This window comes from Gallinula chloropus (genome assembly GCF_964237585.1).
Source record: "Gallinula chloropus genome assembly, chromosome: 11".
Lineage (NCBI taxonomy): Eukaryota > Metazoa > Chordata > Aves > Gruiformes > Rallidae > Gallinula > Gallinula chloropus.
This window is the reverse complement of record NC_140096.1, coordinates 15556882-15627759: the sequence shown is the minus strand read 5'-3', so window position 1 is coordinate 15627759 and position 70878 is coordinate 15556882. Positions and strand designations below refer to the sequence as shown.

General features: G+C 51.6%; 1 protein-coding gene across 1 annotated transcript; it reads left to right on the top strand.

Annotated features, from left to right (window-relative positions):
- Positions 1-10234: 10234 nt before the first annotated feature.
- On the top strand, positions 10235-42498 carry LOC311195848 (gamma-aminobutyric acid receptor subunit gamma-4; the record flags this gene model as incomplete). Its single annotated transcript, XM_084269288.1, has 9 exons — positions 10235-10293; positions 15560-15708; positions 15904-15971; positions 34565-34785; positions 35929-36011; positions 37441-37578; positions 39069-39221; positions 41568-41770; positions 42205-42498. 9 exons carry the CDS (start codon positions 10235-10237, stop codon positions 42496-42498), a joined length of 1368 nt encoding a protein of 455 aa, XP_084125414.1.
- Positions 42499-70878: the final 28380 nt, after the last annotated feature.

The following is a 70878-nucleotide window of genomic DNA, read 5'->3' as shown; positions in this document are numbered from 1 at the left end:
CACAGGGCCAATGGGAGACCCCCTGACTCTGGGCTCCTGATGTGCAGTTTTCACAGAATCACAGATTCACAAAGTTGGAAAAGACCTTTTAAGATCCTCAAGTCCAACCATTCCCATCCTAAGCTAAACCAGATCCTTAAGTACCTCATCTACCCTTTTTTAAACACATCCAGGGAAGGTGACTCGACCACCTCCCTTTTCTACAACTTGTGCTGGAAGCAGCTGCCTGACGGCTGTGCATCCCATAATTTCCCTATAGGCAATGTCCCACAGAGCACAGTTTTACTCCTGGATGTAAAGAGACCGCTGGAAAACCGTGCATTGCCCTCTGGGCTCGGCGCTGGTGCCATTCGCACAGGGAAAGAGCCCAGCAGCCTCCCTGGGCTCCCCAGCTCCCCCCAGGCAGGGCAGGGTGGTGGTGCGGGGGTGCCTTCTGCAGGACGCTGGGACCTATGGAGTATGTATGGTGCCTGCACCCAGCTGTCAACCACCGTCCTACCCCTGGGTGGCAGACTGAAGGAATTGAAACAAAAAGGAGCGAAGTTTCTATTTAGAGCCAGAGGATGCTCCTTCATCAGATTACGCCCGTTTTAAGTAGGTCAGGCGGGAGACCCAAGATATCCAAGTCCCCTTCAAAGGCATCCATCCATCACTTATTATTCGAGGCATTTCCCTTTTGCTGGCTTCTTTTCACAGCCCCAGCCCTTTGTCAGGGTTTCTGGGCTGTTCTGGCTCTTGCTGTGCTTCCCAACACTTGCTCCTTTCATTGCCTTTCCTGGCCTCATCCCTTCCTGGCTCTAAGTACAGAAGTGGCCTCAGCCACATCAGTAAGCTGGGGGGTGCTCAAGGCTACAGTTTTGGGGTGCAGTCCGACAGCTGGAAGCCAGAGGGGAGGCTGTATGTGTGGGATGCTCGTCACAGCATCTGTCCCCCTCCACGTATGGGTTTGAGCATAAAGAGGATTAGGTGAAAAGCTCCAAAACGCAAGGTTTCCCAATTTAACCCTTTAACCCTATTCCCAGGATAATCCAGACAAAATAATTGTCTGCCAGGTTCAGCCTGAGACACCTGCGTGCTCTCCCCAGCAGCAGCAGCAGCAGCCAGACATCCTCTCTCCCTGTAATCAATCCTGGTCATAAAAGCTCCGGACTCTGACAGGACCCTCCCCACACATTCCCAGGCTGCCCCACAAACAAACCCCCAGCGAGGAGGAGGAGAAGGGCTCATGGAGCCTCTTTGCATGGCTCTGAAATACAAGCCCGTTGCCTTCATTACCCAGAGAGACTCCAACACCCTCTCCTTCCGCACGGGCAGGTCTGGCACAGGCGAGGGGCGGGCACGGAGCAGCCCCCGAGGCTGATCTCGCAGCCCAGCGCTTCAGCGGGCGCTGAGCTGTTCTTTTCCCAGCCGTCTGGGGTTATCTGAGTGCTCGTCAGCACGGGCTTTGTGGGGCTGCGGAGGGGATCCTGCTCCTGGGAGGAGCGGAGCTTTGCCTCTGATGGGAAGGAGCCTGCAGACAGGTGCCTCACACCAGCCCCAAGGACACATTCGTGCCGGCTCCGGAGGGGGTCTGGCGTGGGCTGCTGCCCGCAGGGATGCTCCAGACCCTCCTGTCAGCCACGCTGACACATCACCATGCCAAAATCACCAGCAAGTTCTACCCACTTGTTTTTCTGGAGCCTTTTCCTTCACTCACTCTCAGCCTATTCCATTTTCCACCTCTCAGTAGGATTTCTGTGTCTTTACCTCCAGGCCTCCTTGGAGCGGATCAGAAGGGAACGCCGAGCACTTGGGGTTTAACATTCTGACAGGTGCTATTTTGCTATTTGCTTGTGATGATTCAGGACATTTGCATCTCTTGGTCCTTAATTAAAAAGCACTTCACCCTTGCTGCAGGGGTACAGCAGATTCCTCTTGATCTATTCATTTTGGGGGACTTCTAATCAACATCTCCACTCTTTCGGTGCGGGTGCATTCCTGATGGGGAGGGGGATGTGAAGTTTAGTGGAGTGTGGAGAGCTGTGTGGGTGTAATTATGGCTTGCTCTTTCTTCCTTCTTTTTTTTGGGGGGGGGGGGGGGGGGGGAGAGGGGGTGAATTTAGCTGCTGTTGAAAGGCGTTTTCTAACAGCCTCCTAGAAGGCAGGAGCCCCTTGTCCACCAAACACATGGGCAGTGACAGAATTTGCCACAAAGCCTGAGGCTGGTGGAGCTGCCTGAGGGGTTGGTGCTTCGCATCCCTGCTGCAGGGTCTAGCTACGAGCCTGCAGGCAGGCTGCCCCTGCTCCATGGGACCTCTGGGAGGTCCCACCCTGCCTGCACAGCCACGATGCCGTTCAAATTGCCTACATCCCTGCAACTCCTCCTGGGAACAGCCACTGGCTGGGCACAGGACAAGGGGGGGGGGGGGGGTGCTCGGTGTGCCACGTTGGGGTGCAGCTGGAGGGTGCCAGGGATGATCCATGCTCTCTTACACATGCTTTTTGCAGCGTGGAAGGGCAGCATCTTTCACAGCAGGGCTTTATTTGATGGCAACATGTCTTGCCTTGTCCCAGGGAAGGGATTCAGCAGTAGCTTGGCAGGCAGTGACAAGCACATGGTCTGGAAGCAGTGTCCACTGCAGGGACCCCCCAGGCTTCTGGGGAGGATACAAAGATAAGGGAAACCCCCTCCATGGGTGTCCTGGGTGAGAGGATGCTGGCAGGGGTCTGTCTACAGGGATGCTGCAAGGCAATGGGATGCAGGAGGAGTGAGGCAGCACCAGGCAGGGTGGTGGGAATAAACGCTGCACTGCCCTGGCTCCTTGCCCTGACAGACTGGGGTGATGGGCAGCAAATGCTCTGCCTGGGTGTAGGCAGGGGGCACCTGGGGGTTAGACCCAATGATCTCTCTGAGGTCCCTTCCAACCCCTATGATTCTGTGATTCTGTGATCTGCCCAAGGCAAATCCCTCCACCCCCCAGAACAGGTTGTTTCTTTGCAGGTCTTTCCCCCTGGCTGGATCCTGCTTGCAGGTGGGGCAGTGGGAAAGGACCACAGACCTGTCTGGGGCAGGGGTCTCACCCACCCCCTCATATGCCACCACTCTGGCTGGTCCCCAGCCTGGTGGGGAAATGGGAGCCAGGCCTGCCAGGCAGCTGTGACCCCAGGGATGTGGTCCCAGGAGAAGGTATCAAGCCCTGGGTGCTGAGATCCCATATCTGCTTCCTGATACTTCCTCTGTCTCTTTCCACAAAGCACCAGACTAAAAACATCCAGCAAGGCTTCCACTGCAGTTCTCAGTGTTTATCTGTTCCTCTTTCCCAGGCTGGGGCGTGCAGGCTCGTGGGGCCCTTTGAAGATTATTTCTCTCCAGTTTTCTGAGGAGACTTCAGCCTCCTCTCGAACCTTTTTCATTTCACCTCCTTTCAACGCATCAGCCCGATTTCCCTGAGACTTAGCAGCGACAAACAAGATTAAGACTGGAGCTTAGTGAGTATTAGGGGAAGATCTCTCCTTCCTGACGTGCTGGCAATTACCAGATCCTCGTGCCAGCATCTCTCTTTTAGAGAAGCGCTGCGTGTGCAGGCGTTTCTGCTCCGATGGCTTCGGGAGCGCAGGAGCTGGAGGGCACCCGGCGCCGCAGCCTCAGCTCCCAGTGTCGGCTCCCCTGCGCTTCAGCTGCTGCTGATTGCTTTCGGCAGCCCGAGGGGCTGGGCCGGGGCGGGGGGGGAATCCGGAGGTGAGGGAGATGGATGCTGAGCACCGTGGCGCTGCCTGCGTGGGTCAGGCAGGGCCTGGGGTTCCACCTCACGAGGTGGGAGGATTGTTTGGTTGGAAAGTAAAATCCCAAAGTGGGGGTGGGAGGAAGGGAGGGGTGCCTGAGTGGGGCTTGCCGTGCCCAGCTGCCACGGCGTTGTGGCCCGAGCTTGTGTGTGGTGAGGGTTGATCTAGGTCAGTGTTTCACAGGAGATCCTGGAGCGGAGGGAGAGAGCAGTGCTGGCTTTCCTCCATGTACTCTTGCAGGCACAGGCTGGGGAGCATCATGGATGCTCACAAGGGTGTGGAAGTGGAAAGAGTGCAAATGGCAGTGCCAGCAGCAGAGTGGCTGCAGCTGGATGGAGTCTGGATGAGGGGAGCAGCACTGCTCTGCCAGGGACTCAGGGGGCACCTGGTGTCATGGGGTGTCTCAGGGCTGCCTTGGGCAACAACCATCCTGCTGCATCCCACATGAGCTGAGAGGAAATGGAGAGGCAGTCCTGTTACTGCCCCTGCATCCGGGAGTGGGTAGTGGCAGCACAGAGGGTGTTCCCTTCCCCCGAATGAATGATGCTTTGGAGCTGTCCCGGGCCCAGCCAGTGCAGGGTTAACTCCCCGAGCAGCCCGCACAGGTGAGCTGAGTTGGCCCGGGCTGTTTTCCACACCCCGTGACGTCACACCCCGGTAAAAGGGGCTGGGGGGGACGTTTGGGTCCGTCCCCCCGGGAAGGGCTGAGCGTGGCTGGTGTCAGGTCGGTGCAGGCTCCGTGTCGTCACCTCATCAGGTAGGTGCAGCGCTCCGTGTTGTCCCGGGCGCGTCCTGTCCCGGGCTCTGCTGCCGCTCCCCTCGCTGTGCCGCGCCAGGAACCACCCCAACCCGCGGGGCTCTGCCGGGTTCTCCTCCTGGGGAGGGTGTGTGAGCGGTGTCCGGGGCTCAGCCGCTGCCTGCGGCTGAAGCACGACGAGGCCAGGGACGGAAGGGGGCTGCCGAGCTGCTCCAGGTGAGGAACAGGTGCTCAGGTGGCCCTGAGCAGGCAGGTACTGGGGGCCCGTTCCAGCTGGTCACCTCCCCGGAGAGCTCTTGCTAACGCAGCCCGGGTGGGGGTCTCGCCATGGACTGCAGTGTTTTTGGGAAAGCCCAGCCCCTCTGAAATGTGTGCCCTGAGTTTGGGCACTGAAGCAAAAGCAGCGTTTCCCTCTTGCTGAGGCAGGCACCAGAGCTTCACTGGGGAGGAAAAGAGAGACATCCTGAAGGTGCCTAGTAGCTCCCGAGGAGGAAAGAGGTGTAAGAATAGGGGATCACTGCAGGCATCTCTCCTGGGGCTCTGGCTCCCATAGCAGACAGCAAAGCAGCACAGCTCATGTGAACCTCGATGGCCTGGTACCTTCTGGGGACTGTGTTGTGCCTGGGAGCCTGGAGGAAAGGGATTTTTCCCCCCCATTTCTCCACTGGTGTTATCCTCAGGCTCACCAAATGTCAAACTGCCAGGCAAACCACAGAGCTGGGGGAGAGGGAACGGGGTGCAGGGCCCGGATCAGCTGCTGGAAACGACTGTAATTGCAACAGCTAATCTCAGTCACAGATGAGCAGTTAACATTATTTATTGGTGTATAAACATTCCTGTGCCAGTGTGGAGAGGAGTCACTGAAATCCCCACATCTCTGGACAGAAATGCCTCTGGGTATTAACAATAAAAGGCAACCGTGGCTCCTGCTCTCTTCAGCCCTGCCAGGGGGGCCAGTGGGTGAGGATGTGCCCTCAGCTGTGCTTTCAGACCGGGGTTGGGGAAAGGGTCAGGTAGGGATATCGCTGGCCAGGTCCATCCACAGGGTTCTGGTTGTAAGTACCATCTTTTGCATGCATAGGCTCTGTTTTGCATCCTGGTGCATCCCCTGGAGAGCCCCAAGCCTGGGTTTGTCCCAGCTATTGAGTGACCCTGGGAGGAATCGTGGTGTGAAATACAGTTTGCAGCCTGATGACAGGTTTTGTTGCCTCCATAACCTCCCTGTCTTCTTTTCCTGTACCCTGAACTACCGCAGCACAAGTTGACAAGGAGCTAGTGTGTCTTCATCCAGAGGCAGCCACATTCCTACAGTGAAGAGAAGCAGCTGCTCCTGTTCCTGCAGCTGCACATCCCCAAAGTTTGTGTCAGCAGTTGCACAGCATTTAAAATATGGATGCACTGCCTGGGAGTCATTCTGGGGGTGACACACTGAGCGACAAGCTCATGGTCCTGTACTGGATGTACAATGCCAGACGTATGGATGGCATAGCTGTGAATTCCATTTGGAAAAGGACTGGTGCTCAATTTGCTGAGATTTTTCTCTTTTGGGTTCTTTTTTGTCAATTCTCTTCCCCTCCCCCCTTTCCCATGCACATTTTCTCTTTTCACATAGTGATCCCCAGGAGGAAGGTAATATGTTGACCCCTGAGCTGGGGAGAGCACCAGAAGAGCAGAACCTTGTAAGTAGAGGCAACGGCATCTTTCCCATCCCCAGGATGGCAGTGTGAACTGTTCTGACCCCCAACATTGCATCACCTTTCAGTCTGCTGATGTCCTGCCACTAAGGAACTAATTTTGAAGAGGGGCTGTCCGCAGTGGAAGTGGAGACTCCTTCAGCCCTGGCCTGATGTAGCAGCAGAGGATGAAAGCAAAGATCTCGCTCCCCGTCAACGCTCTTGTCACCCTCCGGGACAGTTCACACCAGCTCTTGCCACGGCCTGGGCTGTCCTCCCACACCCTTCATTCTCCCTGGAAATCGTTAATGCCACATTTCTGCAGGCTCCAAACATGTTTCTTTTTGAATCCATCAGCGCTGCGAGCTCACTCCAGCACCTACAAACCAATCTGTGTCCTGTCTGCTTCATCTATCATCGCAGCCTGTGCTGGTGGGAAGGCAGAGCCCAGCTGGAGCAGGTACTGGTGTCAGGGGAGCCCAGACGCAGCATCTGCTGCTGGGCCTGGTGAGCCTGAAAGAGGCAAAACCTCGTGTGTGTTGAACAAATGCCTTGGCAGAGTAAACAAATGCTTCTACCACACAGGACATGCCCCAGCTCTGGGGCCATGGAGGAAAGTGCTGATGCTCAGGGTTTTTCATCCTTCAAGTTTTCCAAAGGGAGCCTGTAGCCAGCTTCTCCTCAAATGTCCTTCACTGCTCTTGTCCTGGCACACTCAGCCTCCTGGATGCTGCTGTAGGAGATTTGCAGCCTTCTGCCAGAGCCCAAAGCCCAGGAAAGAGATCCATGTGGAACCTCGGCGTGGGAACCCTCAGTGCTCCCAGAGGATGTGCTGGCTGGATAAGAGTGGAAGCACCAAGGACAGAGGCTCTGACTGTGCTCTGTTCTCAGGCAGATGACATGAAGCAGTGACATGAGGATAAGGTGAACTCACCTCCATGCAGCCCTTCAGAGCTCTGGGCTGCGTGGCTCTGGCACAGGCAGCCTGCAAACACCCTGGCAGGCCCTTGCCCTGGCAGCCCCAGCTCTGCCAGCCGTGCTCTCGAGCCCCACTTGTTCCCACAGAGCCCTGTGGGATCCATCTCTGCCTGGGGTCCTCCAGTGCTGCCGTGGGTCCTTGCTCCTCCACCCTCGGAATATACCTGTCTGAGGAGGATTTTGCAAGCACCAGGAGCCCGAGTTGTCTCAGAAACAAGCTCCTAAACTCCTTGAGTTAATACTTTTCACATCTATTTTCCCCCAGCGCAGCACTCCTGGCACAGCCCATAGAGCCATCTCCTTGGGGAGAGACAGCCCTTGTCTTTGGCATTGCCCGAGGCCAAGAGTGAGCAGCCCCTTGCACGAGGAAGAGGAGGGCAGAGCGTTGCCTCCTGCCTTCATCTGCTGCTTCAGGCTGCAGTTATAAACAGCACCCACCGACCTGGGAGCAGGCAGGACAGATTTCATGACTGACACTGCAAAGGAGCCTTTGAGAGAGCACGGCGGGATTCAGAGAGGGTTCCAGATGTGCCCAGACTCACACAGGATTCTCCAGCTCCCTCTGAAAGCACTGCCAGCTTTGAAAGGTTTGGGATCCTGGGCCAGGGCTGGAATTGTCTCCTCCTCTCCCCAGGCTAAATCCTGCAGTGAGGACTGCACCAGCAAACCCTCGTTTACTGTGGCAGCATCCCTCCCTCCCCCAGCTCTGTGCTCATGAGGACTCTGTAAGTGATGGTTTTAGTAGTTAAACTGAAATGCCAGAAGGGACAAAAAGCATCCCAAATAAAACATTCCATCTCCTGTTTAAGTTTGGGGAATCCCATGACGATAGACCTCAAAACAAATGTCCCTTCAGGTTGGAAAATGGGAACTGTTCCTTCCCTAAGCACTGGTGCAGGACATCCTGTCCTTCTCAGGACTTGGACTGAGCATGGGTTTTCCTGGTCAAAACCATTCACTGTGAATTTGAAATGAGTTTCTCCCAGGTTGAGCCTGTGCTGTGATAAGGCGTTTGCTTCAGAAGCAGCACTCTCCCCTGCTCTCTGACACCAGCAACATGCTTTGCTCTTACCCTTGGTCTGAGTAAAGACTCAGTGCCAGTTACAGGAAGAAGCCACTGTAGATTGAGAGCACCAGGGAGGACAGCTGCTTGGATGCTCCTAGTGTATACAACTGCCTGTAAGGTGTCTCCAAAACAGCATCATAAAGGGATGTTGTGATTTTTTCTAATACTGCTCAGCCCATCTCCAGCTCTCCAAGAGCACCAGCCCTGCCCAGGCCTCTCTGTTCTCAGGTAGCAAAAGGGGTGGTCAGAAGAAATCAGTCCTGTGAATTTCCCCACGTACCACTTCACATCCTGCGTCTTGAGGGGGAGCTGAGAGCACATATATGAACCCCTGGGCTTTTTGTGATCCGATGATGCCCAGAATCCCGGAAGACCACATCCTCCCTGCAGCTGCTCTTGCACCTTTCCCAACTTTGGCTTCATCTGGATGCCTGAGCAACTTCTGGGGCAACCCAGTGGCTGGCTTTGAAGCTTAAAGAGCTCTTTACCCCTTCCCTGCTGCTTTGATATTCATTATTTCCTCTTTTGACATATGCTTCCTGCAAACCCTGCCATCCCAGAGCGAGCTTCTTTGCATGCAGGAAATGATCCGCAGCCGCTTGGATAGCGGGGAATGCCACCTCGGAATGCCATCTCGGAGCTGCAGTGCCTCAGCTGTCCCCTCTGGCTTTGAGGCTGCTCAGATCTCACTGTGAGGTCTTCAGGTGACCATTGCAAGAATTGGGAAGGGAGAGCCTCTGTAGGGAGATCCTTGAAATGATCATCCAAGTGCCTGGACTCCCGGTCCCCACCGAGGCTGGGCCTGGCTGTTAGGCACGGAATGGGCACCCAGGGAACAGGTATCCCTCCATCCTGCCAAGCTGAGCAGGTGAGTCAGTGGCTACCAGAACACTGAGGATGGAGAGCAGAGGAGTGATCTGCCTGTGCTCATGCAGGCAAGGCTGTGACAGTGCCAGGGGGTGAGACAGTCAGTTGTCCTGCTCCAGTATCAGGGATGTTTCCGCTCCAGTCCAGAGGGATGGCACCAAATCCCCATGTGTCACCAGTGTTACCAGCCCCTTTGGGAGAAGCAGGGCCAGGTCCCTGTCTGGACTGACTCCCACAACTGCCTCATGCCTGGAACCAGACGATGAAGGACAAATGGTCGGCTGTAGCTGGAGCAAAGTTGGTCCCGAGCAACCCACCAAGAAGGACTGAGGAATCTGTCATTCCCGTTTAGGAGGCAGATGTCAGCAGTGAAAATAAACACACACGTGCAGCTTGGGAAAGGGGGAGGCAAGAGACCAGCTGAACACCCCCAGCCACCCACCTGGGACCCCCAGCACACTCCCACCCCCTACCCCCACCCCCTTTTGCGGGACAGCAGCCCCAACAGGTAGGGAAGGGCTCTGTCTCTGCTGTATCTCCCCTGCAGCTCAGCGGGGCCTCCCAGTTTGCATATTTTAACAATAATTACTGCTTTTTTTTTCCTTTTTATTTTAGAACCCCCCAACTGTTGTGCTTTAAAAGAAAAAAAGAGGCAAAAAATCAAGCTGCTATTAAGGGAAATGGAGCGCCTCGTTATCCGGGGGGTAGGTGGGAGCTCCTCACGCCAGCTGACGGTGCTCGCTCCCCGGCAGCCCGCAGATGCGCGGGTTGGGCTCTGCTGTGAGCGCCACCCCCCCCCCCCTCCCCGCCGGCGCTCAGCCCCCGGGGGGGTGCGGGGGGAGCCGGCCCCCGGAGCGGGGCGGTAGGACCCAGCGCCGAGCCCCTCCCCGCCGCGGAGTGGAAAGAAGAGATGCCCAACTTTCCCCTTCCTCTCCGGCGGCGCGGAGCGGAGCGCGGAGCCCTGCGCGGAGCCGGGCGGGCGGCGGCGGTGGCGGCGGGGCTGGAGCGCGGCGCAGCGGGCAGCGGGGGGGCTCCGCCGCCGCCGCCCCCGCCCCGGCCCCGCGCTGAGCCCCGCCGGGGCGGGCGCACCGCCACCGCCGCCCCCCGGGGGCCAGCCCTCGCCTCGCCGACATGCCCGGGACGGTGCTGCTGCTGCTCTGCCTGGCCCTCGGGCCGGTCCTGCGATCCAGGTGAGCTTCCCCCCTACCCGATCCCTGCTGTCCCTCCGCCGACCGGGACCACCCCCCACCTCCCTACCGCCTGCCTCAGTTTCCCCGTCGGGCAATGGGAGCGAAGGGCTGGAGTCACAGCGTCTCTCCCCACGCCGCCCCACCCCCGCGTCAGCGGGGTTTGGGCACCTCTGTGCCCCCCGTGGTCCCTTCCAGGTCTGGTCGCGGCAGCTCCTAGTGCCTGCGTGTGCTTTGCACCCCGGGGCCCACCCTTCGCGTGCTGGGAATCAAGGGAACATCCCGTTTCCCCCCCCACTCCCGTGCTGAATCCTGTTGGGGGGCTGAGCCCCCCTTCTGGGGGTGCCCAGAGCAGGACCAAAGGGAGCTTGGCACCTCCTGGGCACTCCATCCATCACGGGAGCGTTTCCACGTGGAGCTGGGCTGGGTGGGAAGGAGCTTGTGCCCCCTTCCTTGTGCTCCATCCCTGGCACCCCGAAAGCCCCTGCAGAGGAGGAGGAGGAGGAGGAGGAGGAGGAGGAAGGCAGCGGAGGCTCCTGCCTTGCTCTACAGGTTGGCCCCAGCTCTGGGTGCTGGCTGCAGCCCGATGCCAGCCTCACGCCACGGGCACACTGGGTGAGGGGGCGAGCGGAGGTGTGGGGCTGGCTGGTGTTGGGGCTCTCCCAGGGCCAGGGGCTCCCAGCGCTTTCCTGGAGCCGGTGATGACAGGCCCCATGCACGAGGGGCTTCCAAGTTTCTTTTCTGGGTATTTTGGTCTGTGGATTGTGGGGTTTTGTGGGGTTTTTTTACAATTCCTAGCTCTGCTGGTGAGTTTAATGACTGGATCGGGGAAAGAACATGTTCTCAGCAGATTGTTGCCCCCGGGGCTCGGGGGAAGAGGTATTTTACTGGCTGAAGCTAATTGGCAGAATAAGCCACCTTAAAGCCGATCAAATCCCATTACAAATGCAGCCAGGGACAGGGAGCGTGAATCCTTCTACGAACGGGCTGCGCTGCCAAGGCTTCCCGACCGCGGGCACAACGGGATCCCTGCCGTGGCTCTTCCCAGCTCGGTCTTCCCAGGGCTGAGGCAGCAAGAGCTGCCCCACAGCTTGTGCCCTGACACCCACCCTCTCACCACCGTGCTGGAGCCAGAGGGGAGGAGAAGGTGGGGGATGGGGGTGTGTGCATTTGAGGGCCAAGAATAGGGGGCTCACTGGTAGTCTCAGTTTCTTTGCCCTCCTGTCCCTGCAGCGCACTGCCTGAGCACTGCATTTGGAGAGGGTGAGTCATAAGCCAGAAGCTCCTATGGAAGAGCAGTTCAGTCCTGTATTCCCATTGCCCTTGAGAGGGAAGATTTGCCCCGCAGCTGGCCCAGTGTCCCTTCTGCCCAGTCTCTCGTGTCTGCCTCTTCCCTGCGCCTTGCTTTGCCAGGAGCAGTGTCTGTACGTGTTGGGGGAGTGATGGAGTGGGAGAGGAAGTCTGTGGGAGAAGGAGGAGAAAAGGAGCAAGTTATTTCAGGGGCTCACTCTGCATTCACTGCATTTTTCCTGGCTGCAGCTTGCAGGGGGTGAATCTTGCCTGCCCTACGCTTGGTGGTGGGTGCTGGGGTGAGGAGCCCGTTTCGGGTGCCACATGTGTGAGAGCCCTTCCCCTGGTACAAGCTGCAAGACCCATTTCTTGGTGCTTGAGAGGGCTGAAGCTTCATGCCAGGTGACCCCAGTGCTCCCTAGATGCTTCCCCCACCAGCATTTCCCAGGGCACTGCCTCAGTTGGGACCAAGGCACCCAACTCTGAGCCCCAAAAGTGGGATCCCTGCACAGCCTCACAGCACCAGAAGGCAGAGCTTGGTGAATGGTTGAAAGTGTGCAGGCTTGATGAGTGGGGCTTCACGGGGTGTGCTGTGGAAGCAGGGGTACAGGGACGTGTGAAGCACGTAGGGTAGGGTTCAGTGAGCCCCCACCTTCAAATTTAATTTAGAGTAATTTGCTGCAGTGTCCCTGTGCCTACAGCCCTTGGAGGTGTTGGAATGGGTGGCTGGAAGGACATATTAGCATGTGGTAATTAGGATTGACCCCAGTGCTTGTCAATCAGGTGTTCTTGCGTTTTGTTGTCTGTTCCTTGGGAGCCAGGGGTGGGGGGGCTTTGAGCTGTGTTTGCAGAGAGGCTGGACAATCCCAGCCCCGCTATCTGCTCCAGGATGTTCCTGCCCTAGAGCTAGGGATGTGTCACACTCACACACACACACCCCCCCCAGTGGGTGCAGGTCTCAGTACAACATTTTACTGGTCTCAGACTTCATCAACACAGCAGATTACACACAGCAGTGGTACACATCCTGGTCAGGTGCTGTCATCCATCCCACCAGGCAGGGAGTAGAAGTGTCTTGGAGAGCTCGTGGCACATGTTGCTCTTCTCTTGCCCTGCCAAGGGAAACCTTGGAGACAGCTTGGTCACTGGGGGTGGAAGCCAACCACCAGCTCTTCAGGTGGTTGTTATTTGGGCTCTCAGTGTGCTTGGAACCCTGGGCAAAACAGGTGTCAGCTTGAGTAAAGCCGAATGAGGGAGGCAGGGCAGAGCATGGCTCCGCTGCGATGCTGAGCGTTGCCCAAGGAGGGTTTTTCCACCCCCATCCGTATCTGTGAGCACATCCGAAAGGACACCTCCCTGCTGTGCAGGCCTCCTGCTCTGGGCACCAGCCGGAGCTGCTGCAGCTTCAACTGTGTCTGTCAGACCAGGGGTTTCCTTGCCATGTTCCTGCTCTGCCCACCCCCTGCCCGTGCTGGCAGCTGCATCCCAGCCCTGTGGCAGAGCACAGGAGTGCTGTCAGGAGGGTGTTTTGATGTTTTGACAGACGGAGGTGAGGAAACATGGCTCTGCCTTTCCTCCTGGCTGCATGGGCAGCTATGAGAACCGGCTGTCCCCTGTCGCTGAGACATTCGCTTTGCAGGAGGAGATGGAGCCACCGGGCTGGCAAGTGTTCACAGTGTGCTGGGACTGCTGCAGGTTTGCAGTGTGACATTTCCATTAGCAGCTGGAGGGGGGGAACACTCACATGTCACCTTAATTCTCCTCTGCAATAGCTCTTGGACTCTTCCCTTCCCAATATGAAGTGGGGCCCAGAGGAAGAGAGACCAGGGAGGAGGCAGGGGCTTGCATCAGGTGGCATGAGAATCATGCTCCTGCCGGGGAAGAGCTGGAGTGTGTCCCTGTGCACAGGCACCCAGCAAAAGCACCTGTTCTCCAGCAGAAGCTGGGTTTCTTATGCTAAGATGGCTTAGTGTGGTTTAGGAGTCCAGGATTAGCTGCATTAGCAAAAAAGCATATTTTTTGGTAGTGCCACTGCATCCTTAGTAGGGATGTGACTCCCTGGAAATGCTACCCCAGGCCTTAAGGGACAACACAGAAGGAGGGGAAGCCAGAGGCTGAGGTCATAGTAGCCAGCCTGGTTTCATACCATCCCCTGGAGGGATGTTGTGGACTCTGCTGTGGCCTTACGGCATGGGTACTGGCTTTTGGCAGGGTGGAGGGATGTGCAGAACTCGGTGCCGGTAACATGTCTTGGGCTGACTTCCAGTAGGGTCAAGGAAACACTGGGATAAGATTTCATTGTAGGGGTCCCGTCCTGCTAGAGGCAGCCAGGAAGGAAAAGCCTTTAGGATTGTGTTCAGGCTGCGGGCAGAGACACGTGTCCCTCTTGGGTCATCCCCAGATGTCAGCTCTGGCCTGATTCTGGGTGGGCACAGCGGTGGTGCCTGGTGCCTCCGTCAGCCGCTGGATGCCGCGGGGCTGCCTGGCTCAGCTGCAGCACCACAGCCAGGCTGGCCCGCGCTGCCGCCGCTCGCATCGGGAAGCGCATCCTGACAGCCTTGCTTAAGACTCCTTAAGCATCGTTAGGAAGCGCAGCGCAATCAGACAGCAAACAACAAGCTGATGTACCAGCACCTAATGCACGGCGGCAGGCAGGCAGCTGCACCAGCCCAGCCCTTGTCAGGGGACCCATCCCGGTGCCTGAGAGCTGGGGAGATGCAAGGAGTTTGAAAGTGATTGTGAAAGCAAGTTTCATCTGGGGCTTTACAAGAGGAGCAGCTGATAAATTGACTGCAACGTGTCGATTTAATGCTCTTTCCCCCCCTCCGAGTACCCTTGCCAGGCGCTGCCTCCCCAGGCACGGAAGGGAGATGCATTTCAGCGGTGCCCGACGGCACCTCGGAGCTGCGAGGCTCCAGCTGGGAAGTGTCAACACAGCAGCAGCTCCCGCTGTGAGACCCTTCTTGGTGCTGGAGCAGGTGACACGCTGACACAGCAGACATTGAGGGGGGTGTGCTGGGTGTGGGACTGCTCAGCATCCTCCTCTGCGCATGGCTGTGTTGTTCTGGGGATGGTCTTGTGAATGAGCTGCCCAGAGCAGTGGCAGGTGGCTAGAGCTTCCCGGGTGACCATGTGGACTTAATTTAATTAGAGGGTTTAGGAAGTCTCCTTTAGGCAAAGGTTGGGTGTGCAGGTTTGGAGAGGGCAGGTTTGAAAGGTAGTGGGAGAAGCTGTTGCTTAGTGAATCATGTCCAGAGGAGGATGCAAGCTTTCCTTGCCCAGCTCGGAACTAGAGGATCAGGAGGATGGAGCATCTTTAAATGGAAAGTGGTGCCAAAGGCTGGGGAGGAAGGGTTGGTGAATACAGGGAATGGGTTGTGGCAGGTCTTGGCCTGCGGGCAGAGGAGTTTGCATAAGGCTTTAATTTCCCAGGATCTGTGCAGGGCAGATGGCTGGGTCCCTGGCAAAGCAGTACTGCGTGCTGCCTGGTTGGTAGTTTTAGGACCTCTTTTCTCTGAAATGCTTTTATTGTGAATGCCTTGCTCCCCCAAAGTTCTGTTTGGTCACTGTGGTCTTCCTCAGAAGCACCCTGCAAGCAGCAGGCAGAGCAGCTGAGGTGTTTGGGGTTAATGAGCAGGAGCTGCTCAGCAGCAGAGGAGGGCTGGGTGCTGCAAGGAGGGCTGGGGCTGGCTCTCACACTTTGGAGATGAGCAGTGTCTCCAAAGAGAGCTGGGGAGGATGTGGAGCACCCTGTGCCTGACCACTGGCTGCAAGGCCCCTGCGTGTCCAGGGGCCTTGACGTGGTCAAAGGTGCCAGGTGAGTTGTGTCTTCATAACAGCATGGCTGAGAGGAGATCCCCAAGTTCCTTACATCCTGTCCTCCAGCAGTGCTGCTGTATCTCTGAAACCCAGCTGTGCCCCTACTCCCACCAGACAGGTGCCCCAGTGATGCCTCTCTCCTCTTGTCTCTCCACTGCAGATGTGAGAGCACAGAGGAATATGACTATGATTACCTCAGCATCAACAAAACCTGGGTCCTCACCCCCAAGGCACAGGAGACTGATGCTACGCAGATCCTCAACTCGCTGCTGAAGAACTATGACAACAAGCTGAGGCCTGACATCGGCAGTAAGTGTCCCCTGAAGCTCCCTGGGGCCACGGGTGGTGACCTGGCTTGGTTGTATCTTGTGATGTCTGTGCTTTTGTGGGTGCTGTGGCTCTTTGAGGCAGAGCCACGCTGATCCTAGATGCTTCTGTGTTCTTTGGCCCTTCACAGCTGATTCCAGCCCCAGCTCACCCGTACCTATCTGATTTTCTTTGCAGTCAAGCCCACGTTTATTGATGTGGATATCTACGTGAACAGCATTGGGCCGGTGTCTGTCATCCAGATGGTGAGTGGAGGTGTTGCTGCAGGGTCTTGGTATCACCACAACTGAGAGCGTGGGAGGTAGCTGGCCCAGTGCTGCTGGCAGGTTGTGTTGTGCTGGCTAGACACGGTGTGAAGGTGGTGTTGTCATGAGAAGAGGTGGATTTGTTTCCCTTCCCTTGGGAAGAGGTGCTCTGACCTGCTGATAGCTGGTGCTAGAAAGGTTTGACAGCCATCCCTGGTTAGGAGCAAGGTCCTCAAGTGCCCTTGGTGAGCTCAGCAACACTGCCATGCTTATGGGCTTGGGGAGAAGGAAGATAATGCTCTTTGGATTCTGATGGCAACGTGTAAATGGACGTCTCTGCCTGGTGGCTTTGTCCTCTCCTGCCTGGGAAGCGTGTGGGCAGCAGGATGCTTGGGGAAAAGTTGTACCACCTTGGCTGAGCCACTGCAGTGGTGGCTGCGAAGGGAAGCAGTGTGTTTCCCAGGAGGACTGAGATAGATACCTGGAAATAGTTTCCATGGCAGTTGTCCAATGGTGTGAAACTTGGGTGCTCAGGCCTGGGCTGTGGCGCTGAGGAGGGGTGGTCAGGGTGCTTCAGGCCTGATGGCTCTTCAGGACACACCACCACAACTGTGGCTTAGGATCTGGCTGTACCAGGAGCTGCAGAAATGCTCAACAGAGATGCTCTTTGGTCTGAAGAGCCTCCAGGCCACTCACAGAAGAGCAGCTATTGATTATTCCTGTTTCACAGGAATCTTGCACTATTATTTTCCCTGTGAAGTAATTTTTCCCCTCTTTTTCTAGTAAGAAACAAGCCTGGCTGCTGTCAGCTTTTGAGAGACTTCTTTGGCCCACTGGGCAGTGGGGTGGAAAGGACAAAGCAGAGGTACAGCCAGGGTAATTTGTCTTATCCTGTCTCTCAGTGCAAAACAGAGCAGAAAGAAAACCAGCCCCTCTAAACAGAAAGTTCTCACAACGGGCAGGTTATTTTTAGTTCCCCAAGCAGAAAATTCCCACAGAGCAAACCCCTCTAGGGATGGAGGAACAACACTGTGGTTGTAGTGCCACTTGCACTCCAGAAAGCTTTTTGAAGTTTCTGACTGGCCTCCATGGAGCATGTGCCTCTGCCTAGCACCTGCTCAGGGGCCACCAGATGGGCACCTGGCTGGGAGCTCGCTGCCCACCATCAGGAGCCCCAGCAGGGATGCCCTCGAGGCCAAAAATAAAACTAAATCCTTTCCTTGTTTCTGTGGGCCTGGATTCTGGGTGGAGAACTACAGCCCAGGTCATGTGGATGTCATCCCTGGCTGCCAGCAGATGCCACAAGCTCCTCCATCCCATGTGTGTGTATGGACATGAAGCCACAGCAACCACGAGCAGCAGTGCAGGGGCTGGGTGTACTCACCCTCCTCTGCCCCCTTGGGCCACTGCTGTGCCTGGAGGCAGAGTCATGTTGTAGGTGCTCTGCAAGTGCCTGAGGAGATGCCAAGGAAGCCACACAGAACCACAGTGTACATCCTCATTCCTCCTCTCCCCCTCTTACCCCTTCCTCTTCCCACCCCCGCTGGGAGCTCTGCTCCCTGTCCCAGCAGCACTGCATAGCTGTGCAGATGGCAGCAGCAGAGAATGGCTTATAAAACCCAGTCTTGCATCCAGAGTTCCTCTCTTCTTCCTAAATGGAGATATCAGGCACTGCTGCTAGTCTGGTTTCCTAAGAAACACAGCTTATGCCATGGTGATGGGTATGTGAGAACGTACGTCCATCCCAATTTCTCAGTATTTCAGATCCACTGGGCTAATCCCAGCCATATATGGTGGGGGTACAGGAGCTCCAGGCACCTGCAGCATCTCCAGTGTTTTTGTGAAAACAGGGTGACTGTGGCTGTTCCCACCACAGGGAAAACTGATGTGTGATCTCAACCCTCACCAGGCACCAGAGAGTCACGGGGGACAGTGTGCTGTAGCCAGCCATGACCATTCCTAGAGCAGCTCAGCCCGTGCCTTGAGCTCTTTCTAAGAGTCAGCAGAAGCTTTTATGCTTCACAAAGAGGGGGTACACCATTGCACAGGGCTGTGGGGGGTCCAGCGTGCTTAACACAAGCCAGGAGTGTGAAGGCAAGACTGGCACTTGGAATCAGCTACATCTGCAGGGCTTTGCTGGTGAAGCTGCTGGAAGGTGGGGATGCCATGGTGAGGAGCTGCTCAGGCAGGAGAGGAAGCTACTTGGGGTGGAGACAGCTGAGAGATTTTTGTGGTGTCAGTCACAACTGACTGTGCTGTTCCTCTGAAATGCCAGGGTACTACAAGCCCAGGGGTTCCTGCTGGGTCCCAACAGTTACCAGTGACCTGAAGACACCTACGTATGACTCCTCAAATAGACTCTCTGTGGACATCCACCTTCCCCATCCCCTTAGGTAACTCCTTGGCTTGAATCTGGGATGCCTTTTAGCTTCAAAACCTTTCTCCCCAAGGTGCTGGGCTGATACCAAAGATACTGAGGACAGAGACCTGAGCCCAGGTCTGGTGGCAGCTTTCTGCGATCTGTACTCCAAATGCCTCCCCCTGCCCATGAGAGAGGCTGCACCCTGCTGTAGTGTCTCTTGAAGTAACAGAGAGGGGCTGTGACAGAGCTGCCACAGTGTCACCTCTGGATTTGGCTGCATCCCCCTCTTGTTAAATGCCTGTTTGCTTTCCCATGCTGATGCAATCAATGAAGTCACTCCGTGGGTCCTGCCAGCCACTGGCAGGCTGGCATCAAACATGTGATGCAGACTGTCTTTGCAGAGGACATGGCATTCCCACTTCCTTCCCTTTTATCCAGCTTCTCCTTGAGAAGCTGTGCTGCTTCCAGCTGTCAGGCCCATCCCACATGCCCGATCCTTCCCTTTTCCCAAGGAGATGAATGGTTCTGAGGAGAGGGAACCAGCGTTAGACTTGGAGCTAGACCTCTCCTGAGCCCATGGTGAGACTTCTCTCTGCTGCTCCTGGAGCCTGGAAGGCCCACTGGAAGGCAAATACCCCACTGATCCCTCTCAGAGCATTGTGATGACAGTGTCCTACGTAAACACTTCTCCTTCACATAGCTGGGCCATGAAAAAGTTCTGCTTTTAGGCAACACAGCAGCATTACTGGGGCTGGTCGCTTGGGCAGCATGGTGTGTGCATCTGAAGCTGAAGGCTGTAGGACAGGCAGACATGGCAGTGGAACAGAAAGCTCCAACTTAAGTGATGTAATTTGAATATTGGTGTCCCATGATCTCCTGCTCACCCCTCAAAGGGTTAAGTTCTCGCTGCTGCCTTCAGCCTGGTGGTGATCTTTTGGGGCTTGGAAGCTGGCCCCACAGAGCTGCTGCTCAACCGCCAGATGATAAATCACGTCAGGATACAAAGCTGATTCTGGTCCTTAAAAATTAATAGGTGATTTGAAAATGCCCTGTGCTGGGTGTGAATTCTGCATCCCTCTCATCAATCACTTGTCATAAATAACATTAACATTCAGGAGTCAGCAGGAGGCGGGCAGATTTGGAGGGGGAAGAAATGTAAAGTGATTTCCTGGTGTCTTTTGTAGATCACAATGGCAGTCTTGTTTCTTGTTTAGCTAGTTGAGCAAATTTTATGTTCTCTCCTCCCTGGAGAAAGGACTCTCTGTGCTCTGCCAGTCAAGATGTGGAAGTAACCAGAAAAAAAAAGCTAGGAGATGTTTAATTGGTAGGAAGTGGGGTGGGGCTTGCTTGAAAGAGGATGGGCTGAGAGGGAAGAGTCTTGTTGCTCCATATACCCATGAACCTGTTGTCTACGGGTGGGATTGGGGCACTTGGCGCTTCTCAGGGTGGTGGGAAAGCTGCATTTACACCATCAGGGAAAGGATGCACTTGGCCACAAGCTGTTCCAGAGTCACCTGCTGCTGCTGGGTGGCAGCCAGCAGCACCTCAAACCAAGTGACTTATCACTCACAGTGCCGCTGCTTTCCAAGCTGTGCCATGGATCTGGATGCCCAATTAGATTCCCATTAAGACAGGTGGGGTTTAGGTGTCCTTGGCTCGTCATTAAGATGAGCAAAGACCCACCTTGATTCTCTGAGAGTGCTTGCAGGAGGAGGTGCCAGGGAGGGCTGCGGCAGCGGGGACTGATGGAGGGGACTTTGGGTTCACGTTTTTTGCTGACTGGTTGTTTGCTGGAGGGATTTGCTCCTGGTTTTGTTTTGTAATGGCTTTATTGCTGTAGATAATAGCTTTAACTGGTGTCAAGGGCACCCAGAATTCTGGATCACCTTCCCCAGGGGACGTTCCTTTCTCAGGAAATGATGTGGTAGAAGTAAAGCCAACTATGGGGGCTGAGTGTCCTTCAGTCCTGAGGATGTCTGTGATGTGTCCGTGAGGACCAGTGCAGGTGGGAGTGGGAAAAGAGCTTCTGTTCTGAGCTTGAGGAGTAAGCTCTGCCCAGAGCTTCCCAGATTCCTCCCAGACGGCACAGCTGAAGGTCCACTTCTTCCTTTCTTCTGAAAAACCAAACATGAGGTGCAAGGAGTTGAACAGAGTGAACATAGCCCCAACACTGTGGCAGCCTCCTGGCCAGAGTGACTGGAGACACGCCATCCATCCAGGGACCTGCCTTGGCTACCTGCTCCAGGTGTCTGGAATCAGAGGCAGTGCAGACAGGGCTAGTTTAGATGCTGGAGACTCCTCTCCTTGTTATGTGTAAGGAGATGCCCCTGTGTGCCAAATTCTGTAGCAAAACTTGATGGCAGCTCTTCTGCTGGGGTTGTGCACCACCTCAATCTAATTACTTAATGATAACAAAGATGGAAAGAGCAAAAATTGGCCACTGTTATTCAGCAGGGGCCAGATTCTGCTGCCTCTGAAGCAGCCATGATTTCCAGGAGGTAGGGCTGAGCTCCTGCCTCCCTTATTACAGCAAATTATTGCCAGCGAGCAGGGGACTGGAACCTAAAGAGCGATACATCCAAGTACACGTGTTGAATATTCCCTCCTTCCCTCTTTAGGAAGGAGATGCTGTGCACTATTAAATTCATAATGCTGTGTCTGGCTGCATTAGTTACCATGCAACACAAGAACGAAATTGAGGATGAAAACCACATTTTCCCACGTCCGGAGTTCTGCAGAATAGATTGAATAGATTTGCATGTGTGGTACATTTGTGAAAACACTGTGAGGAAGGGGGAGGGAGGGAAGGGGGAAATGTTTTTTCATTATCAGCTGATGAATAATTAATTTACAAACGTCTTGTTAAATATAAATTAAATCCTCATTTGACACACTTTATAATTTAGAAGTATAATCCCAGCATGAGTGAAGAGAACTCCCCACTGACTGCTTTCATGTAAATCCTGAGGAGCCAGGGAGGGAGCTTTGGCTTTCCGAGTTAAAGCTGACAAGGAGCGGTGGTGAGGAAGGGGGATGCTGTGATGAAGCCACCTTGGGGACCTGGGGCACTTTGTCTTTGCCCGGGGGTGCTTTCAGTGCAGGGATGGCTGAAGTGGTGCGGGGAGGCAGTGGCTGTCCCCACAGCCCTCTTCCAAGGATTGCTCCCTCCCTGCTCAGAGCTGCAGGTGGCCGAGCAGCTGAATCACAGCTCTCTGAGTAAAATCCTTGTCGCTAGCATGCTATCAGAGTGTGCAGCAAGCCGTCAGCTGCTCGTGAACGGCTGAGCTGCTGCACCAGCGGGGGCAAAGATCCCCAAGGGAGGAGCTAGGCTCTGCAAAAGCCATACGGGGCTAAGCCACCCTCGCAGAGACCCCTTAGGCAGTGTGAGGCATCTCCGCGCTGAAGCGGAGTCGCATCCCAGAGAGTGATGGCTGTGCTTGGTTGGAAGGCAGTTAGTTTGGGAGCCGTGGTGGGAAGCCTTGGGTTGCAGCCCCGGTGTCCCGCTGCAAGGCTTGGGTTAATATCTTCGTTTCTTCTTAATAGATGGGGAAACCAAGACCGGTAATAATTGTCTGGCTCTGAGGAACGCTTAAGTCTTGATTATATTTAGCTTTGGCTGCTTTGGAATAAGTAGGAAGGAAATGAAATGAAAAAGGCACACTTTTTAAGATGCTTGAATATGCTGCTCTGGAGCAGGAGATAAGCCTATAGGTAAAGGAAATTGTTACCTCCTCCTTCCCTGATAATAATAGACTCCAGCAGTTGCGCAGCACTTCTCAACTGAAAGGGCTTAAAAATGCCTCTACAAATCATCTGTCTCAGAGGCAATAGCCCAGATGCACCCACTTGTAGGGTGGATTGCGATGCCTGAGGCGTGCCACAGTGCTCTGCCAAGGGCTGTGTGTGCTCCTTGGCCTGCCCGGTGTGCAGCAGGAGTCAGGCATCAGCATAAATCCAGCGAAGCTGTCCGGGCAGCGCGCTGGTGTAATGAGGTAGGTCGGGTTCTGGTCCCTGATAAAGATGCATATTGTAGAAATTTAAAATGCTGGGAAATGGGTATTGCTCACTGAGGGCCTCAAGTGCTTTTTCCAGCCATTAGTTTCCACGCCTGAGTGATGGCTCTGCTGCCAGAGCCGGTGGTACACTTACAATGTCTCCACAAATACTCATTTGCTTGGAGAGAGCTCGTATCTCTTCATTCCTTGATGTTCAGGAGTGGTCACCCGAGCCCATCGCTGTGCACCCAGGTACTCGGAGAGCGACTGTTCCTCATGTAGCTGCTATTGTTCGCATGGTGGTGAGGTTGGGTATGCAGAGGAGGACAGAGGCTGTCCTGGAGCCATCCTTTATCATTGCCTCAAGTAAAAATAACCCAGGAGGCCATTGAGGAACAGCACCAACCACATGCGACTCATGGGACAGAGCACAAACTGCAGCAGAAGGATGAATGAAATCCATGAGTTATTCCCATCCTGAACATACCACTAGAGCTTCCATGGGTTTCAGAGGCTGCTCCCAAACTGGAAAAGGGCTGATTTATTCACGATGAATTATTCAAACAGCTCCTTTCCTTACCCAGAACATCCACTAATCCCCCTCTAGATATTTTCCGTGTGAAATCCATGTTGGTATTTTATTTATAGGCTGCTCATTGTGCAGAAAACACGAGGAACATGTTATCAGGGAAAATGAACAAAGAGCAGAGGCTTTGCCTCCAAAATCTGGAGCTGAATGAAAAATGAAAATCTGGACAGTGGCTTCCTGAGGGGAAAGTGCTTTTCTTCAGAGGGGCATTTCTGGAGAGCGAAGTCCTAAAGTTAATTAACATCTGTGTTCCTCAGCCTGACGCTGAATGGGGAGTGTGGCTGTAGTCAGACAGGTTTCTTAAACTGCAGCGTCAGTCCTGGCACCGAGGAGCCTGGACACAGCCCCTGGCTCAGATCGCCTTGGGCCCCTTGGGATAAATCAACATTCCTAATTAAGTTGGTCTTGTAAATTCCTATGTGAATCTGATTTCTGGCTGTCTGCTGCCAGGAATGGCTCAACCCTGCAGTCACCTCAGCTTTGGCACAAACACACGTTTCTTCAACCAGGCAAAGGGTTTTCTTCCCACAGAATCCTTGCAGGCAGCCCAGGATGGATGTTTACTGAGGTACTTCACGAGGAGACGGTGCGCTCTCTGTGCCTGACCTGAGACTGATGGAACTCATAACTCCTCACAGAAAACTTTGCTGTGGCCACAAGATGCATTAGAAGTTGCTCCTGGTCTCCCTTTCCAGAAGTGTCTGCCAGGAAACTGGGTTTCCGCTTGTTAACAGACCATGGTGACAGTTTTCCAGTGACCAGGAGACTCTCCGTACTGGGGCCTGGAATGGGTTGGAGGGATGTCCCCATCCCTGGCAGCTAGCGGCTCTCACAGTTTGGTAGGAGCTTTGCCCTCTGGCAGGGCATTAAAAGGGGCTTTGTGGGGCCTGGACATGGCTGTGGCCTTGCTGGGTATAGAATCATAGACTGGTCTGGGTTGGAAGGGACCCCAAGGATCATAGAGCTCCAACCCCCCTGCCACAGGCAGGGACACCAACCTCCAGGCCTGGGTAGCAGGAGTGCGGCCTGTCACAGGTCTGTCACACCCTGGCAGGGGTGTGCCTGTGCGATGCGGGCTCAGGGCTGGTGTGTGAGGAAAGGCATGGCTGCAGCCGTCCCCATCACAAGTCCGTTAGCTAATGGAGCTGCCCTGCACTTCCCCAGCGGCCCCACTTCACACACAGCCGGGTGAGTGTCCGGGCCGGGGGAGCACGTGTTTGATTTGGGTACTGATCTGTGCTCTGAACCTCGTTAAATTGATTCTTCCAAGTCAAAGGCAAAGCATTACTGTGTCAAATTGGAGAGATACAGGCTCTGAGCTATAGCAGTGGTTGTCACTTGATGGGCTGAATTATTTTAAAGATGGGGTTGATTTATCTGAACTGAAGGCTTTAGATAGCTCCCCAGGAGAGGTCTGGATGTTTCGGGTGTGTGAGAGGCAAGTCAAAGAGCTGGTCAGAGGGTTTCTGGTCCTGGCCATACAGCCAGCATCATAGAAGAGGGGATCTTGTTTTCCTCTCCCACTTGGGACAAACAAGACAAAATTCTTGAGCATTTCTGAGGGAAAATAGGTTTAGAGACAATCAAAACATTTATGTTTAGTCAGATTGGGGTTTATTTGCTTTTCATATGGTGATAAGTTCTGTCCTATAAGGAAAGCGTGAAAATGAGTATTTGAAAATAGAAGTCAAAATGAAGTGAATCAGAGAAGGGTAAAGCAAAAGATTTTGTTGGCTCACTGAGGGGAAAAAGTGTCTGAATGAAAATGAGGTTGAGATAATTCATTTTAGGTTCTGATGATTTTAATCTATTTTCAAGAAAACTACATTTTTTTTCAGTAGAAGTCAGTTCTGTTTCTTTCCTGTACCTCTTTATGAAGCAGTCATACAATCTGCCCTAATAGGCTGATGAGAAATCTCCCTGCTCTAAGTGTGTTGTGAGATGGAGACCACTTCTCAGAATTCAGTGGTTGTGGATGACCAGAGGCAACGTGCTTCAAGGGCCTCTTCAAGCCTCAATGTTAAAGGCTGAGTATTCAGACTATTATATCCCATCTCGGTGCAGGGGAGGGGTTTAATTGTGCATGATACAAATTGGTTGGGCTGAGGCAGCACTTTCCTTCTCCTCCCTGCAACCCCTCCTCATCTCCTCTTGGTGTGTTTTGTGCTGGTAGGAGCTATGTGTTAGGGTCAGCAAGCAGGTGGGCCAGTAGATCCTTCACAGTCATCTGCTGCAATGCCTCATGCTGGTCAGCAGCAGCCCATCCTTCCCCACTGAAGCTTGCTCTAGCTGCACTGCTAAGACTGGCTCCTCCAATTCCCAATCCAGCTGCTCCTCAAAGCCCCGGGGAAATCATGCTGGCTCCATGGGGCACTGTGCATGAGGGACTAAGTCTGGTCAGGGGTCTTGGGCTTCCCGTGTGGTGGCAGCGTGGAGCTGATGGTAGCTGGTATTAGCCTTGCTTGTCCATTGTTATTTAGATTGCATATTAGGAAAACAGTCTTTACTGAAAGAGAGGTCAAGCATTAGAGCCGGCTGCCCAGAGAAATGGTGGAGTTACCATTCCTGGAGGCGTTCAAAGAACGTGTAGGTGTGGCACTCCAGGACGTGGTTCAGTTGACGTGGTGGTATTGGACAGACAGTTGGACTTGATCTGGATGCACATTCTTATCCTCTCTGGTTTTACAGGCTGCTGTGCCCCATCATGCAATTCCTGTGCTGGCAGGATGCTTCTAGCTCTGTTCTGCACAGAAAGGATAGCTCCTCTGGCACCTTGTCTTTGCCACCCTTTCCTTCCTCTCTTGACCTCAAATCAAAGCTGCTGTAGCAATTTCTTCAGCGCTAAGACTGTAGCAGGAGGGACTTTGTTCTTTTTGCATGCCCACTCGTATCCCCCTGAGATCACTAGACACTTTTTAGTCCAGAGAGAGAGAGACTGTACCTGTCCTGGTGCCTTACTAGACAAAACAAAGTCCTGGAGAAGGAAGGAAGAAGGTGGGAAATCATTTGATGCTTTAATAGTCATTACAATTGAAGCTGTTTCTGTTTGAGGGGAGGTATGGCAGAGAGCCACACACCAAAGAGAGTGTGGAGAGGGGCATGAAGAGGGAAAGGAGGGAAGAAAACTGGAACAGGGAGCAAAGTGAAAAGAGGGAAAAGCCAACAAAGCCTGGAAAGATGCAAAAACATCAAAGGGAATTGGGCAGTGGATATGAGCTGTTAGTCCCTGAGCAGACAGGGAAAGGTGCTGAGACCTTTACAGAGGTCTACAGACTAGCATGGACTATACCTCTCCAGAACTCTCAGGCCCCATGAATAGGGACTGGATGCAAATGAGAATCAGACCCTAAATCTCAGAGTTGCCTTTGTCACCCCCTAATCCATCTGGTGAGCCAGCAGAAGCAGTAGGCTGTACTGGGGTCTGGCAAAACCAGTGGGGTTGTCAGTGGTGATCCCTTTTGGATGAGGTGCTGGATTGGAGTCAGGGATACAGGCCCAGCTGGCGAGCCCTAAGCCTAGGAGAATGCTTCCTCTAGTACTTGAAACCCACAGTTTTGAACAGTTTGGAGGGCTTTCATGCTTTCTTTTGCGTCACCTGGGGGCCACTGTCCTGCTGCTGCAACAGGATAATGCTCTTGTTCCTGCCTCTCCATCCCAGGGAGGAGGAGTGAGTGAGGCTGCAGTGTCCAGCTCCTGAGCTGAGCAGGAGCCTCACAGGAATCCAGCAGCCCAGGACAGCGAGTTTTGTAAGGACAGAGAGATGGGGCAGGGAGTGTGCCAGAGGTGGAGGAGCAGATCATGTTCCCAGGCAGCAACAGATCTGCAGATGTCCCCATGGGACAAGCTGAGCATCCCAGGCACCCCTTCCCAGGACTGCTTAGGGCTGAACACCTCGGGGGATTGGTGGGACCTCCTACGTCCTTTTGCCTGGTACGGGGGAGCTGCAGCAATGTCTCTCCCAGTCCTGAACAGCCTCCGACTGCCCATCCCAGGGCTTCATTTAATCGCAGTGGGTGGCATGGGAATGGGAAGTGCAATTAAAGAAATCCCAGCTTCTCATCTGAATCTTGCCAAACTGTCCTGGAGGAGCAATCTTGGGGAGTTAATGATATGCAGTGAGGAGGTTTGTCTTGTAGCCCTTTCAAAGGAAATCTCTTTTTGTCTCATCAAACACCCCATAAGCTTAAAGGACAAATAAACAGGAGCACCTGACCAAAGTTCTAAGCATTCTTTTCAGTTATCCTAGGTGCTGCTGTCCTCATCTCTTCTCTTCCCTCCCCTCCCCCCCCCCCACCTTTCTTCTTCTGGCACAAAGTTTGCTTCAAGCCCAGCATTGTGGGGAGCGTTTAAGCATTCATCAGTAAGGTTTGACATGCAAACAAGACTTTGGTCATGTGTGGCTTTGTTCTGCAAGCAGCCCAGGTGTTTTCTGGAGATCGTAGTGACTGGGCTGCATCCTTGGTTGCATTCAAAGGTGCTTACACACAGCTTTCCACCCAGCCCATGTCTTGTCTGAGGGTGCTCTCCTGAGAGTGGTGTGAAAAACAAACTAAAAGGAGGCGGCTCCTTCCCTCTGGAGCTCTGTGTAATACTTAATTGAGTGTTCAGTACCTTCCCCCTTAATTAATTCTGCCCCATCTGCATAGAGCATCCTGTGTCCATGCCTCTGCCTTTTCAGTAATAACCTCGTCAGGGACAGTGCAGACTGTGCTCCTGTAAACCAGCCTGATGTCATGTCTGGACTCAAGGACTTCCCTGGGCCCTTTGGGTAATGACTGTTAATCAGATGCTACCACACGCACGCCGATGTCACACGCCCCTGGGGCTCGCTCACAGTGAGAGAATCCCTGTGCCGCTGTGTTCCCAGGGAAAGAAGGATGGGCTCCATGGCGATCCCAGCCAGCTCGAGGTGGCATGTGAGGAGATGATATCAGTGAAGGGCAGGAAGGGCTGGGAAGGAAGGGTTTGAGGGGAAAGGAGGAGCTTCGTGCAGTTGGCTGTCACGCATGTGGAAGCCTGCCTTTGGGATGTCCCTGCTTGCACACGCGTGTGAGCAGAGGGCTGTGGGAATGGGCACGTTGAGATTGGAGAGTCCTGTCCGGCTCTGGTCTGCAGAACCTCTGAGGGTGAACAAAGCAAGACCAGGGAGTTTGCAAGCGACCGAGCAGCGTGTACAGCGTGTCTTGTTTGAAGGCTCCTGGCACGAGCACAGGACACGGTGATGGGTTTTAGCTGGTATTATAAAAAGCACGCTGTCTCAACTGAGATTCCCTGGCAGAGGTGAAAGACATTCAGACAAGGACAGCGCTGCTGGTGTTGCTGCAGAAGCGAAACAGATGGGAAGTTCAGTGTGTCACCTTGAAAACGCAGAGCATCAGAGCTCTGCTCCTTTTATCCTTGCGAGCTCCCCTAGTCACTCCAGCGTCGTGTCCAGAAAGCTCTCTGGGGTTCCACTGGGAGAGAGGAGGACCTTGGAATCATAATGAAACTTACATTCTCCTCCTTCTGCTCTGTGTGTCGAGGAGACAAAGCTCACCCAAGAGCAGGGACACAGAAGCATCCATCCAGAAGTGAGGAGAGGGTGACACACAATGACACAGACAGACGGGGGACAGACAGGTTGTGCCTCAGGATTTAAGATTATTCTAAAATTAAGGTTATTTTATTTAGTTATCTGAGTGTGGAGAGCATGGCCAGGTTTTTTGCTATTTCTGAGTGTGTTCCCTAGGACATGGAGCCAACTGCTGAGAGCAGCCCAGGGTTTCTCCGAGTTGTCTGCAGGCTGGAAGGGATGCGTGGGATGTCATGGAGAGGAAAATGCCTGCCTGTGCAGGGCTGTGGGGGTGTGGAATTGCCGAATGCAGTTCTGTCTGAAGGGGGGATGCTTGGGCAGACCCCTGTTCTGTAGAAGAGGGGGACTGGAGGAGAGGCTTCCTGGCTTGTCTCAAGCTGCACAGAGTGACCTACCAGCCCTTGAAGGAAATCCACCCCATTCCTGGGGCTCCTGCAACAATTCTTGAGCTTTTCCTGAATTGCAGCACCCCAAAGAGCTTGTTAATATTTGCTTTGCTCAGCTCTGTGATTGACAGCACGGACCCATCAGATACACATCAGCCCACCTGAAATGCCAGCCATGCTTCTTCCCAGGAAAACAGCCGGCTTTATGGTGCTGCTTGGAGGTGCAGAGGGAAGGAGGCTCCAGGAGCAAAGACAGGTATCAGAACACTACAAGCTAGAAGGAGACTGGCTGGGATATTAATCTCTGGGCCCCATTGTTCTTTAGGATTTTTCCAGGCTTTAGGATTTTTCTCTAGCACAGGAAAATGGAAGAACCTCTTTCCAATTCTCTGTCTCCTCTATTTGGAGGTTTTCTTGTCACTGTTGAATACAAATGAAGTTGCAAAAAAAAAAATCTTTAAATCCTTAGTTTTATCCTAATTTAGGAAGCCATCTAAGGCAACATCTCAGTTTTGCTTCTCTCTTTGGGATTTGTCAGAAAATTGGGTTCTCACAGAACACAGAGAAGGAAGCTCATAGGTGGATATGGAGGAACCAGGGAGTATCAACTCTGCTGTATCCCACTACCTGTACCCTTGGGAGGGCTCAGCTGGACTGCCCACACAGACTTGTCTTGAGCCATTTGAAAAGCACCTTCCAGCAGTGCAGAGCTGTGTTTATTTGGTGGGTAAGGTAACCTAAAAATACAAACTGATAATTTCATGCAAACCCTGTGACTTTAAGCTGTTAGACTGGGTGGCCCAACTCAACCTGGCTCTGAACCCAGGGTGGAACTTAGTCTAAAGTAGGGGAAGGTGGGGAGTAGTTTAATTAGATTTAACAAGGGCAAGTGTAGGATCTGGCATCTAAGCAAGAACAGCCCCAGGTACCGGTATAGGTTGGGGACTGGCCTGTTGGGAAGCAGCACAAGTGAGAGGGACCTGGGGGACAGGAGGATGACCATGAGCCAACAATGTATCCTTTGTGGCTAAGGAGGACAATGGCATCCTGGGGTGTGTTAGAAGGGGGGTGGTTAGTAAGTCAAGAGAGGTCCTTCTCCCCTTCTGCTCTACCCTGAGACCACACCTGGAATACTGTGTCCAGTTCTGGGCCCCTCAGCTCAAGAAGGACATGGAACTCCTTGAAAGAGTCCAGCTCAGGGCCACCAAGATGATAAAGGGAGTGGAACACCTTCCTTATGAGGAGAGGCTGAGGGAGCTGGGGCTCTTCAGCTTGGAAAAGAGGAGACTGAGTGGTGACCTTATTAATGTTTATAAATATGTAAAGGTTCAGAGTCAGGAGGATGGAGCCAGGCTCTTCTCAGTGATGGCACCGATAGGACAAGGGGCAGCAGGTGTGAGCTGGAGCAGAGGAAGTTCCATGGGAATATGAGAAGAAAGTTTTTCACTGTGAGGGTGATGGAGCCCTGGGACAGGCTGCCCAGAGAGGCTGTGGAGTCTCCTTCTCTGGAGACATTCAAACCCTCCTGGATATGTTCCTGTGGGATTTAGTCTGCATGATCCTGCTCTGGCAGGGGGGTTGGACTAGATGATCTTTTGACGTTCCTTCCAACTCCTAACGGTCTGTGGTTCTGTAAAGTAGCATTCCTGAGGTGAAACCCAACTGGAAATAGGGGCTGGTTCCCCATGTGTGTGCACATATACACAGGAGTGAAAGAGAAGGCAGGGGAGGAGCTGATTGAGGCCAGGGTGGATGTCTTTGCTAAATCAGATCACAATTGGGAGCAGGGAGATGCTCCTGAGCCATGAAGGTTGGGGTAGAGCGTCTGGGGCTTAGGAACAAGGCTCATGGTAGCACACAACCAGAACAGGGACCAGCTCCCAGCTCCCTGTGCTGAGCACAGGCTGATTTCTGAAACTGTTTATTTTCTTTTGGATTGAGAAACTTGGGATTTCCTTTGAAGTTACTCCTCACCCAGAAACCCTGTAGCTTTGCACAGAGACTATGAATGGTTTAAGACCACAGCAAAATCTTTTTGTTGTCTTTTTTTTCTTTCTTTCCTCCCAGATGAAACATTCTCATCACCTCCACATCCCGTTATTTCCCCCAAATCCTCTTTTATGGGATAGGCTTTTTTCTCATTAAGTGGTTTCAGACTTACTGTTTTCTGGAACTGGGTTTTCACCTGTTCCTGTGCTGCTCACAAGCAGAACAAGGGCCAACCAGTGACGTGCAGCAGCACCAGGTGACGACAGTGACCAGGGGTCAGCAGGGACCTGCTGAAAGGCTGAGCTGGACATGAGCCCACACAGCGAGCAGCAGTGATGCTGCAGGGTGCTCCTCAGCGCTGGATAAACCCACATGATAGGATGTAGGGTGGGCAGCCTTCAGCGTCCCCTTATGGCTAGTTGGATTTGTTATTCTGTGGCTGGGATGTGATACTGTCTGCGTGCCAACATGTGTGTGCTACCCCATGTGTGATCCAAATGGCGTGACCTAACTTGGAGAGAGATTCCTCTTATTTCACTAGCTCCTTCTGTTGAACACGCTGAAGAAGCCCGTGCTCTGATGGAGAAGCTAACAGGCTCCATGTGCTGTGTAGCAGATGGTGCAGTGATGTTGGAGGCGTATTTTACAATAACCTTTTTCCACCCAGGGAAATCGAGGCATTGAGAAGTCTCTTTCTGATGCTCGAGAATGAATCGGGGGCAGGGAGAAACTACAGGGGTGTGGGAGTAAGGAGACAGCCCCCCTGCGAGTTTCAGGGGCTGAGCTCATCCTGCCAAACTTCAGCTATTGAGCCTTGGTCAGACTCTTCCAAAGTCGGGAAGTGTGAGGTGTTTCCAGCAGACAGCTTGGTCTGTTTCTTATTGGGATCTGCCCCCAGAAGTGCCTACCCATCTCCAATAGGGAGCCCATGGCCACACACCTCCTGTTTCAGTCGCGTTGGCCGGATGCCTGCAGCTGAGTGGGGTCTGTTTACTGCCCTGAGCAAAGCTCGAGCCGTGTCCCCGAGCTGATCAGCACAGAGCCACAGTGATGCAAGGTTCCTCAGCATCAGCTGATGGGAACGGGTACCAAAGGCTTCAGGAGCTGTTGTAGTTTCACCCCAGCTGGCAACTAAGCACCGCACGTCAGCCAGCTCACTCCCCACAGCAGGATGGGGCAGAGTCTGGAGGGTGAATGTGCTCCCAAAGGCTGGAGCCTTTTTGTATTAATCTTCCCTCAGATAATTCCGGATGAAAACTCATTTGTAAATGCCAGCATTTCCCAACGGGTTCCCCACCTAGAGGCAAGGGAGCCAGCTCAGCTAGTGAAGTTCTTCCTCGTGAGTAGCTGTGCTTATAATAGCCACTGAAATTAGATCAAACCACGGGGCAGTGACAAGAGCAGCTCAGGATTTTCAGAAGAGCTGAATGGCGTGTGCGCCACAGCTCTTGCAAAGGCTGCCTATGAATGGCACAAGAGGAGCTCTTTAATGCTGATGGCTTCTGAAAATCTGGGCTTGACAACAAATACTCATCCCCTGGGATAGCTGACCCTCCACTCTCCCAAAACGTTAGCATTGGTTATCCCAGACATGAAGGCTGAACTTTACAGCAAGAGGTCTGACCTGAGCAGCCAGCCCAGCAGTAAGATCTCACAAGTGACTTCAGTCAGGAGTTAGGAACTGGCAGTGGCATCTAACATGGATTTATCGTTCTATTTTGTGTTGCTTTCTCCTACGCTGGAGAGATCGCTGAGGAGGAGCAATGTAAACTCAGACTGGCTCAGAGTTTGCAGGGATGGGGGGGGGAATATGTTCAGTGTGGTGTTATTTTGGCCCCAGCAGCTGGCAGGAAAAAGATAGTGGCCCCAAGCAGAATAAAGTCAGCCCTCCCCATATATGTTGTTTTCTTGGGGTGCTGTTACCCCATCTTGTCCCTGCTTTGCCAATCCTTCTTTGCCACCTCTGGGCTCTATTTCACTGCTTCACAACCTGATCCATGCCTTCATCACCACAAACCCTATGTCCAAGCAGCACCCACTGCAATCCAGAGCATTTGGATGCTGGAATGGGCTCTCCTCAGCTCCTGGTTCCAGGCAGTGGTTGTGCTGGTGTGCTTGGCTCTGAGGGCTGCTGCTTCCCCAGCTCTGTGTCTCCTTAGGGCTGTTTTGAATGAACTGCAGAGGGAATACCATCCCTTTGAACAGGCTGCATCCTCATCACCTTCGCTCATCCCTGTGTCTCATCAGGGTGAAGGATCAGCCCGGGGAGTGACCTGACCACAGGATGGCAAATGCTCTTTTCTCATTATCTCATTCCTATGCAAGGGGTGTTTTTGGTACCAGTCACTCATCACTGGCTGGTTGACAGTGGAGTGAGGGCAAGGAGAATGAAGAGGGGAGTTATGCACTGCCCTGCTGTGCCTCCCCAGGCAGGACATGCTCTCCCAGGGAGTGTGCTGAGAGCGCTGCATCCCTTTCAACAGCAAGGTTTGAGGAGGGTGTCAGCTCTGAGGGCAGCAGAAGGAGAATGTGCTGCAGTCATAACAATTCCACTGAGATAAATCAATAGAGGGAGGAGGAGAATGGGAAGGAGAGAAGGCAAAGTCAGGCATTGTTCATCTCTGCCCAGAGGAGGGAAGGGAACAATGACTCCGTGGGCATGGGGGTTTAACAGGAGCGAATGGGAGTTTAACAGGAGTGGAAGTCCAAGTCAGAGAGAGCTGCCAGGAGCAGATGACAGCCTTTAGTATGGACTAGTAGAACTGGATTTGGGGGACTGGTTCAGACTGCCACTGAGTGCCAGACATGCTCCTGCATGGCACTAATTAGCACCTTTCTCAGGCAGGCTGAAAAAGAGAGTAAGGAGCAAACTGACTTGCAGCAGCAAGCAGCAGAACAACAGGCTAATGATGTGAACTACTGTCAGTCCAAGCCAGACAGGTCCTGCCTCTCATGCTAGGTATGGGCCAGCAAGGACACCCTGTCTCCCTTCAAAACCAAAGGTCCTCATTATGGTGGGAACTCTGGTTCCTGCCCGCAAAAGACTCAGGATTTTAAACTGGTTGTGCTAAGAGCTGGGTCCGTAGCATTCCCTGCCACAGCTTCCTTTTCTTATCTTATCTTCAGCAAGGGGTATCTGCCCAGGAACCCTGGTGCCCCAGGCTCTCATATAACCATTTACAGTACAAGTCCTGCTCCAAGGGATGGATTCTCATTGGGGTTATGCACAGCACTGCTGCTGCTGTATGTACAGGTCAGATGTATGGAGCGCTGGTGGGCTGTATCCTAATAATCAACAGCAGCTGTCCTTGCCTGTGTTTGAAAGGTGTAGCTGAGCTTCAGGCTGGGTTTAGCCAAATCCACACTGCCCCTTCACTCCTGTGCTTAAAATGAGTCTTTGATTTGAGTTGTCCATCAAGAGGAAGCTCAAGCCCTTGTTGGTATGGTCTTGGCTTTCCAGGCGTGGGTCAGGCCCACCAGTCAACACACAGTCTTTGGCTCTTTAGTGTGTCACAGATGTGCTCACCCTGCGCTAAAGATGAGCCTGGAAAGGTATCAGTGGTCACCAACACCTGTTCCTAGACATAAAAAGCAAATGTTCTGTCTGTGACTCCAAAACGGTGGCCTGCAGATCAGAGGGCAGGGCTGTGCTTTGTCTGAATCCCTCTCAGAAAGACATGTTCTTCCTTCCCTTTCACAGGAATACACCATTGATATCTTCTTTGCTCAGACGTGGTATGACCGGCGTCTTCGTTTCAACAGCACGCTGAAGGCGCTCACGCTGAACACCAACATGGTGAGCCGCATCTGGATCCCAGACACCTTCTTTAGGAACTCCAAGCGGGCCGATTCTCACTGGATAACCACTCCCAACCAGCTCCTCCGCATCTGGAACGATGGAAAAGTGCTCTACACACTCAGGTACATTCAGCAGGTGCTGTAGCTGGCTGCTGAGGTGAGGGAATCACAGAATCACATGATTGGAAAAGCCCTTTAAAATCATCGAGTCCAACCGTCCCTGTCCTGTGCTAAACCAGATCCCTGAGCACCTCATCTCCCCATCTGTTAAACACACCCAGGGGCAGGGACTCAGCCCCCTCCCTGGGCAGCCTGTGCCAGGCCCTGACAACTCTGCCAGGGAAGAACTTTTCCCTCCCATCTGCTCTGACCCTGCCCTGGGGCAGCTTGAGGTCATTGCCCCTTGTCCCATCTCCTGTCCCCTGGCTGAAGAGACCATCGCCCACCTCTCTGCACCCTCCTGTCAGGTCAGTGTAGGTGGGGAGAAGGTCTCCCCTCAGCCTCCTCTTCTCCAGGCTGAACACCCCCAGCTCCCTTAGCCACTCCTCACAGGATTTGCCCTCCAGCCCCTTCCCCAGCCTGGTTGCCCTTCTCTGGACTCGCTCCAGGGCCTCAATGTCCTTCTGATGGTGAGGAGCCCAGAACTGGACCCAGCACTCGAGGTGCAGCCTCACCAGTGCCCAGTACAGGGGCACAGTTACCTCCCCAGACCTGCTGGCCACACTATTTTGATACAAGCCAGGAACAAGGAGCTGGTGAAAGTAGAGGAGGTTTCCAGGTGCTCTGGGACAGAATAGTGGAGATGTCTCCCAGTGCTGACTGTGGGCTTCCTCTTCCCAGGGGGAAGGCTTCCAAACAATTGGTTTTCCACATCATACCTAGAAAAAAGCCAAAACCACAAATGGTTTCCTAAACCAAAATCCTTTTAAAATATATGTTGGTCAGTCCAGCTATTTCATTCTGATAACAAACATTTGGCTTTTGTTCCCATAAATTCTCATTCCCATCTATGAATCTGAGAAGCTCACTGCACTAACAGGGTTTTGGAATGTGAAATTAGATGGGTTTTCTCACTTTGAAAATATCTAAACATCTGTTTTGTTTTGCTGCTGGTTTCAAATGTTCCTGCAGACACACTGATGTTCAGCAAATTTGTGTGTCTCTCTCTCAAAGAAGTGAGGATATCTCTGCCACATTGTGGTGCTGGAATCAAACCACCTTCACCAACACAGACTCTCAGCCCCGCTCTCCCTCTTCCTCTCGCAGGCTGACGATCGAGGCTGAATGTCTGCTGCAGCTGCAGAATTTCCCAATGGACACTCACTCCTGCCCTTTGGTTTTTTCCAGTTGTGAGTATACATGCTTTTAAAATAGTTTTAGAAGGCAAGTGGAGAAACCTCAGTACAATAAAACCCTTCTAGGGTGGTGATCCTCCCTTTGGTTACATTTTTCACCTAATCTCTGTGACCCTCTTCTTGGCCCACCATGCCCTGATGGATGCTCCCTCTCCTGATGTAGCAGAGGTTTTCAGGATCAGATTCGGAGCACCTCTGAGATTTCCCTTAACTTGGGTGGATAGTTTGGGGTGATTATTTTACTGATCTTCCCGTCACTCTGACCCACTGGACAGAATAGATCCCTTCAGCTGTCAGACAGATGTCACCCATCCTCTCCTGCCTTGCACCTTGCCCCTTCTCATGCTCCCTGAGGGGAGCTTGGCTTTCCAGACCTCAGCCCAGAAACAGGCCCACTTTCTACACCCATCTTTCTACAGGCCATCACAAAGGAGGGGTACTCAGGCCTCCCCTCTCACTCCCCACATGTCCATTCTGGTCAGCAGAAAGGGCTGCTGATGTTGGCACACCTCCACTGGTAATTTCACAGGGAGCCTTTCTGCACCAAGATGTTCCCATCCTCATGTGCTGTTTGAAAATCTGATTTAGTCATCTTAGCTTGGGTTCACCTCTCCCACTTCTGCCACTGAAGAGATGCAGCTCGTGTGGCTCTGAGGTGCTTCAGAGAGAGGCAGCATGCTGAGGAGATACCATCCCATCATCTCCCACCATTCCTCATTCTTTGCTAATTAACAGTTCATGCCACACATGCTTGACAATTAGAAACACTTTTAGTTAGCTGCCAAGCTCTTGCTCCTTCCCTCTGAGGAACTCTCTCGTAGGTGTTGAAGTCCCTGCTTCACAGTAGGCTTGTTTCTTTGTCAAAAAAGCCAGAGCCAGAAGAAGCCATGCTTGCTCCAGCCTGCAGGAGCTGGGTCTCCTTCTCCATGGAGAATGCAGGCCTTCTTTCCATGCATAGATCGGCTCCCAGGGTGAGAGGCACACGGACAGTCAGAGCAGACACAGCCATACTACCTCCCAGCTTTCTATTCCTGATGTATTGATGCCCAGGAAGGTAGTCATTGAGTGGTAAAGGTCCCATGCTGCCCCAGGGAGCTAAAACCCTCAAAGATTTCAGGCTGGGGGAGTCCTCTTATATCAACCTAAGTGCCATTCCCACCAGCACAGTCCTTAGAAAGACTCTAGCACTGCTTTTCCTTTCCCTAGGATTGGAAGGGGCCACAAGGGGAGATGCTGTCCCTTCTCCCACCTCATGTGGGGCTCTCTGAGGGAATCTAACCAAAATGCATTGGGAATACCAGCCTGAAAGCTTCCTGTTTACAAAACAGCTTGAGTGAGGTGCCACTGCTTTTGCAGGCAGGGAGGTGAATGAGGTGGAGGCAGGTGATGTACTCTTTCAGTGATGTCCGTGCCCTTTTCCCAGATGGCTACCCCCGGGAGGAGATTGTCTATCGCTGGAGGCGCTACTCCATTGAGGTCTCTGACCAGCGCACCTGGAGACTCTACCAGTTTGACTTCACAGGGCTGAGGAACACCTCAGAAGTCCTCAGGACTGGGGCAGGTGAGGCAAATGAGACAGCCCACAGAAACACCAGTGTGTTGGAGACCTCGTGCAAGGCAAAGGAGTCATCAGGCAGCTCCCCACACACAGTTAGAGAAACATAAGAATGAAGGGATGGACCTTTACTAGAGGGAGCAGAGGTGATGGGGATGAAGTGTGAAGGGAAGGCAAAGCAGGAATAGGCCAGAAGCACTGATAGCTGTGAAATGGGGGGTGACAGTGTCAGTTAAGCTGTACCTAATTGAAGGGCCAGGAGGGAGAGCAGATGGAGCTCACACCCCTCTTGCTGCAGCATGTGCACACTGCGTGATCCCTGGGTGATGCTTATGAACAGAGGTGGGGAAATCAGGACATGCAGGTCTCAGGCTTCCCTTCTGTAAAGTTGTGTGGGGCTGATAAACACCTGCATTATGCTTACAGGAATAAGACCACATGTGTGAGGACACAGGGAATGAAAGCCCTTCAGCTCCTCCTCCTCATAAGCTCACACCCCCTTTCCTTCCCACAGGCAACTGGGGAAAGACTCTGGGTTCCTGCAGGTGGGGTAAACTCATATTTTTAAGCCCTCTGAAGCACCAACTTCAAGAAGTGCTTCTCCCACCCTGCAGAAAGCTGCTGTTTCCAGCACCAGCAGCCAGGCTCTAGCCCGGGTAGGAAGGCAGAACGAACTGGGACAAGAAGCGATGCGGTGGAAGTGCCTTGAATGCACAGCAGCTGTCTGACATTTGTCATTCTCTTTTTTGGTAATTGCTTGCAAGCTCCATCTTCACCCGAGAGCTGTTGGGTAGCTTTCTTCCAACACTCACTCAGAGCCTCTGAAAAAGAGGAAGAACCTCAGCTGTAAGTTGCCAAATGAGTAATTAGGATGTACAGCACCACATGCCTTTTCCAGGGTCAGAACCGGAGTCTCACTGGAAGTGATTGAAGGACACCTCCTTTGTCACAGCTCAGGTAGTTAGTTGGCAAGCCAGGCCATGTAGCCTGTTACAGCTAAATAGCTTCCACAGAAAAGAAACCCTCACAGAGATCAGCTGAAGATTAATACTCTCTCTACTTTCTTCCCCGAAGCTTTTCCAGGCAGCATGCTTGGCAGCGTGCTTTTCAGTGTGCTTGGACACACAGCCAGGCCAGTAGCAAGGCAGCCCCATGGCCACACAGCCAGCCAGGCAGATAGCCACTTGGGCAAACACTAAGTCAGCTCTTAGATTAGTCACAGAGACATTAAGTCAGCCAGCTACAGAGCCAGGCAGGAAGCCACAGAGTTCACTAGCCACCAAACCAGCAAGCCAACCACGATGCCAGCGAGTCACCAAACCTACTCAGCCAGCCACACAGCTCTCCACAAAGCTAACAGTCTGAGCAGCTGGCCAGGCCCTTGAAACAAGAAGTAAACCTTTACCAGAAACACTCCAAATTCTGAAACGTTACTGGCTCTTGTGTTTTAGGAAGCCCCATGGTATGATTCCAATGTCTCTGTTGCTTTTTCCTAGGGGAGTACATGGTGATGACAGTTTCTTTTGACCTCAGTAGACGTATGGGTTATTTTGCCATTCAGACCTACATTCCCTGCATCCTGACTGTTGTTCTTTCCTGGGTTTCCTTCTGGATCAAGAGAGATTCTACGCCAGCCAGAACATCTCTGGGTAAGACACAAGTTATTGCATGAGACTGGCAGTGCTGGAGTACAAAATCTCCTAAAGCACATTGTCATTTTCTGGCGTTACTCAGCTTAGTCCTCTCCTCCATCTTCATGTCTGTAACATGATCCTCAAGCTAAACCAAATCTCCTGCTGTGCTGGCCTGGAATACTGGATTATTTCAGGATAGCACAATACTCTCATATCTTGATCTGAGACCTGAATATAGTCTTTTCCAGGTTGACAGTGTGGTATTTTCATGTACCACAAGGGAGAGGGAAAGGGTGAGCTGGGGCTCTGCAGTGCTGCCAAAGGGCTCGGGCCACGTGCGTGTTTTCTGCACTTCCTCAGGACTTGTTGAGGGCTCAGGACCAGCGATGTGAAGGTTGTAGGGCAATGACCAGAGCTGTTAAGCTGTATTCACAGAGCTCTGGCAGGATGTGGAAGCCCTTCTCTCCCAGTCACAGCACACCAGGAGTGCAGGATGTGGCACCAGCTCTGCCTATTGTTTTCTCAGCAACCTGCAGCGGCTCTTTGGGGCAGGACAAAGCTTCTGTTGGTTGAACCCTGCTCTGATAGGTGCTAGAGAGGCCTTTACGAACCTTGAATGCATGTTGGCTATATCTGCATTTTGCAGCAAGCTCTGCTTTCCAGCGCTGTCCTTCCCCTGCTGACTTTCCCTTTAATTGGAAGTAGCATTCCCAGCCCTGCCTGCAGCCTCTGCGGAGAGGGAGAGGGGCCATCAGCATCAGGCAGGGCTAATCAGAACCCATCCATTCTGACCATCTGTGCCCACCTCCCTCTCAAAACCAATTTCCCTGGTGCCCATGGGGAGAGCAGGAGAAGGAGTGGGGGGCCATTCCCAGTGGAGGTGAGGGTGTGCTGCAGTCTGTGGCTGGGAGAGGAACGAACAGTGTGGCATCATTATGGTGGCCTGGCTGTCTCAAAAACAAAGGCACGTTTCCCCAGGACGGAGGCCCCTCTCTGTGGAAAGGGACCTCAGCACATCCAGAGTAACGTATTCTCTCTGCAGCCCCTGCAGTACCTCATACAAATGATCCCAAGCACATTTCAAGCCCGTCAGCCTACATCAGGGAAGTGTAAACCCAACCAGTTCCATCAGCATTTCAAATACATGAGAAGTCACATCACATCTCCTACTGCAAACACAGCAGGAAAACGTAACAATCTCTTGCCGTGCTCCCACCCAGAGCCACTGGGGTGACCCCAGGAAAGGGTGGCAGGTGGTTTGAGATGAATGGTAGAGAAGGAAGAACAGGTGGAGTTCCTGCTGCTTCTCCACATCCTGAAGACGAGATCACAATACCAACTCTTGCAGCTGATGCTTTGTTGGCTCCTGACACTTTATGTCTGGAAACAGGTCTGTGAGCATTACTGCTGTTGCAAAGATAATTCCAAGCCCCATCAACTCCTTAACAACTCCTACCCTCTTGCCCTCTACATCAAGAAATTGATAGATGGTGAAGAGCTGTCTCTGAAGAATAACCATGAGCAGGTCGAAAGCTGATGGGTAAGAATTAGAGACCATGTCAACAAAGAGAACCTTGTGTTTGGTGTCTACTACAGGCCACCCAATCAAGGGGAGCCTATTGATGAAGCGTTTTTACTCCAGCTACAGAAGGAATTGTGCTTGCAGGTTCTCATCTGCTGAGGGACTTCAACCACCATCCTCTGGAAAAGAAGCACAGTGAGCTGTAGGCAATCCAGGAGACTCCTGGAGGGCATTGAGGATAGCTTCTTAAGCCAGGTAGTAGACAGCCCTGCCAGTGGGGATGCTATACTGGAATTGATGGCCACCAAAACAAGTGAGCTAATCAGTAACAAAGATTGGAGACAGCCTGGGCTGCAGTGATCTGCGCTGGTTCACAGTCCTGAGGGCTATGGGTCAGGCCAAGAGTAAAGTCAGAACCCTCAATTTTAGGGAAGCAACATCCCAGGTGTTTGAGGGGATAGTCAATAGGACCTCCTGGGAAGCTGCCCTCAAGGACAGGGGAGCAGTACAGAGCTGGCAGATCTTTCAGGGTGTTTTCCATAGAGCATGGGTGTAAGAAATCAGGAAAGGGTAGCAAGTGGTTCAGATCAGAAACAGCAGTCCTGTGGCATCTGAGATGTTGCCATGCTTATTACTGACTCAACAAGACATCACTGCCTGAATCCCAACTCACACATTGCCTGCCCAAAGCCTGCTGAGCAAAGCAAAAATGGGACCAGACAACCAGAGGAATTTCTCTCACACAGGAGGGGGAAAATGGGAATGTTTTGGGGGCTGGATGAATGTGGAAGACAGAAGTGCTTCTATTCATTACTTACAGCAGCTATTTTTCTCCCCAGGTATCACGACTGTGCTAACAATGACCACCCTGAGTACCATCTCCCGCAAGCACCTTCCCCGCGTTTCCTATATCACAGCCATGGACCTCTTTGTCTCTGTGTGCTTCATCTTCGTCTTTGCAGCTCTCATGGAGTATGCTACTCTCAACTACCTGGTGGGAAACAAGAAACCACTCGAGCACAACAACAGGAAAGCCAGGCTGGTAGGTCAGAGCAGTCAGCAGAGGCCAAAGCTGTTAGAACTCCAAGCTTCTTAGAAATATTCCTGCATTGGAAACGGCTCGTGTGGTTTAGTGCCTGACTCATACTGTGTTCAGAAGGTCCTCAGACCGCAATACCAAACAGGTCCTGGTTTTGCACTATTAGTGGCAGAGCTGGGGAATCAGAGCAGTTGGATTTTTGCTAACTAAGGCTATGCCCTGGGATGCCAGGAAGAAACTGGCAGTCCTGCTGGGAGCTGCCACACTGCTCCCACAGTATGCCAAGGTGATGATTTACCACCGAGTGTAGAGATGGAGGATGATCAGTCATTGAACTCCACCTATGCTGTAAATTGATCTGTTGCCAACTGGATGAGTTGTGGTGTGTTTTCTTGCCTTTTCCTTCCCTTTAATCCATCTACCCCTCCTCATTACAGCCGCCTGCTGGTGCACAAGTGATGCCATCCTTTACCACCATCAACATCAACAATATCATGCACTGGCCCCCAGAGATAGAGGAGGATGAGGATGAAGACCCTGGTTCCCTGTGCCTGGAAGGAAAGGAATGTGAGAGGTTCTTCTGCTGCATTGAGGACTGTCAGACAGGAATGTGGCGGGAGGGGAGGGTCCGCATTCACATCTCCCGCCTGGACTCCTACTCTCGCGTCTTCTTCCCCACAGCCTTCCTGCTCTTCAACATTGTCTACTGGATTGCCTATCTCTATCTCTAGCCATTCCTTGTCTTCAACAGGAACGGACTGGAGATCAGCAGGATGGGCTTTTCAAGGAGCACAGAGAACAGAATCTCTTCCGTTGTAGTCAGTTGTCCATCTGAACAGTCCAGCCTGGTGATTCCCTCTTCCTGCTCTCTCATCTTTTCTGAGAAGAACCAGACAGCTTTTTTTTAGCCTTCTAACATCTCTTTTTTAGAGGATCTACCCTTCCCAAACAACCCACTGTCCAGCACTACCAGCATTTTACTCCTTGTAAGATTGCCCAAAAATGTCCCGTTCCCATCTCAAACATTGCATTCTGTCAGAACCAGAAACCTTAACGCATTGAATTTATTCATTCACTCTGACTCCAAAATTCCATGGGAAGTGATAGCAAGTGGAGTTTTCTCCATAGTTACTAAGACTGCAAAGGAAAAAAAGTAGATCTTACAACTTCTGCACCAGTTCCACCAGAACAGACGTTGTGAAGTGCTACAGTCTTGGAAAGGTCAGAAAGAAGTAAGCATGAAAAGGGGAAGCAGTACAGCTTTCCCACAGTAGCTGGGCTTAGCTGAAATGTTTTGAACCTACCCAGAAAGCTGACAGTGGCATTGACAAGGATGGAGTAACTGCAAGCCTTCACCATCTCCCTGCAGAATATCTGTGGAGCATTCCTCACGGATCACTCCACTTGTTGTACCAAGCGGCACCCGAGGCGTCCGCCCACTGAGGCATCGCTGATTCTCATCGGATGGTGATAAAAAGCTGCTCACAAGTCTGAAGGGCCCATCTGCCTTACTGGAGCAGATTCGTCAGGGCCCACGGTGACATTCTGCTTTGTGACCAGGACTTTGAGCAGGCTATGCAGCTTAGTTTGGGCATAGCCAATAGAGGGAGAAAGTCCTTATGCTACAAAGACCAGAAACAATCTCATGAGCCAGATGTGAGGCACCTTTCTTTGGCCAGTCTCATGTGAGCTGGGCCCTACTGTACCCTTATTGGAGGGCAGTGCTGTCCTTCATAATGACCCTTGTTGAAACCATCAGATCTGGGCTTGGTAGTGGGTGCAAACCTGAGAAAGGGGCACTAGAAAAAGGAACACAGTTACCAATGCTGCACCTGCCAGTGGTGGGGAGTGTTCCTGCAGCTCAAATGTGTTTCTTTAACTCTTTTTTTTTTAAATAATTGCATAAAAATCCCCAGACTTCACTAAACCTGTTTGGCTTCTCCCAGTTGCCATCAAGACTTGGCCCTTTTCTTCCTGAAATCAGGAAATGAAGAGTCATCCTTGGTAATTTCTGGAAGGTCAGACATAGTGAGATGGTTCCTTATGGTCCACCTTAAAGATGAGAAATGCCTGAGTCTCAGATGGGAAGAAACTGCTTAATGTAGAAGAGGCAACTCAGGCCCAAGGTCCACGTGTAAATCAGCCAGCTCCCCATTTCTATCAACTGCTGATGGGGCCCACAGCATGGCTGTGAAGAGCAACGTGCCATGAGTAATTAGTTACTGTGTAAATTACAAACAACAACAACTGTTTTTTTAAAGCAGCATGTTTTAGAAACAATTAGTACTTAGAAGGCTTGTTACAAGGAGAGAGCTGGCGTGGCTGCGGTGGAAAAGTTCGGATCAGCTGGCTCACAGGGCAGCTAACGGGGGTAGGGGTGGGGGATTACATATTCTTAGAGAGCAATTTGATCTGGTTTAAAGATGGATTTTGACACTGTTAAATCAGATCCGAATAATGAAGTGTCATGTTTAATTCATTCATAAATACAGCCTTCCCTTGGTTCCAGAGGAACGGTTAGAGCACCTAATCAAGTATACAATAGTACAACACTCAGCTAAGTATAACCTAATCGGGTCAGACCAGCATAGCTCTGAAGGGGAAATTGTACCTGTCTAACCTGCTACAGCTCTTCTTTTAAAATACCAAGGAAGAGATAAAGGTTACCCAGAAGCATAATTTGCTGAGCTACTCCGACAGCTTTTGAAAGGATGGGAAGAAATTCTGGCGGGTGGTTCTAACTGAGGAAATTGATTTAGCAGAAGAATTATTAAGGAGGTTCTAATTAGAGGAAATTAACTGAGGAGGGGAAAGAAAGAATTGTTAAGGAGGCTCTAATTAGGGGAAATTAATGTTTTAGAGAAAAAGACACAGAGAGGGAGAAGTCTAAGAAAAGAATCAAAACAACTTCCAGACAGGGAGAGCTGCTGGGTGACAGTGCCGACTCCCAGCCAAGCGAGTTGATGTTCTGCTCCTGATAGCGAAGCACTATTAGATGTAGCAACAGCAAAACCTCCTATGACTCAGCCCTACGCCGACAGGGAGTTGGATTAAACAGGGCCCTGTGATCTCCGCAGGTATCCGAAAGGAAAGAGCATTGGAGATGAAAACCGGCTCACACGACAGGCTGAGTGAAGCGTGTCTTCACATGTCAGAAGGCAGCTGCTGGTGTGTGGGTGGGTGGGGGCACCCCAGTGGGAAACCAGGGCCCCTGCCAAATATTAACAGTACAGCGGCATAAAAGGTGTGCAGGTTGCAGCAAAATGTGGGAAGGGGAGGGGAGCAGCTGAGAAAGGGATGGTGGAAGGGGAAATTCAACATCCATGTGCAAAGGAGTGTAAACATCTGCAGTACGCCGTAGCTTCAAAGCGCTCAGGAGCCTCGATGGACACAGAGGATCGCCACGGGCACCAGGGCACGGACTTCAGCCCAGAAAGCAGCAGCTTGTTGAAATCAGACCTTTTATAGAATCAGCTAGGAGGGAAGCAGGGTGTACAAGAGACCTAAGAGGATAACCGTGACTTGGGCAAAGTAGACTTGAAAGATTATAAGATTTCACCAAAAAAAAATAAAAGCAAGCCACCACTCACCTAGGTAATTTAACCAATGATGGAGAATTTGACAGAGGAAAATAGCGTAGCGTGGGCTGGAGCACAAGGAAGCTGATTACTAAGGCTGGGGAAGGAGGAGGGAGGGGGCTTTTTGGCTTAGGGAAATCTGTGCCCATCATAAATAGCTCAATAAATAAAGGCATGCATGAATTCAGTCATGGTTTTAAGTTTCTGCAGGAGCTCAGAAAAGGAAAGCTGAGAAAAGACAGACAAATCCACCATTTTTTAAAAATTACTTTGCAAAGCTCTGGTTTCCTGAAAAAAAAAGAAAGGTTTCCCTGTTATCAGCAGGGGATCCAGGGCACAGAGACATCCAGTAGCTGTGCATGGCCCTGCTCAGCAAGGCAGTGGGAGCCAAGCCCCACTGGTTCCCTCCTAGACCTGCATAAACCACCCACTCCTCCCTGCATGCTGTAGTTCTGCCATCATGCTGGAGTGGGTGATGGTACCTCAGCATCTTTCAGCCTGCGACAGCTACTGCCTTTTCACCAGTGTCTGACTAGCTCACTCCAGGGGGGACAGCCTGAGAACAGGGGGCTAAGCCATGCCATGCCAGGCTAGAGACAGACACCTGGACAGCTGCAGGACACCTGGGTGGCCGAGCTGCCTCCTCCTCTGACATAGGTTTTTTCCCCAACTAGAAACTTGGTAGAAGAACCTCATATCGCCAGGCTCACAGGCAAGTTGGCACTGGGTTTTCTGTACCTCCTCCCTCCCCTTCCCAGGGATGAGCATCATCTTCCCACCCCTGGGACCTGCAGAGGACCTGTCAGCCAGCTCCTACATAACAAGCTTCCTTGCTGGCAGCCTGAGAATGCCTGATGCTGGCTGTCCTGACTGACCCTGCAGCAGAGGAACATGCATCCCAAGTTCGTGAACTTTGCTGTGAATGTGGTCAGCTCCACCTCTTGATGGAATCATCCCTACAGCTTCCAGGATGAAGTGGCCAGTGAACTCATCTGCCATATCTGCCTTTAGGCTCTGCTCCAACCTATCGACACCTCCTGTGGACATATGTACTGTTTCAGATGCCTTGAAAACTTCATGCAGGAGTATAAATTTGTCTTGTGGATCAGAAAAAGCTCTCTTTCAGCAGTGCCACAAGTCCAGCTTTGTATTAGAAAACCTGTTGGATAAACTGATTGTCCTCTGCCCTTTCGAGTCAGAGTGTCAGCAGACAAGGCAGTGGGGTGAACTAGAAGCTCATCTGCAGAACAGTTGTCCTGGTTTCAAGAAATGAAAATAACAGTGGGAAGAGAGCCCCATTTCCAAAGGGAAGGAACATCCCCCCTACCAAGGTGGAAACAACTGAGGATACACAGGTAGCAAGTGAAAGATCATCACTTGTGGCAGAAGGCACTGAAGCTGCTGCAGACTAATTCAGCTTTTAGGGAGACTGAAGAAGACCTTCCTCAAAGAGTTAGTCTTATGGCTGAAACAAACACAACTGCAATTCACCAAGAAGTCCCAGAGGAGTAGCTGAGGATGAGAATAGATGAGGGTAAAGACACCCCACTAGGAAACACTGTTGTTCAGGAAGTCTTCCAGGATTCTGTCATTGCAGCAGATGAAAGAAAAGCACCTGGGGACTATTTTCTTTAAGTGAATGTTGTCAGCATCAGCAGTGTGACTCGCTGCCAAGCTGCCTCTTTCCTGGCCCAATCAGTTCTGTGTAATAGCTTTATCAATGACCTGGGCAAGTGGATCAAGTGCACCCTCAGTAAGGTTTCAGGAGACACCTGGGCAGCAGTGTTTGTTTGCTGGAGGGTAGGAAGGCTCTGCAGAGGAATCTGGACAGGCTGGATTGATGGGCCAAGGCCAACTGTATGAGGTTCAGCAAGGCTCAGTGCTGGGTCCTGCACCTGGGTCACAACAACCCCTGGCAATGCTACAGGCTGGAGGAAGAGTGGCCAGAGCTGCCAGGCAGAAAAGGACCTGGGATATTGGTTGACACACATCTGAACATGAACTCCTGTGGCCAAGCAGGTGGATAATATCCTGGTTTGTATGGGAAGCAGTGTGGGCAGCAGGAGTAGGGATGTGATTGTCCCTCTGTTCTTGGCACTGGTGAGACCGCACCTCCAGTGCTGTGTTCAGTTTTGCCCCCTCACTACAAGAAGGACATTGAGGTGCTGGAGTGTGCCCAGAGAAGGGCAACAAAGCTGGTGAAGGGTCTGGAGCACAAGTCTTATGAGGAGCAGCTGAGGGAACTGGGGTTGTTTAGTCTGGAGAAAAAGAGACTGAGGGGAGGCTCCTGACAGCTACCTGAAAGGAGGTTGTAGCGAGGTGGGTGTTGGTCTCATCTCTCAAGTCACTAGTGATACGACAAGAGAAAATGGCCTCAAGTTGCACCAGGGAGGTTTAGATTGGATATTAGGAAAAATTTCTTCACTGAAAGGGTTATCAATCATAGGAACAGGCTGCCCAGGGAAGTGGTTGAGTCATCATCCCCAGAGGTATTTAAACCACGCATAGATAATGGCATTTAGGGACATGGTTTAGTGGTGGATTTGGCAGTATTAGCTTTATGGACTGGATGATCTTAAAGGTCTTTTCCACGATCCTATGATTCTAACATCTGGCTAATGATGGGGACTGAAAACTATGATCTCAGCACTTATGACTTCTGTTTGGAAGATGAAAGGAGGTCAGGAAAAATGTTGGTTTCTCATTTCTTTGCCTCCAATTCCTATCCTTCCTTCCAAATTATACTGTGTAAGGGACTGTTTTTAGACTGTATGCTCTTCAGGACAGGGACTCTCTTATTGTGTGTTTGTACAAGGACTAGCACACTAAGGCTCAACCCTTAACTCAGATTTCTGGATGCTACTTATTATAAATAATAAACATTAAAGACTACCTGTCTTCAGCACCACTGTCTATCCATACTTTGTAAGAAGGTTAAAAATTGTTCCCCATCCTGCCTCCTGATGGGCTAACTGGAGCTGGTTAGTATTTTTATTTTCCCAGAGGAAAATACCTTGGTGGACAGTGGGGAGAAATGTTGGTCTGACTCTTTTAAGGTGGGTGAGAGGTTTTTGCTGGGGTTTTGTTGCAGTTTTTTAAAGAAAGAAGTTGCTTCAAATCAACACTGCCCAGAAGCAGTGTCTACCATTTACACATCATCGTTTCTAACCCAGGAGAAACCCTTGCTTGGTCCCATCACTCTGTTGCCATTATAAATAAAATAGCAGTCTATCCCCGAGTGGTTTTTTTGGGGGGGACAATGTTTAGGGGACTTTATTTTGGGCTTTCTGCTCCGCACTGTAATGTTGGTGACTTCTGGGGTGAGCGTAATCAAAAGGACAACTCCAGCGCTGAAGAAAGCCTCCCCCCAAGAGCCACCCAGCCTGCTGTCCCCAAGGCCACGAATCTGGCCTTAGGCCCACACAGCCACACGTGTAGAGCCTCACCCTTGGCTCCTGTGGGGAACATTCACTAGTCCTGCCTGATGTGCTACTTAAACTGTCCTCTCGCCATCTGCCTCCCCTCCAAAAAGCTGCCTCTCCCCTTCAGTGCCAGCTCCCTCCCCACACCGTGCTGCCTCCACTCCCTCGGCCATGAAGCGCCCCTGAAATCCCCCCCAGACGTCCATTTTGCCCAAAGATTCTTGTTTTGGGGACTCGATCGATGGGTTTCGCCCCCGCTCCTGCCGCGGGCCGCCCCGGCTTCCCCCCCACACCCCCCGCCTCACTGCGCCCACCGCCGCCCGGCACGGGTCGGCTTCTCCCGCGCACGGGCGGAGCGAGGCCTCCCAGCCCGCCTACCCCCTCCTCGTCCCCCCCTCCCACGTCGCTGTGGTAACCATGAGGCCAACGCTTGAGCTGTAAAACCGCTGTTGTTCTGACGCGATTCCCCCCCCCCCCACTCCCCGCCTTTCTTTCCCCGCTTTTAAGTGCCAACAGGAGGCAGCGTTATTTTTATTTGCAGCGAAGGAAGGGCGCTGGTTCCTGAGGAAAGCCCGTGTGTCCCTGTGCCCTGGGGCTGAGGACCGGCCAGCTCAGGGAGCGTTCCCCAGGCACGGCCTGCTCGGCCCGGGGAGGGGACACCTCCCGGTCCCTGCACAATTGATATGCCTTCAAACCTTGGCAGCTCCCAAAAATGTTAAAGGACGCGTGGTGGTGAAGGAGGGGGGTGTCAGGGAGAAGGGAAAGTTATATTGAGTCGTTACTTCTTATATTCCTAAAATACATTCATTCTAATTTGTCTTAATGCCTCGGATTTATAGGCTTTGGCAAGACTGAATTTAAGGAGAACGAGTGTGGCCAAAAAACTGTATGGAGGTGGGTGCTGTGGGGCAAGAGGGGAGACACAAAGGAGCATGTTGGGATGGGAGCTGCTGCCCAGCACCTGTGCCAGGGCTGCTGCACCCCACCAGTTCGTTACCATAGCCTTCTCTGGGAGAATGGCAGTATTGTCCCACAGCACAACACAACTGCTAGCAGCTCATTAGGTGCAGGAGGTACCCACTGTGAAAGGCTCGAGTACTACATGGCTCAGTGTTCCCATCAGGCTGGATGAGGAAACCCATATACGCTGGGGAAATGCCCTATTGCTTGCAGACCCTAAGTAAAGAAATGTCTTTGGAGGGGGAAAGAATCTGTTTGGGTTTTTTTCTAAGGATTGTGCAAGAGAAAATTAACTCCATTTTCTGTCAGAGGAATCTCAGGTCTTTCAGGTTGGAGTTTTTTTGTTGCTGATTCTTTATGTTGCTGCCTGGCATGACTTTAGCCTTTTCTCCTTGTTCTTTCCTCTCTCATCTTCTAAAGAAGTAGAGTCCAGGCCTCATCTATACCAGCCACGCTTCTGGCACCATGTGAGCCCATATGACAATAACAACACCACAGGATGGAAGAGAGCAACCAAAGCCTTGATAGTTGCTGTAGGCAGGTCAGCATAGCAACATCTCCAGAAAGAGCTCTCCATGGGGTCATTTCCATTCACTTTAAAGCCCACTTGGACTGCTAGAGTGGTATAAAATGGATTCAGAAAAGCCGTTAATTAGGATTAACAGCTTCAGGAACATCAAGCCACGGTGCTCCAAGCTGAGCCATTTATCTGAGAGAACACAAGCCTCTTGATTACCTTCTGAACCAAGTCACAGGACACCCTGTATCAAGGCAGACAACTTTGAAATCAGATGGCAGAACTAGCTGGTCATCTCTGAGAGAAGGTTCCTATCCTGGCTCCTCAATGACACTGCAGCACCAATCCTGCAGCATGGACCCATCTTATCAATACAAGTTGCATGTGGTGTGAAATCCCCGTGGTGGATGCTTGTCTTGGTTTTGGCTGGGATAGAGTTAGTTTTCTTCTTAGTAGCTGGTATAGTGCTGCATTTTGGATTTAGGATGAGAATAAAGTTGATAGCACACTGATGTTTTGTTTGTTGCTCATCAGTGTTTACACCAAGTCAGGGACTTTTCAGTTTTTCATACTGCCCTGCCAGTGAGGAGGCTGGGGGCACCTAGGAAGCTGGGAGGAGACACAGCCAGGACAGATGACCCAAATTGGCCAAAGGGATATTCTGTATCATATGATGTCATGTTCAGTGTATGACTTGGGGGAAGCATGCTGACGATTTAGACCGTGGCTCAGGAGCTAGTTGGGCATCAGTCAGTGGGGGGTGAGCAACTGTGCTATGCATCACCTGTTTTGTATATTATTTTATCATCATCATCTTCCTTTTCTGTCCCATTAAACTGTCTTTATCACAATCCACAAGTTTTTACGTTTTTTCTGATCCACTCCCCCATCTCCCTGGTGTGGGGAGTGAACAAACAGCTGTGTGGTTGTTTTAGCTGCCTGCTCAGTTATACTACAGCTGTGCCCCTGGATGAGGTTTCTGAATGATACATGTGCCATAACAGGTCTGTAGAGCCCAAAGAGAAAGCAACCACTCTGAGCAGGAGATGTCACCCATGGGTGTCAGCATGCTTTTTCAAGGCCAGTCACAGACTCCATGGAAAAACAAGGTGGTGATTTATGTTTCACACATGCTGGGATATGACTTCTATTCTGTTGCCATAAGCTTCCTGCCCTTCATCAGTCTGCAGTGTGAAAGGCCTAAAAGGAAGGTGTTAAGTGACTCCTGTGTGGTGGTAACGCAGAAAGCCAGTTTTGCAATAGCTTCTGTCACACACATGGGCAAAACAGGCAGTAGGGAAAGGCTGAGCTGTTGCCAGGCTGCCATTGGGCTTATTTGCAACTCTTATGTGTTACTGACCCTGACAAACCTCCTAAGGCAATCTTCTCTGACACCTCCCTTTCCAAATGCAAGGTGAACCATAGATGTCTTCCTCACATTATTCTGCTTCCCTTGGTGTTTTCATCTCCTCAGGGTAAAACACTACCTGAATCAGACCCAAGAGGAAGGGAGAACTTCCCACCTGGAGGTGGAGTACCAGCTTCCTTGCATACATCACTTTTTCTGGAGAAATATATTCGTTCTGGTCAGAGAAATACCCAGGACAGCAATGCAGGCATTCACACTGCAATCTGGTTTTCAGGTTCATGCAGTTGAGGGCTGCAGGCAGCCATGCTTTCAGCCGTGTCCATCATAAAGGGAAAAGTGTTTTACCATATTGACAGCTGGACCTTGTTCAGACAGATCTGAAATCAATTTTAAGGCAGAACTGGGCCTACACTATTCTCCCACTTTAGCCACAGAAACTCTTAGTAGCCTCAAGGAATATATACGGCATCAGAGACTCACCAGGCCAGAAAAACAGAACCCCCTGCCCAAGAGTTTATAGTCAGCATCTTGAAAATGGTAGGTACCTGCTGTGGTCCTTACCATAAAGATCTTCTACTGCTCCTCTCCAGATGTCCTTCACCAGCCAACCTTCCTGTCACAGAACTTCAGCCAGTTCCCAGCAGTGTCCAGCAGATACCAACAGCTCAGGGGAAAAAAAGTCAAGACAACATATGAAAAGAAAAAGCTTTAGGAAGAATTTAGTAAGGCAGAACTATCACGCCTCAAAAGATCATCTACAACGTTAGGTGACTAAATATGTAAGACCCTATGTTGGTGCTTTGGCCAAGCTGGTAGAATCATAGTCATAGAATAGTTTGGGCTGGAAGCAACCTTTAAAGGTCATCTAGTCCATCCACACTCACACACACACACACACACACACACACACACACACACACACACACACACTTCAATGAGCAGGGACATCTTCAACTATGTTGGGTTGCTCAGAATCCTGTCCAATCTGACCTTGAAGGTTTCCAGGGATGGGCATCCACTGCTTCCCTGGGAAACCTGAACTAGTGCCTCACCACCCTCATCGTAAAAAACTTCTTCCTTATGTGTAGTCTAAATCTACTCTCTTTGAGTTTGAAACCCATCTTGGTAGTAAACAAGAAAGCAGAAGGAACCACGGAAGTCTTATGGAACCATCTCAAAGTCACAGCCATGTCCCTTCTGCCCAACACTGCTGGGATATGTAAGTCTTAACAGCTGAGTGGAGAAACATGCTGAGCTCATTCAGGTATTTCTCATTAGTTTCCCAAGATTTCTCAATATTCTGCTTCTCAATATGTTCATCTGGCAGCAAATTACAATTTAGGGAAAAGCATCGCTACCTAAGCCATCCAGAAAACACAAAGTGACAAAGGAAAATCAAAACAGGAAAGGAAATGTCTTGTGAATCATCATCTTCCAGCCTTTCCACTCTCCCTTTCCAACGTTGATGGATAGCCCCAGGACTGTTCCATGCAGCCTGGAATAAGAAGATACCTATTCCTGCTGCAGGCATAAACCACTTCACTCCAGAAGAGAAAGGAGGAGTTTTAAGCATGGAAAGACTTTTATCTTATGTAAGTGAAGGAAGAAAACAGCAATCACATCTTCATCTCTCTCAGGCATCTGGTACATGCTCTTCTGAGATCGATGGCCCAGTTATGCCATAAAGTAACTGTCGCTTTCCCTAAAACATTCACCATTGTGCCCAATATGACACACCCCCCCCCAAAACCAACCCCCAACCCCACAACAAACCAAACCCCACAACAACAGAAAAACGTTACCAAAACCAACCACCCAAAATAGACCAGCCAAGTGGACTCATCGAAGAGAACACAAGAGCAGCTGTGACCCGTGCAAAACAGACCAGCGTGGGGCTACGTATACACGAAGCCACATGGAAGGAGAACAGGCTGATGTCTCTAGGACAGAGACCATGTTTTTGCCAGACCCCAGACCCATATGTCCAAACTGCGACTGGTGGCATTGATTTTGTTGTGTCCCAGCATGTATTTCCAATTAGGGTTTGATCACCAACTTTCCCTGCTCCAAAAGGGAGATAAAAATCTTGTTCCAGGCTGACACATTTTAAAGAACCATTTCAGACTTCTTTGGCCAAATTTACAGAACAAACACATTTGTCCTTGAGATAAGTTTTGTTTGATCTGCATTGATATTCACGAAGTATCCCACTGCTCCCTGGCTGAAGAGATGAAATGTTTGCTACAGAGACCTCAGCTAAGCCATTAACACACGTTGCTGGGTTTAGGGGTTACAGGGTCACCGTCCCATGTGGACTACAGGCAGCCAACTTCTCTGCAGTGTTCAGGACCTGAATTTATATTCAGCGCCAGTACGTATATTTATATTAGGGGAAAAGTTGGCAGGTCAAAACACAGTTCAGCATATTTCAAACATGGTTTCCTAAATGAATTCTTCATCTCCCAGGAAACCTCAGAATTTGGTCTAAGGAGAGGTCCAAGCAGGGCCAGTGTACCTAATAATAGGAAGCTCTGTGCTCCGACTTACACTTGGTGCACAGAGACTTCAGGCTCACATAAAGGAGTTAATTCTTGGTGCCTACAGCTCCCCCAGTTACTACAGCCCTCAGTCTTCAAGAGTCCAAACCCAGAAGATTTTATATTAATTACTTTCAGCAATAGGTCCATGTGTTGGCTTGCCAACATCATTATTGTACTCAATACCATGAGCCTATAGGCACAGAAAGACCACCAAGTTCTGTCACCTCTCAAGCTGAACTAGAGGCATAAAGTTCTGCCACATGCTATGAAGTCTCATAACCAAGTCTTGATCTTCTAGAATCTCAGCTCACAGCATGCTACACATTGATCCACCATCCTTTGTTCAGTAAAGCAACAGAAACTCCTCATTTGGAACTCTTGGGATCCAAAAGTACACAAAACTAAGTCCATGTTTTGGGTTAGCCCCACAGAAAGGGAATACCATTAATTCAGCTTGTCCTTGGTGCTTGACCTCTTCTTTCTGCTCTGCGATTCATTAAATTTAGGCTACAGCCCTTGCTAGCTGCAAATCTTTATTAAGTGATGTACAGAAACCATCCATGGGAGGATTACTCGCCCTGTTTGTTCCATAAGCCACACACACACAAACACAGACACTTTTTCCTCCCGGTTATCTCTTGCACAAACAGCTTTCACCAGCTGATTGTCCAAGCTCCTCTCCAGGGAAGAGTTTGTCTTGGTGACTCTTGAAAACACTGAGTCAGATGAAACCAGTGGTGTTGTACATGATGTTTGTTCAGGCTGGGGCACTGGAGTGTATGGGGCATGGTGGTTTTTTCCATCTTAGGCCGGTGAGGTCCAGAGTTCCTCTCCAGGAGCTCCACAGAGAGTTCATCAGCAAGGGTCTCAAGGGAGCAGAAACACACATGGTTGAGGGGTGCATTTACAGGGAAAAGAGGAAGAGCAGAATATGAGCTTCAGAGAAGTTTCACCTAAAAAGGCATCCGATGAAGGCACTGAGGCATCTGCCCTCACATGACTTTGGGTGGAACAAGCACAGGAAAAAAAAACCCAAATCCAAAAATAATACAAAATTTCGGCCACCTAAAAATGTATCAGAATGGAACCAGGTTCTCACTGTGATCAGACCCTAGCACAGAGCCAGAGCTCTCCTCAGAAGATCAGCCTTTTTGTCTGTTTAAAACAGGATCGGTGAGGACGAAGCACAGGGACCTCACTTTGAAGTAAGCAAAGAACCTACTGACCCCAAGCCACCCATTCCAGCTTGCAGCAACACTTCCCAGACTTCAGCCTGCCCAGAATAAACCAGTGGCTTCTACCCAGTCCCACTCCATGGAGGCAATTCAGAATTGCTCCAGAGGCCTCCGGTACCTGGGAGCAGATCTTCCCCAGCAATCCTACTGCCTGCCCACCCTGTGCCCCAGGGGAAATGACCTTACCCTATGCTGTATTCAGACACCCCAAAAGGTATGAGTTGAAGAAGAGCAAATAATTATATTCATGCATTGAAAGCCCATGTTAGGTGATCCAGGAATAGCACCAGTCCCCTCCTCCATAAAATCAGCATCTAACTTCTCTGGTGCAACCAGGACAGAGCCAAACCTCCCCTGAGATAAGACAGGGTCCGTAGCAGGACCTGCTCGGTGCCTCCTCTCCTCAGCTCAGGGACTGCTGCATTGTAAAGGCAAGTTTTATTTTAGCTATAAGTGGAAAAAGTAATCAAAGCAAATGCACCAGCTCAGGAGAAATCCGGGAAGGATTAGACATTTATATGAATAAGAATAGCTTCTGAGCTTTGACTTGCTGGGATAAAAAAATAAGAAGAACTTCAGTTTTCATGCTCCAGGGCAGAAACCTAATATCTGAACAAGGTGGTAGAAAGAAATTTCCTCCCCCAGTAGTAGTTCCCAGCTGTCCAGGGGACAGTACAGGGCTTAGTGGGGTCTGGTGGGTATGGCTAGGGACAAAGATCTCTGGGAAGGCCGTGGGCTTGTTCAGGAGCCGCTGCAGCAGGGAGGGAGCGAGGTGGGTTGCAGTGTATCAGGGGTAAAGGAAACAAGCCCATCACTCCCTTTTCTCTTTGCATTTCCTTGCTAAATCTTACTTCCTGACAACCAGCAAGTTTCTGTACTGCATCCCAGGGATCTCCTTGCTTTCTTTGGTTTGTTTCTGTGCAGGGGGGTCACTGCCACCTCCTGCCTCCTCTGCCCCCATGCAGGCTGGGCTGTTATGCTAGTGGCCTTAGCCCCAGCTGATTAATAAACTGGCTTGAGACTGCTGATCTCTTTGGACCATTAAACCTTTCCCCAGCGACTAGTCATTAATCCCCCAAAGAGTCACCCTAGATGAGGTTGTTGCTAGCCCCATCAATCCTTTTTAAGGCCTCAATTTGCAGCAGAAATGAGCAGGGGAGGGGTGTGTGGGGGCAGTCTGCATTTGTCAGGCAGTGCCATCTGTTCCCCCAGGTTACAGACAGCTACGCCAGGCCTTGCATGCCAGAGCTCAGCATTTCCACCCAGGTGAGGACTGTCACTGTGCAGCACAGGCCATCCACCAAAGAGCAAGATAGTAATGCACCAGACAGCTGGGGTATTAAACAAGACCAGGAGAAAAAGCTGACATTTGTTTCCTTAATTGCAGTGTCTTTGGCTGGGGCCAGAAGGCATCGTAACGTATGGCTACCGTAGGAATACCTGCTGTATCAATTTCAGCAGAGAGGCTTTCAAGCAAACAAGTTTAGGACATGAATTACCCAGAGCTTTGCTACCTATAGGGCTGAGCAAGTCCCCTTGCTTTCTCAGCTTCTAATCCCAATGTCTTCATTATTAAATCAGCCCACATCTTCATTCAGAAGACTGGATTTGCCTTAATGGTGACTCCGGGAAGTGGCATTTCGAGCACCCTGGCCACAGACCCCCACACTCTTTAAGCTGCTTCCCCCATTGTCAGCACACTAAGCCTGATTATCTTTCCTTACCTCTTAAATGAATGAGTGGTGAGTGTTTAAGATCAGGTTTTATAGAGATGAGGTCACACAAGTGTGTCAGCTGGAACCAAGCTACGTTTGTAGCTCCCCACAGAGTAATCTGTGCCCCAGTCTGGTCCGTGCTCCTGCATATTGTGCTGCTGATAGTGGTCTGCTAGAGCAGGGGAAGGGGTATGAGGTCCCTGGAGGGTGGTGGGCCCTGACTGGGACATGATGCTCCAGCATCATCCCTCACAATGGAGCACTCCCAGAAGGGGAGGGAGGGATGATGCCAGTATACAACTGATACTATGAACAACAGTTACCTTCTGCTGCTAGTTGTGTCAAGGATGGCTACTGCTGAAGCCCAGTATTCAGGCAATGTCAGAGAAAATACATTCAAAGTTTAAATCAGTAGCTTGATTTAACCATGATGCTACTGCTCCCACAGCATGCCCATAAGGGACAATGAGGGGCAAACTGCCAGGACTAGCACAGCTTGGAAGAGGACACCTTCATCTTTGGCAGAGAGCTGGGCAAGCATAGCACCAACCTTAGACTTCCCATGTCTCTGGGCGAGTGTTGCTTCATGTCTCTGTGCCTCAGCTGCTGGCTATCATTTAGAAATGCCAGTTCTATCCTTCCAGTGTGAGAATTCTCATACCCTGAAATATATTTTAACCATTAACCAAAACTTTCCCCTGTTCCCATCAGAGGTCCTGGAATGCTGCTTTACTTGAGAACCTGAATCTTCGGCAATCACGTTGGCTTTAGCACAGGCTTGGCTGGTGCCTTGCTCACTATGTATAGCCAACAAGGACTGGACTCCGTGGGGAGCAGGGAAGAAAGACAACAGCCACACACACACACGTAAAACCCATCAGCCAGGCTCCTTTTAAATGATTAATGCAGCACACAGTGAAAGGCTTTTCAGCTCTCGAATCTTCACAGCGTTATATAAACCTTCACTCACCCCAGCTACCGAGGCCCTGTGTTTGTTTGTGGGCATTAGTAGCTGCTGCAGTGTTATAATTAGAGTGGAGAATGAGGAATCCCATGGGGAAACAGAGGAAACCCCACATTGCTCAAGTCATATAAACATTCAGGGAGATAAAACGCCACAGGAAAGTTCTGGGGGGAGCAGTGCTCAGGGGAGGGAGAGGTTACAGCCACCACAGAAGTGGCTTCTGCCTCTCTTGGGTCCGTACAATTAATTATGGTTATTAATTATTCAGGATGCTACAGTAATAATTAGTGTAATAATCATCTCAGCCACTGAAATAGCCTCTTCGACCCCTGAAGATCTTACAGGACCTCACTGGTTCACATGCAGCCTCTTGCCTTGCTGACTGCTGCACCCTTCGGAATGCAAAGGCTGGCGGCCCCAGCAGAGAGAAAGGACCACCCCAGTCAGGGCCCACCACCCTCCAGACACAGGGACAAGGGCTTGGGTGGAGGGTGATGGGAGCTGCTCCCACCTAGGAGGGTAGCAGGGAACACACGGTTTGGATGCTGTGGATTTCCTGGGAAGACTCACTGGGTGCCTGCATGAAGTGTGGAAGGACCCTGGGGACCTGCTAAACCAAAGCCTCTCTGGGGGCAGTGGGGAACTATGGAATGATCCTGCTGGCCATGTCCTGCAGCCCTCTCTTGGCCACCTGTCCAAGCAGAACTTGCATGTGACCCCAAATTCATCCCCAGAGAACTGCCTTCCCCAAATCCATCACTCATTTTTACTCCAGTGATTCCCGTGGTGCCTGTCCCAGGAGTGCTCATTTTTGCAGCATGCTGCTGTGATTTCTCCCTCTGTCCTCCCTGGCTGTGGGCATCATGGGCCAAGAGACACCTCAGGACTGAGGACATTGCACTGATGCCAGAGATTTTTCTTCATCTCAGGGCCTTGTAAGCAACTACACTCCTCAGCGAGCAGCTGACAACTAGAGGTCACTTCCCATCCCACAGTCTCCCACCTCAATCCACCCATGAGGTGGGCCCTCAGGACAGGAATGCCCCAACACCTCTTCATCCCCTCTCCTTCCCACCACATCAAGTGCCACCTCATGCATTAGGGTTTCATTCAAGCAAAAATTAACGTATGTTATGATGACCACACCCTGAAGAAACACTGGTGGACCAACACCATCAAAGAAATAACTGAAAACCAAGAAACAGCTCTTCTTCCCCACATCCAGCCTCTCCTTCTCCACATCCAGCCTCCTCTTCTTCCCCTGGGCAGGTCCCGAGTGCTGCTCACAGCATCCATGCCCCTCATTGCGACCCAGCAGGCCACATCACCCAGCCTCCCCGGGGCTGGCATAATGGGGAAGTGTCAGAGATTAGAGACAAGAGAGCAGTGACTGCAATATAAAAGCAAACTGAATAATTAAAGAGAGGAGCTGCTCGCTGCTGAGAACAAAATGAAAGACTTGTGTGATTTGAGCAGAAGTGACCTTTACACTTCATTACAAGGAGGTGGTGTCCTTATAGGGTTATTAATATTTCCAGCTGAATTAGCCTGGGTTAAAAATGGCTCAAAGGAATGAAAAGGGAGAGGGAGAGTGTGCACAGAAATACATCATTCTGTCTCTTTCTCCTCCTCTTTGTTTTTTTTTACCTCTTTTGTAATTTGTTGACTTGAAAGCAGAAAGGCTGAGTGGCCACCAGGAACAAGGCTTCATTAGAAAGGGTGAGAGCTGCAGGATGACCTGGCTGAAAGATCTTCCTTCCCCACTGGCTGTGCGTCAGCAAGAAGCTGTTTGATGCCTCTGTGGCTGTTCCCATCTAGGGCACAGAGCGTGGCTTCATTCACCGACCTGCACACACGTCATGGGACTGACACCCAGGCGTTTTTCAGTCAGCAGCAGAGCTCAGTGCTGCTGCTCTTGGGTTCAAATGGAGTCACTAGGGTCTTCTAGGGCATTACAGGTTTCTCAGATGCTGTTGTGGTTACTGTTCACCTCTGGGCCAACTGATACCCCTTCCTGCTGCCCGCAAAACCTCTTCCTGCTTTCATCAGTGGGGAGGTGATCCTCCCCCTCTGTTCTGCCCTGGTCAGGCCCCACCTAGAGTATTGTGTCCAGTTCTGGGCTCCTTGGTATAAAAAAGACAGGGATCTCCTGGAGAGTCCAGAGAAGGGCTACGAAGATGATTAAGGGCCTGGAGCATCTCCCCTGTGAGGGGAGGCTGAGTGACCTGGGGCTGTTCAGCCTAGAGAAAAGAAGACTAAGGGGGGATCTTATTAATGTTTATAAAGATCTCAAGTGTGGGACACAGGGGGACATGGGCAGCCTCTTCTCAGTGGTCTGTGGGGACAGGACAAGGGGCGATTGTCTCAAGTTGGAGCACAGGAAGTTCCGCACCAACATGCAGAACTTCTTCCCAGTGAGGGTGAGGGAGCCCTGGGACAGGGTGTGGAGTCTCCTTCTCTGGAGATATTCCAGACCCGTCTGGACGCTGACCTGTGCAACCTGTCCTAGGGACCCTGCTTTGGCAGGGGGTTGGACTCTGTGATCTCTGGATCCTTCCAACCCCTGTGATTCTGTGATTCTGTGAAATGGACAGCTCAGCTCAGCAAGCTTTACCCCATCAAACTGTGGAGGCATTTACACGCTGACACAAGGGACAGGCAGGCATCCTCCCTCCCAAATGGAGACAAAGACAAGAGCTTCACTAGGACTGTTTTAGCAAAGGGCAGGTAATAAAAACGCCGCAGAGAGCAGAGCAGCTGTAGCTGGCAGGAGTTCTTACACACCACACACACGGACTTTTTCTTTCCCCAGCACACACACAGCGTGTCCCAGCAGACACAGACCCACACAGCCTCGCAGAAGCATGACTGTCAGTCATGTCCCAAAGCACGGGGTAAATTAAATGAGCAAAGCTGAACTCATGGATCTGACCCTCAGCCCGAGCTGCAGTTCTGCTGCGCAGAGCTGTACACAGTTGTGCTTTTTGCTCAGCTCACTCAGCCTCATATTAGTCCCATCAACAACTCTGCAGATGCAAAAGCGCTGCTGCCTTGATAACACCTCCAGATGCTTCTCTGCAAGCCTGACCTAAACAATTCCTTTCCGTGCCTCTCTCTGCCCAGCAATAACAAACACCATGAAAAGCCACCCTAGCAAGCAGAAGAACAAAGAATCCTGAAAGCAGGCACAGATCACTAAGGAATGAGGGTGCTGTGGTGGAGCCTGCCATCAGTCTCATGGGCTGCATCATGAGACTGCCACACCACCACCCCCCAAAGAGGCATAGCAGGTCCCCGTCCCCCACTCCACTTGTGGAGGGGGCTCTTGCCCCCTGTGCCAATCTTAATGCAAAAACCCAAATAAAAAAGAGACTTCAGACTTGTGAAGCGGTCGTGGAATGGACACGGTGGCAGCTGCTACTCCTCCAGTGGCTGCTGATTCACAGCCCCTCACTTATTTATAGGCCTCCCCAGGGTGCTTGCAGCCAAGCCGATGACAAATCCCAGTGAACATCTACTCTGATCCCCACAAGGTGCTGTTATCCTGGCTGCAAGGGAGATGCAGAGCAAGTAAATAACACACCAGCAGCTGCACCAGACGTGTGAAGCAGAGGCAAGCAGAGCACCCAAGACACTACACTGACCAGCCAATGCCTCCAGCATCAGCTGAGCATGGTTCCCAGGAAACACAAAGGTTCCAGTCCCTCACCCTACAATAGGTAGCTGGTGTCCATTATTAAGCCCCATAGTTTTTGCTGCTGTCTCCACTCTGACAAAGGGCAATACTCTGATGGCCACAGAGAAGAGGACACTGATGCACAGAGCGAGCAGAGGACTCACCTGAGTTCCGAAAAGAGCAGACAAACATTCCAGGCATGGAGGCTGAGGTGCTGATGCTCCAGAGGAAGGAACAGGAGGAGAAAGTGAGACCCCAGACAAAGTTTTCCCCTTTTTGCTGGAAACTCTTGGACACAGGCCAGGTAGTGAACAGTTCTGAGGGCAAGAGAGGAGAAAATTCAGACTTAATCTGACCTTGGTGCTAGGAGAAAACATGAACACAAAGAGAGAGAAAGGGAGAGGCCAAACTTTTTCCAGGCTGGGTCAGGGAGATAGGAGTACCTTCCAGGAATAGCAAAGGTGAGCTGTACCACCCTTCTGTCCATAGGAGCATCCCTCCAGAAGAAAAAGGCTGATTCCCTCCCTGTTGTTCCAGGGAGCTTTGGGTACATCCACAAACACTGGTGCTGTACAGCTGGCAAAAGTAAGAGTCAGCCTGCAGGATCACCATTATCAGTGATGATTCACAGGCCGCAGAGATCACAGCTTGCCTTGTAGATGTCACTGGGACTTGGCAGTCAGGGAAAAACATCTTATTTATAAACTGGGGTGATTTACAATTGCTGAGGTATAGCCCACATGGGAGTTGCTGCCTGCTTCGCAGAGCAGAAAGACCCTTTAAATAATACAGGAGGCTTCAGGACACACACACACCCCCACCCCGGCTTGCTAGCTGGGAAAGGGCCACCCAGACAAGGTGTACAGAGCCCCATCTCTCACTCACAGCCGTACCAGGGCCAGGTCTCTCTTCAGTAGGCTTCCTGGTGTTGGCTGACGCTTGTGGTGCTGTAGCTGGTTTTTTATTCAAGTCATCACTCGTGTATTAAATCTGAAGTGGCTGTTTGGACTAGACATGTTTGCTGTGAGAACTTTCACATCGACTGAAAAAGCAACGGGTTTTGCAGGGAACGCCTGTGGACTTGTTCCAGTGTGATTCCAGACAGGCCCAGGGAGCCAGCGCTGCGAGGGAAGCTTGGATGCCTGTCTCTGGGATGAAAATCCTTGGGGTCGGATTTAGCATTGACCTCACAGTGATATAATCTCTCCCCTGAGTCTTTGGTTGCATGAGATTTGTAAGTACATAGTTCCAGATGTAGGTGGCATGAAATGTTGTTGAGGCAGGAGCTGGGATCTGATGGGCAGATAGGTTGTCTGCACTTCGTTTGCTTTGCTTCAACTTTCTTTAACCCAATCCGTGGCTGATCTGAACCAGAGCCAGCAGCAGTCCCACACACCTGGCAGAGATCCACTGGGAAATACAACTCTGGAGCAGTGGAGAGAGAAAAAATAAAGGGATGGGTTAGGAAGAGGAGGCATGAGCTGCAGAAGACCCCTTGCTCGTCTCAACAAAGAAGTCCCACTTAAATCTGCTAACACAGAGCACTGTAAGAGCAGCAGCGCATCATCTGAAGTGTGATGTGAAATTTATCTTTTCCCCTTGCTTTCCCTGCAGTTTTGCAGTGTTTGATAGCTGATGTGCATATCCAAATTCAGGCAGCCCTACCATCCCTCTCTCTGCGCCTACTCGCACTCACCCACGCTCCTTCCGCATGTGACTCAGGATGAAAAGGGGCTTAGAAAGATGCAACGTTTACAAGCCACCCACCATTTCACCCCCAGCCTCAATGGCCACATTAGCACCTCCAGGCCAGCATTTGGGGTGAATCCCTGGGACAGGCATTTCTCCTGTCCCAGCAGAGGCACACAAGGTCTGCCTCTGTGATTGGTGGTGGCTGCACTCGCTTTAAGGCAAGGCAAATTTCCTGACTCTTCTTGCTCAACGCCTTGTCCATAGGCTGCATTGCAATATCCAACCAGGAGCACACCAAACCCAGGAGACTTCCTGAACATGGTCTGATGATAAGGGGGTGCTTCAGTCACCCTGAGCAGCCTAAGAGGGTGGGAGACAGCCGGGAAGTGAGCCACAGCCTGTTCCGTGCAGCACCACCAGTAAAGCCACCATCCTGTAAATGTCTGTGGCTTTTTCTGGGTTGGCTGAGTGAGGTGTGAAGCCCTGAGTCTGTGAACCCCCAGAGCAAAACACTTGGAGCGTGGGGACGCTGGTGCAGGTTCCACCAGCACGAAACAAGCAGCGAAAACTCCCCCAGCAGCAGCTGTCAGGGACTGACAGGGGATGAGCTAACTAGATTTGGGTGACAAACTAAAGCCAGCCTTCCCTTCTAACGCAGCAGCTAAGGAGCCGTTCAGGGGAGCGTGTCACCACTAACATTATCCTGTTGCCATGGAAACCAGATTAACAGAGTGGCAGAGAGAAACTGCACTCCTAATCTCTTCCAGAGGAAAAAAAAAAAAAGAAGTTTGCTGATACAGGAGAGTTTTAAACATCTTTAATCTAAGATCAGGGTTCTCCCATCCCATGGGATGCTAGAGGTTAATCCTGCTAGAGGTTACTAGCCCCCTTTAAACCCAAACCCAGCACCAAGCCATTAAGCAGTGCAGTTACCCACAGCCCCTGCACTCCCTTGCCAAAACAAAACCTGCCCTATCTCTCTGCAAAACTTTGGCTGTCTTAAAATTAACACTTTAAATACCCCATGCCATCATGTGCAAGTAGCCTGCAAAACAATGTCTGTATCGGCACACACAGCCTATTTTCTGGTGATGGAACTAAGGACCAAGGACAGGGGTGGAGGCACTACCTACTTCAACAAAAAGAGGTGCCACCCCTCCCAGCCTAGTCCCCTTTTATGCCAAGCATGATGTCATATGGTATGGAATACTCTTTTGGCTAGTTTGGGGCCTGTCCTGGCTGTGTCTGGTCCCTGTTTCTTAGGAAAATTAACTCCTATCCTAGCCAAACCCAGGGCATTACATTTACCCCAAAAACTTGTCAGGATGTTCCTGACAAAGTCTGACAGCGCCAGAAAGGTGAAGGAGGAGGGACTGTGACAAGGGAGGTTCAGTTCATTCTCAGTTTCATTCCTTCTCCCTTTGCCAGAGGGGTTGATGCTGCTTTGCACATCTGGAGGCATAGCTAGGGGCTTGCATAGCCTTGTCCCAGAGGGCTGGAGCTTGTAAGTCAGCTGTACTACAAGGTTTCACCTGAGTCAGCCCTCTGGCCCTCCCCAGGGTGCTGCACGTGCTGAGGTTTCACTTGGCTGTGGATACACCTGCAAACTGAACGCATCCCAGAAGCCCAGCTCTAACCCTGGCACAACAGGCCTCTGGAAAGGGACAGGCCTCAGCACATGGGTGTGCAGAGGAGGGTTGGTTTCCTCTCCGCAGCATGTCCCTGAAGCACCAGGTTACTTCTGGTCAGCATCTCTGATTTCAGATGAGAGTTCTGCTGTGGGATAGAGCTGGGCACCACGCAGCCCCCCCACCCTGGCAGGATGGGGAGGAGAATGGGGAGACAAAGGCAGCCCTCGTGGGGTGGGATAGGGACAGTTTGCTGGGACAGCGCAGGGAGGGGGGAACGACCACAACAGGAGTTATGACAATACACAGAACTGGTGACACACGATGCAGTTTCTCACCAAACCGTACAGCTCCATAGGCTCAGACCCATCCTGAAAACAGACAAGCCTGAGCCATTCATGCTGGAACTGTGCTACCCCTCCCCAGTTAGCCCCTTTTTCACTGAGCATGCTGTCAGTGGTATGCAATAGCCCCTTTGGTTAGTTTGAGTCACCCATCCTGGCTGTGTCCCCTCTCAGCTTCTGGTGACAATTAACTCTACCCTATCCGAACCCAAGAAAGACAACCAAGATCATTTCATCTGAACATGGCCCCAAGCTCACAGAATGACAGGGGTTGAAAGGGTCCTCTGGAGATCATCTAGTCCAAACCCCCTGCTAAAGCAGCATCACCGAAAGCGGGTTGCACAGGATCGTGTCCATGCCTTGAATCTCTCCAGAGGAGACTCCACACCCTCTCTGGGCAGCCTGTCCCAGTGCTCTGTTACCCTCAGAGTGAGGAAGATCTTTCTCATATTCAGACACAACTTCCTGTGTTCCAGCTTGTGCTCGTTGCCCCCTGTCCTGTCACTGGGCACCACTGGAAAGTGTCTGGCCCCATCCTCTTGAAGCTTATCCTTTAGATATTTATAATTATCAATGAGATCCCCTCTCAGTCTTCTCTTCTCCAGTCCAAACAGACACAGCTCTTTCAGCCTTTCTTCATAGGAGAGATGCCTCAGTCCCCTGATCATCCTCACTGCTCCACAGGACTCTCTCCAGTAGCTCCTCCTTTTTACTCCTCCAGCTGGTCTCTCTGGAAACACGAGTAGAACAGAAGATAAAACTGCAGATGATGATGATGATGGTGATTTTCATTTGTGTGCAAACAGGTCGCACTGTCACCACCAAGGCCATATCTGGAGACCCAGAGACCATAACAGAGGACTTCCAGGAAGGATGTCCTCCAGCCTAATAGTGTTTGCTGGGGGCAGCACCACCCTGGATCTGGCCCTCAGTTTGTCAGCCTGGGGCTGTAAGGGGAGCATGTCTGAGAGGAAGGGGTAGGGAAGGAGCTGGCCTGAGCATACCCCATAACTAGAAGAGAAGGCAACTGCCTGCCTACCTACAGCCTTCGCATAGCTCGGTTGCCCTTGCAGAGCAGGAACAAGGCAGGGAGGATGGCAGATGCCTTCAAGGTGCTCATGGTGGTGGGACACCTCGGGAGTCTCCTCCCACGCAGGGGCTGGTTACAGGGGGATGGTGAGCAGGGACCGACTTTGCTGACTCGGCCTCGGCTGTCGGGCTGGATGTGTCTCCAGCGGGGCCTGTCACGCTCTGCCACTGGGGCCTGTTTTTGCTGGCGGGCAAGAGCTCAGCAGCGAACAGGCAACCAGAGGGAGGGAAGCGGGAAGAAGAGGGGGCAGACGAGATAAATAGGTAGTGGGAAGATAATAAAGGAGGACAGTTGGCCTAGAAAACTCAGAAGATAAATCGGTGAGGAAAAACTGAAGCTGATTCCGAAGCGCAAGGTTCCTGGTGAGCCCACAGGAGAGAAGCACCACGTAGCACCAGCTCCCGCTGCCACTCCTCACCCCCGAGCGCACCGATGGCCAGCACCCAGGCACGGCTGGCAGCTGCCACAGCCCTTCATGTCAGCATGATTTATAGCCAAGGAAAAGCAGATGGTTGTGTGTGGCTTTCCCCACGGGCAGGGGACCCACTCTGCAGGACAGGAGGGGCTGTTCACTCTGCATGCACCCTGCTTGCAGCACAGACACCAACCCAGGCCATGCCAAGCCTCTGCACGCCCGCAGGATGCACACAGGGCTGAAGTGGACCAGGAGGGGCTTGTCTTGGGCTCCATACTCCAGTCCTTTCCCTATGTTGCCATTATCCAAGACCTTCAAACCCACCAAAGGAGCTGGGCAAGAGCCTTAGTGCTGCTGTACTAAACCCCATGGACCTATGGGAAGGCCAGAGATGTGAAGTGTCCCCCTCCCAACTTCTGGTGGAAATTCTCTCTATCCTAGCCAAACCCAAGAAAGTCAGGTAAGATTATTTCATCTGAACATGTCCCAAGCTCTTGAAACCCAAATGGGATTAAGAGGCTTGCCACCCTCTTGGCCAGGCCAGTTGTTCTACATGAAACATTGAAGCAATACACTAGCAGTCACTGAAGCAGTTGAAGCTAAAGGACTTTTTTTATTATTCATTCAGGCCCTCTGCATCACAGCACAAGAGGTAAGAATATCGTAAGGCTCTTTGGTAGCAAAGAAATCATCAACTCCACCCTACTGACCTGAACAGGATCTTGCCTGGGCCACAGATCTCCTGCAGAGAGATGAACCTATGTCTCTCAGCTCAGCGTTTGTCCTGGTGTTTTCACAGCTGGCATCAGCAAGACAAGTCGTTTTCCAAGGCTGTAAACAAATATGGAGAGAAAGCAAGAGCAGAGGAAACATGGGACTGGGAAGCAGCCTGCGCTTTCCAGGTTGACAGAAGGGGGGGGGGGGGGGGGGGGCTAACAAAGGAAACAGAGCATAGCTTTAATTCCCTTCCAGCCACACTGCCCACAAGCCTTTCCCTGCATAGGCAAGGCAGCTCACGGTTAATCCTCCCCACAGATATTCACACCCCTCCCTTCAGTGCCTGGAGCCTGACTTTGAGAAGTGAAAACAGCCACTACAAAGTCAAAGCTAAGTGGCAGCTTCCCATTTAACCAGCTCTAATTGCCAGCTGAGCAGACGGTTAATCTCCAGGAACGTGCTGCGATAGGGGTGTTGCTGGCTCCCTGCAATGGCTTAAGAGCAGCCATCGAGGATGCTGGGAACCAGCCAATTATTTCCCCCAGTTCCTTTTTCTACACACACCCCCTTGACCCCCCCCCACCCCCCCTCAGCTTTGTGAATTAGCAAAGCTGGCACAGGATCTCTCAGTTCCGTAGGGATGGAGAGATTATATCTGAGCTGGCGAATCCTGTGTGGGCAGGAAGAGGAAAATGGGAGGCAGGGAGAGGGTCTGTGCAGCACTGGGGGTCCCACTGTTGGCTGGGCTCACGGTGGGGAGGTCACTGTAAAACCCTTGGGTGTCACTGCTTGGGAAGGGAAGGGGATGGAAGGCTGGAGTCTCAGGTGACTCCTCACACAGAATTCATCCCAGCGAGCCAGCACTGGCCCTGAGTACAAATCACATCCAATTTCCAGCTCCTCGGTGGCTCTATTGAGTAATAAATCAGCTCGGCATCCAAGCTGGCTGGGACGCTCACGCTCACACAGTTATCTCATTCAGCACTGAGAAGCTACAGCTTTCTTGCCAAGGCCAGTAAGCTGGGGAGAGCCAACCATCCAAATCCCTCCAGAGCTCAGCAGTAAAAAACAAAACAAGAAAATACCCAAACCCCACGAGACAGAGAGCAAGCCCCTGACCTGCCAATCACCCACACATCTCCATTTGTTCAGCTATTTTTCTCCACTCCAGAAAAGATGATGCCATGGGCCAAGCATTCCGCTCGTGTGATCAGCTCCCTGCAAACAGCCAGGCTTCTTCTGCCTCATGCAGCACTGATCTCTGTGTTCAGGTGACAGGGCTCAGCTCCCAGCCTTGCTTATCTTTGCAGCTAGTCTGGTTGCTTCCCTAGAATCTTCATCCCTTAGATGCCCCTTTTTGAGTCCCAGCATAGCAGCACTCCTTTGAACTGCCCATAAAGGCAGAAGGCTGCAAAGCCACCAAAAGGACTGAGGGACTCAAGGTCTGTTCCCTTTAATGGGATCAAGATTGTTCTTCTGTAGAGAGTTCCTAGAAGTTTGGACACAATCACGTTATAGATGCAACAGTGCTACAGCACCACTGACCTCCTGAAGCAGGCCCAGTCTGCCTGGCTGCCTCTGGGTAGGGATGGGACACCAAAGTGGATTTTGGCTCTTTTTTCTTCTTTCTCTGCAATACCAGCACATATCCTAACCCAGCTTCCAGCCACAGCAACCACAGCATCTCTACCTCCACCACCTTACATCTGTAAGTGGCTCTCCATCTCACAGCCCATCTCTCCTGTTATTATTCCAGCCCTTGAAGACATGAAGTAAAAATCAGTCTTATGCCAGCTCCTACACTGGCTTAGTATTGGAAACCTCTCAGTGTCCCCTCTCAGCTGGGATGGAACTGGGGAGCTAGCACTAACCCCAGAACACAAATCTACATCATCCCATGCGTGGCACACGCAAAGCTCCCTGTGAGCTGAACCAACAGAGGCTGCAGGATCTCAGCAGGGAAAAACCAGAGCAGAATGGGAGAAATGATGCCTTAAAATGCCACAGTGCACCTTCAACTCAAAGAATGCCAACCACAGTCTCACAGGAGAAGAGTCAGGCATCACTCAGCTGTGAGCTGGAAGTTAGCTGAGTTCTAATCAGTGAAGGTATGCACAATTTTTGATAAGTACAGTGGGATTGGTGGTCAATACTAATTACCACACCTAAAACTAGTGTAGGGTACAAAGAGTGCTGCTTAAGCTTACAGTGCCTGCCTTAAGTGTTACCTGCATGCAAAAAATGTCTCTTAGGAGCCCATCGATGTCTGGTGTCAGCTAAGGGATCTCTCAGCTTAGAGGGACAACCTTGAAAGGCCCCCCTGCTCACGGGGAGGTTACTGCCAGCCCCCAGCTGCTATGGAGGAGACCACAGCGACCCCTCACTGCAGATCTTTGTAGCTTAAAGTGCTTGGTTTGTAGGTCACAGTTTCTGCTTTGTTAGAATATAGTTAGGGCTGCTTGGCAGCCCAATCTCCAGCCAAACCATCCTGGGGGTCAGTGGTGCTGCTTTCTCACTGAGAGCCCCATACAGTAGGATTAAGTTGGGTCAGACCTACTTGCTGAGCATCTTCCTGGGCCAAGGCTCAGTTAGTTCAAACAGGAGGAGTGTGAGTCCTAAAGCCACTATCACAGCAAATCAAGGAAGCCTCATTCAGTAGCCTGCCTGATCTCTAGCAGCATCCAAACATGCCTCACAGGCACTGAGAAACCTTCCAGGCAGTGACTGGGGGACATCTGCTGTGCCAGGGCTGGGTCTGCTCTTCTCCATCAGCCTCCTCCAGCTGCAGGGGCTCCAGGGAGTGCAGCTGCCCTGGGGATGGATCTGTGGGTGACAAGGGCTCGTGGGCAGCCACAAGCACAGCCCTGTGCAGCAGAGACAGCATCAAATGATGGACCATGGACACAACACCAAGTGACAGACTTCCTATAGGAGGATTTTGTGCTCACCCAGCAAGGCCTCTGGTTGCACAGGGAAAAGCATCAGTCCTGGGGCTACCCAGAACCTCTCTGGGGACAGGACAGAAGCCAAAGGAAGGCAAAGATGTGGGAGGCTCCCATCCCAACTAAAGGGCTGTCTTTACCCACAGAACACCCCTAGTCTCTGCTACCCATTCCTAGCAGCCCTTTCCCTCCCCTGAATGCCTCTTGTACCCACAACACTACAAGGCTACTCACTTCCACACCACAGACATGCTGATGTGAGAGCTACAATCAGACTTGACCCAGCAACTTCACCACCTAAAAAGCC